Source organism: Pimephales promelas, chromosome 12, assembly GCF_988280905.1.
Source record: "Pimephales promelas chromosome 12, fPimPro1.hap1.1, whole genome shotgun sequence".
Taxonomy (NCBI): domain Eukaryota; kingdom Metazoa; phylum Chordata; class Actinopteri; order Cypriniformes; family Leuciscidae; genus Pimephales; species Pimephales promelas.
Window position 1 is genome coordinate 28,370,703 of NC_142780.1, and position 60,450 is coordinate 28,431,152.

General features: G+C 36.9%; 1 protein-coding gene across 1 annotated transcript; it reads right to left on the reverse strand.

Moving 5' to 3' along the window:
• Window positions 1–625: 625 nt before the first annotated feature.
• Window positions 626–52,336, reverse strand: stt3b (STT3 oligosaccharyltransferase complex catalytic subunit B). Its single transcript, XM_039650818.2, has 16 exons — window positions 51,883–52,336; window positions 24,388–24,496; window positions 20,349–20,636; window positions 19,515–19,580; window positions 17,399–17,498; window positions 12,484–12,582; window positions 12,169–12,315; window positions 10,536–10,584; window positions 6,643–6,797; window positions 5,809–6,020; window positions 4,935–5,122; window positions 4,685–4,856; window positions 4,352–4,525; window positions 2,600–2,713; window positions 2,244–2,450; window positions 626–1,235 (listed from the first exon to the last, which is right to left on the reverse strand). Exons 1-16 carry the CDS (start codon window positions 52,137–52,139, stop codon window positions 1,155–1,157), a joined length of 2,418 nt encoding a protein of 805 aa, XP_039506752.1. The 5' UTR covers window positions 52,140–52,336; the 3' UTR covers window positions 626–1,154.
• Between the last annotated feature and the right edge of the window lie 8,114 nt (window positions 52,337–60,450).

Genomic DNA, 60,450 nt, shown 5'->3' on the forward strand with positions numbered 1-60,450 from the left:
GGATGTTATAATGTTAAAAAAAAAAATGGAATATTCACACTAAAAATAAGCACTCTCCACCTGCATGCTACTCAGTAGTGGATCCACATTAAGGTGAACTAAGACAAAGTGCATTCAGGCTAGTAATGCAGCATTTTAATAAACCTACAACTAATTCAATTCACTCTTTGTCCTGGCAGACAGTTGTTTAGGAAGAGGGGGAAAAATTTAGATTTCTAATTGGCCCAAAAAAAAACATCTGATCTTCGCAAATGTGTGAACAGGAGATGCCAAGCCACAGCGCCCCCTCTGGACAAAACACATGAGCAATAAAGAAAATAAAAGCGGATTCTTCTTCATTTGAATTTAGAATTATTGCATAAAATCTTACAACCAAATAGAAAAACAAACCAAAAACATTCAAAATTATGTAACAAACAAAATTATATTCAAAAATCACCACAACAGTTAAACATTTACTGATAATCGAGTCCTTTGCAGTGTTTGCCTTAGAAAAAAAAGGAGAACCCCCATCCCCCAATTCAGAGCCACAAAGAACCCACTGCATTGTCACATAGAAACCGGGTTTGTCAGATAACAGTTAAAACCAAGAGAGCATTTTAGGGGCTGTCGCACTGCAGACGGCTCCATTTTCCTCAGACTTTATTTTTAATTGGTTTTTATAATCAAAAGGTAACAATTTATCACAGGCTCTGACAAGACAAAAAAAAAATCTCTTTGGTGCTCCAAGGTTCACTGAGCTTAATGAATTCATATTAGTTGGTTGTTTTAGCATTCGGTTGTATTATATCAAACTGTACCACAAAAATTGTGCCTGCTGTTTGAGACACGGGCAGCTCTCTCTCTTCACCAGCATATTCAAGTACAAAATAAAAAGCAAAAAAAAAAAAGAAAAAAAAAAAGAACACAAGACCAAATTAAGTCCAGAGTTGTCAGATTAAAACTGCGGTGCAGATCCCCATCCTCCAAACGCTCATGGATCCTCCGCATCATCACGGCAATCGCAGGACCTACAGCCTCCAATCAAACATTCTCAGGTGGGCGGCGCCAGACAACATGTTTGTTCTTCTTTTTGATTGGTGGATTACTTACTAGTTGCACTTGTCCTTGTCTTTTGTTTTCCTTTTTCCATTCTTAACGTTTTCATTCAATAGCTAAACAGACTTCTTATTCAGTTTCTTGCCTTTTTTCAGAACCAACTTGTTTTTGATGTATCCCCTCTTCCTTTTGGCTGTCTGTGAACCAAGAAAACAAACAAGTTAAATACACTTGAAATAACCGATCATAACAGGCAATTGTATAACTACTATTTAATAAAAATTTATTTGATTAATTAAATGTTTTACGTATTATTTAAAAGACTACGTGGTAGACCTTAAAGGGATAGTTCACCCAAAAGAAAAAAAAAAAAAGTTAAATTCTGTTATTATGCCAGGAAGTGGCGACAAATGTGTTTCAAAAGGTTTGTCATTGAATCATTCATTTTAAAGATTTATTCACAAACGCTAAATCGAAATTGACTCGCATTCAAATTATTTTGTTCAAATAAATATTTTTAAATGAACCAAAGCAATCAATATTGTCAATAGTTCTAATGATTTTTTTTGTTTTTTCAGAATCGTAGAATTACAATCTCCTTTTTACCCACACAAAAAAAATTGTGATTCTCCGTAACCAAACGGTTGATGGACACATGTGGGAAAAATACTATGGAAGTCAATGGGGTCCATCAACTATTTGGTAAGCCATATTCTTGAAAAGAACTTAATATGTGTTCAGCAAAAGAAAGAAATTAATTGGCTTTATGCACAGCTGCACTACTTCCTGAACTTCAGCCAGCTCCTTGTTTCCTGTCTGGCATTATTGGACAAAAGTTGATTAATTCAGGTGTGTCTAATTACTGAGGTCAGGCACACCTGAATTAATCAAGTTTGTCCAATAATGCCAGACAGGAAACAAGGAGCTGGCTGAAGTTCAGGAAGTAGTGCAGCTGTGCATAAAGCCAATTCAGGTTAAGAACAACTGGATGGTGAGTAAATGACAGAACTATCCCTTTAACAAACATTTTGTGTTAAATAAATGATTGATTAATCATTCAAGCCCATCAATTAAGAACATTCCGGAAAATGACTACAAATGCCCCTATTAAGCTTTAATTCTTTTACGTATTAAAAACTCTCAAGTTCCACAGTCTCACATCATTAAATAATGATGCTGTTCTAATGGAATCTAGAGGGAGGAACCTTTTTTGAGGTGTACTTCTGCTTGGCTGCGATGTTGCGGAGCTTGTGGTCCAGAGCCTGTCGGTTCTCTTGCTTCTTCACCCTGTAGATGCGCACCAGCCAGTGCTCAGAGGTAAACGCCTCCTCCAAGTGTTTCAGACGGATGTCCTTGTTGCCGATCTCTGCGTTCCGTGTCCGATCAAATCCAGGGGGTGTGCGGAAGTCCAGCTGTGGGAGAGGTGTTTGCTGTTAGTTTTGATCTATATACACACACACACACATTACTACACTATCAGAAGGGCACAATGGTGATAGTTAAAGGATCAGCAACACAATTAATGTATAGACCACCTGAATTAAAAGGAAGCATTACTCACTTGCATTTCCCCAAAGCGGTAGTAAGACATCTTGTACATCAGGCAGTTGAGCAGGGTGGGAGAGCCGGCCTTATCCACTCTAAACTCTCCCTGTGGTGTGAAGTAATCACTTTCCTACAAAAGAACAAAAAGACACCTCAAAAAACAGCAAATATCACAAACATATGATTTATGTAGAATATACATTTCTCACTGTGGGCGACATGAAAACCCATCAATGTCTTGAAATGTATTGTAAAAGACAGTGAATGTTACATAAAGCTTTATTAATTGCAGTAGCGGCGGAGCGTTAAAGAGGATTCATTTAGAGATTCAGCATCTCAGAGAGAGTTCACGTAACAGTCTAACAGCATGATCAAACCCTGTCGGAGAAGCTCATTCGCTCTACTGCACTTCTACAAAAGCACTGGTTTCTGTTTTCAATCCCAAACCAAAGTTTTTCACATACAGATGACAATGTCGTCAACGTTCACACGGATACACGAAAACAATTAAAAATGCTGTATTATGCTACCAGGCCAGTAGTTGGCGATGTCACCCATGGACTGAGTAACGTGTTTTCACAAATTCACATTTTTTCAGTTAACACTGTGGTGATAATGGTTTCGTTTTCAAAAACGTGCACTTGTCATGTAAATGTACAGCCAAAATGCATGAACAGTTTTCCGGCCTAGTTGAAAACAATGTCACATGACATGAACAGAACCTTAGACTAAAAAAAAAAAACTTGCATGATACAATACAATTAGTTCCCTAACCTTACCTTTACAGAAACACTATTCTGAGCAACAAAGGGAAATAAAGTAAAAATAAAAACAATATACTCAAATAAAATTATACATTTTTAATTAGACAAAAAAAAAGATCATAATTGCTATTGAACATTTTTTTTAGATATTAAACCTAAAACCGTATTCTGGACAAATGTGGGCAAAACAGTTTTGATTTATTTTTTCATAAGATTTATAAGTTTGCCTCCTGAACACACACAATTTTTGTGACACGCTTTCAATTTTTGAAAAAACAAAAAAAACAAAACTCAATCTTGTATTTGGGTCAAAAATGGGCACCCATAGAAATGAATGGGAAAAACTGTAATTTAGAGCATTCTAAAATAAGCCAAAATAAGACACCAGGTGACAGCAAAGTCACTTCATCTTTAGGTTTTAGCTCTAAGAACTTATTGGAATGATTTTTTTTAATGTAGTTAAAAAAATGAAAAAAATAAAACTACATAGTAATTCATTTAAATAGAAATAATTTACATAGAAAATATGGTACTTTTTGAAGTAAATAAATTCAAAAAATACCCCCAAAATAAATAAAAAAAAAACACCATAAATGGATAGACAAAACTTTATCGAAGACAGTGATAACATTTATAATAAATTAAAATTAGGATCACACCTGAGTCCTCCGTGCCCACATTTGTCCACAATTACAGGATTAAGGGCAATAAAGTGAATACGGTTTGAGGGTTAAATAAAATTTAATATTTTTTTAGCCGACCTTGTTTTTTTCCTCTTCAAACAAATCCCTGGCCATCTCTAATCTTTTCCTTTATTACAAATTCAATAAAGCAATAAAACAACCAATTCCCTTACCTTTACAAATACAGTATTCTCAGAAAAAAAGAAAACTATAAATTGCTGTAATATATATTTATATATAATTGCCCATCCCTAATCTATAATGATTTCAAAATTATAGCACACTGGACATACAAAAGCAAGGATTGACATTGACACTGACCCGGATATCTTTAGGATGCTCCCCCTCAGCGATGCGCACCATCCACAGGAACTTGTTAATGTCGTCGCCTGAGTATCCAATCACTCCCCCGAAGATGATCAGAACGTAATCCACATCCAAGGACTTCATTATCTCATAGGCTGCACTCTCATTGGAGGACATGGCTTTACCGACCTGCACAAGGAACAGAATATTGATGGCGGTCTTTCAGTGTCCTCAAGATGGCGCTACTGAGACAGAGCTCCGATACCATATCAAAAGCAGGTCATTTCTTCTTCAACATTTAATCTTAAATGATAGCAAAACAGACCCCATAGTAATGTCTGTCCTCACCAGTGCTATGTGGCTGTTATTCCACGTGTTGTTGTCCACCAGCGTGGTGCGGTTGGCCATGCCGGCTATCTGATACCCGTAGTCCCACCAGGACATGACTCGAGCGTGTTCATCTGTATTCTGCCTGAGCCAGTAATACGCTTCACGGAAATCATCCAGAATGTTGCGTGACCTGGAATCAGGAAAAATCAATAACTCCCAATATTTCTTCTTTTAAACAAGAAAAAAAGCCACATGAAGGTGCTCTTACCCGTCATGGTTGTATGATGCCAGCACTACACTGGGACTGGAGTAGGCGTTGCTGGTGACCCACGTGCAGTGCACTGCAAACATCATCAAGAGCATCAGCATTAACATGGTAACAATGCTTTTGATGTTGGGGCCCAAACCCTCTTCCGGCCGGTCCTGCTCCGACACGTGCTTTCGGACTTTGCCGGCCTGCAAACGCACATGGACACACCAATCAAACAAAATACAGATGAGCTACAAACAAGCTACCCACCAATCACCATTCTGTTCCCAGTAACAAAGCATTTCCTATAAAGCAATCTGGTCTGGTGTTCGATCTCAAACTATTGTCAAAAAGTAATTACAGTTGTTAACTATTATTATTATTATATTCAATTTAAAATATTAGTTATTAATAGTTACATAAAATGCTGCAATATTATATATCCCAAATATTACAAAGTTCTTAAACTAATTGGCATAAGAGGAATCACAAAGATTGTAATAAACATAATATACATATAATAAACATTGTTGTTCTTTCGTCGTTTCAACTGCTATTAATTTCCTTTGGACAAATGCGTCTGCTAAATGATTAAATGTAAATGCAAAAATAGCTATAATACTCATCATTTCGATTTTATTTAAAAGGTTTATATTATTTGATTAATAAAGCATCATTATATATTTAATATATAGCATAATAATAATCATAAGGACAATGATACGTTTTATAAATATTTAAATGCATGAACAATGACAATAACAATTATATTTTATATATATTATATAAATTCATTAATTTGGTACCATGCACGTTTTTGTAAGGCAGGCTTAAAACTGCTACATTTTATCCACCAAGGTGTCCTTGGCCTGACCTTTGACCCTTCACTCACCTTATCATAGAGGTTCCCCTGATTCCTCTTGTCGTCCTCATCACTGCTGTCCTCAGCCGGCGGGTTCTCGCGCTTCATATCGTCGCCCAGGTAGTGCTCAAACACACTGGAGAAGGCGATGGCTGACAGCATACACACCACTGGGGTGAGTGTCAGCATCAGACGCACCATCACACCAGCAAAGTACACTGCGCTGATGGCATATAGAGCCACTAGGGGGCAATGGAGAAAACAGCCGTTATGATTCCAGAAGACAATGTAGCACTGCAGTGTAGTGCTTATCGTTCTGTACTGGATAACTCCAGAGAGAAATCGAAAAACACGGAAGTGGGCCTTTAAACACGTAGCAACATGTCGTCTGTTCAAGTTCCCTTGTTTATTCTACCGAAAGACTTCAGTGACTCCATGACAGCCATTGAAAAATAACATACTCGTCTGGGGACTGAGACTAATTCAATGCATTCTGTTCCCAAGCGCCTCCACAAATTGAAATGCTCACAGCAGACATCAAATAGCAGAGAGTGTTCAAGAAAAAACAGGATACAATCACCATTCACCACATTTTAATATTGTTCAGAATAAACAGCCTGCTGAGAGATTAAAGCTCGAGAATGTTTAATCGCACTTCTGGAGACTCAAAATGTAGTTGTTTATTTAACAGAAAAGACAATGGAATCTACCCTGATGACATTTCATATACTTTTAATCCTATAGATCATTATTTTATGAAGGCTTTTATAAACGAAGGCTTAAAATGATTCCAAGGATGAATACAGGCAAGAACTGAACACAGGCACATCTTCTGGTGAATGCAATGACATTACACTTGCTCACCAAAGACTCGCTCATCGTTGATGTTCTTGATGCAGAACCAGAGGCCTGCTGGGAAGGTGCAGACCAGGATGTGCAGGTCAAAGAAGAAGGAGACCCAGGTGGTGGGCTGGTGCTCTGACACCGATGCGATGATGGGGATGTGGATCTTTGCATATCTGAGGATAACAAGCAGGGATGGCGATATGTAAAAATGTTGCAAATGAAGCTCACATTAACATCAAAAAACTAAGCTGGCACAACCCAGGTGATGTCAGACAAAAAGAAAAAGGAAGAACAAAAATGAAAGATTACAACGACCAAAATGAACGAATCTTTTCCCGAGTCAATTCGTATTGAACCAAATGACACGAAAAAAAGAGTTAAACGAGTTCGAACAGGAGAGTCACGAACGTGCATCACAGAACAGAGCAAGGCGACCATTTGAGCTTATAAAACTTAAACTTTGTTATTTATTTATTTATTAAATGAGCGATCGTTACGCTTGATAAGACCCTTATTCATCGTCTGGAGTCATTTAAAGCCCTTTGAACAGTTTGCATTAAAACCGTCTTTTGGACCTTGAACCGTTTGGTTACCAGTAAAGTCCATTATATGGAGAAAAATTCTGGAATGTTTTCCGACGCGAATACTTTTTGTGCGAAAAAACAAACAAAAATAACGAGTTTATTCGACTATTTATTTTCTTCCTTGTAGGCCAGAACGAGACTTCCTTAGATTTCCACGACGCATGCGCGAGAATTGCGATCTGCTCACACCAGCTTACACTACTTCAGATCGCAATTCTCGCGCATGCGTCGTGGAAATCTAAGGAAGTCTCGTTCTGGCCTACAAGGAAGAAAAGAAATAGTCGAATAAACTCGTTATTTTTGTTTGTTTTTTCGCACAAAAAGTATTCGCGTCGCTTGATAAACATATAGTTGAGCCACGGTAGTCACTTGGGATATTTAAACATTTTCTTCATTGACTTTCTGGGCCGTCAAGAGGCAGTCCTTTAGGAGCCAATGTGGTAGTTATACAGCTCTCAAATTTAATCAAAAATATCTTCATTTGTGTTCCGAAGACGAACGAAGGTCTTACGGGGTTGGTACAGCATGGGGGTGAGTAATTAATGACTTAATTTTCATTTTTGGGTGAACTAACCCTTTAAAAACCTTAATTTCTTTTCGACTGAAGAAAGACAAACATGGACATCTTGGATGACATGGGGGTGAGTAAATTATCAGCAAAAGTTTTTAAAAAAAGTGAACTACTCCTTTAAACAATGTCTTTTGGGCAAGCGAAAACCTCTCAGTTTGTGCTAAAACAGGCCTGCTTGTTGTAGAGTTGCACTGCTGTTCTTCCTCTCAATGTTGCTGCATTACTGCACTCAATTTTGGTGACTATCAGTGTTCTAGTGATCATTATCTGGCGACCTGACCTTCCGAATAGGTGCTGACTGAAACGCAGATGGCTGACTGCGCACAGCGAGAGCTCGACAGGACTGTGGGTCTCCCTGCAGAGCTGCTGCTTTAAGGGAGTTACACATTTATGAATTTATGATGGGCGACGTTTCACTGAGGGCAAAGAACAAAAAGCAAATGGGTTTTTGTGGCTGCAAAGTAAAAAGGTACATACATTGCCATACCGGCAGGGCTCCCAAAATAATTGAATAAATAATCAAGATTACTATACAGGCCTATCAGCAATGACAACCTCTCCTAATGAGCATGTTTCAAGGTCCACAGCTGTTTGATCTGTTTCACTTCTGTTTGTGATGATACACAAATTTAAGTCCTGGAAAGTTGTGTCACAGCAGAAACTTACACCATACTTCTAGTAACACCCAAAATACACTGCAAGTGAGTGATGTGACAAAACTAGAACGCTTCATGAGAACTCGCACTCAACTGCACAGCTCAAACACTTGCAGTGACAGCTTGATTGCAATGGGATGGGAATGTTCTAGCTTTTTCAGCTTCCAGTGTACATATATTAGTTTTAAAATAAGCCATTTTTTTCATGCAGCTAAGAGAGTAAATGTGACCAGGTCTTGATCTACAGATGAAGAGTTCAGATGCAAAAGCTTCTAAGTGCCATTTGAATTTTTCTTCTAGAATGATCATTTTTATCAAGCTTGTATATTTAAGTTCAGTAATTTCACTTAAATTGCAATGAGGATTACCTATTAATTGTCATTTAAGTGAAATTACTGAACTTGAATATATAAGCTTGATAAAAATGATCATTTTAGAAGAAAATTTCCAATGGCACTTAGAGCATCTGAACTCTTCAGATATAAAATATCTAAAAAAGCAACAAATTACTTGAACAGTTCAGGATTTTACCTTCTTTAGTTTTTAAATGGAAATGTGTGTGTCTTGTTTGGATCCCTTTTCATTTTGCATCAAAATCAATATGATTTTGTTTATATCAAGCCTTGTTTTATGACCGATAAGATTTTTTGGCATTGTGACAATTTTCTGAACAGTTATGCAGATTTCCCCTCAAAATCTGATTTCTAGAATACAAACAAATCAATCAAATTGTAATGTAATCTAAAAAAGTATATAATTACATGTGGCTGTTGTGCAATTATTTATGCTAAACTACATTCCCATTTAATAATAAAGAACACGATATTACAGTAATGAGAATTATTGGAAAAAAAAAGGGAAAAGAAAAACATTATGGTGATGAACACCTGAAGGAGAAAAAAAAAGTGTGACCCAGACATTGTTTATATATTAAACTTGTATATGAAGTTAACCTCACATTATAAAGCAATACCACTGTAGCAGACAAAACATATCGTGAGATTCAACCAAATTATTAAATCAAAAATTGTGATTTATATTATGATTCTGGGGTGAAATATGACCAAGACATTTCTTTAAGTCCCCCTGTAGTCAATTGAATCCCTTGAAACTCATCTTTAATTACCAAAATGACATATTTATACTAGGGCTGTCAAATGATTAATCGCATCCAAAATAAAAGTTTGTTTTTACAAAATATACAAAATATATGTGGGTGCACTGTGTATAATTATTTCATATATATATATATATATATATATACACACATATACATATATATATATATATATATAAATAAATACACACACGCTTGTATATATTTAAGAAATATTTTCATGTACTGTATATAGATTTAGATAGATTTATATATAAATATTCTATATATAAATAATATTTTTTTCTTAAATATACATGCATGTGTGTGTATATTTATATATATACACAATAATTATACATAGTGCACCCCCATATATTATGTAAACACAAACTTTTATTTTGGATGCGATTAATCGTTTGACAGCCCTAATTTATACAACATATTTGTATATAGAAGAGAACAAGGTAGATTTCAAACTGCGTGTTTGATACGGATTTTGGTTCACTGCAGTTTTAAGGGGGAAAATACTCAGCAATGGTGTTGACTGATGAATTCACACAAGGTCTGTCTTTAAGCATAATTGAAACACCACATAGACATAAATAAACATTAAAAACTTGATTTTCACCACAGGGGGTCTTTAAGATTTGTGAGATTAAACTAAATTCTATTAATCCCTCAAAAAAATGTTTTTACAATAACCATTTCAATTTGTCAATGGCATACAATTTGCCACATGCTTTTGCACTAGCAGCGGGGTTTCATTGGTGGTGTGAAAGAATATCAACTGAATGAAGCTATTCAGACATAATTTAAGTCGGTCTAAGAACCTGCTTCCAGATATAAATCACGCTACTTGAGCCAGTGACAAAATCAGCTCTTTTGTTGTTAAGCCATTGAACAGGGTGTGCTAACGAGCTATTAGCAACTACTCATACGACCAAGTAGTACCCCAAAAAAAAGAAAACAGAAAAGTGTTCAGAACTATTCAGCATTCTTACCCGGTGTCCCAGAGAGAGTAAAAACGCCCACTCCAAGGAGCAATGTACCCTGAAAAGCACAAGAACACAACAGAGTGATTAAACGATAACAGGCACACGCAAACCACCCGACCATTACTGACTCAAGAGCACTTTCAAGCAGCTTCTGAGGCGCTGATGAGCTTGGACTACGTCCAGTGAACCTTAATACCACACATACAGCCAGCAACATTTTCAATTAATCTGCACCGTGAGACTGCACTCGGTTTGAAAAGCAGTGTGGTGAGCGGAGGGAAGTGTTTAATGAGATCTCAGAGGCCTTCTGCAGACGAGACCCTGCAGTAGAAAGATTAATGAAAGCCTCAGGTACGACGGGAATACAAGCAAATCACCCTGACTTCATATATGCCGGCAGAGGTGTGGTGTTAAGAGCCTGAGGTCATGAAGTCACGCTGTATTCAGGTGAGAAGTTAGAGAATTGGCTGCGATTATTTCATTGGATGCGATGACATGGATGTTTTTTTTTTTCTTCCCTCACTGAAAGTTGCTTGGTTTGGATGATTTAGACAAGGACAGAATATGAAAGAGATTGCCATCTCAATGCCATCAAGGGTGATATGTTGAAGGAGGGGGAAAAAAAGTGTTTCATAGTCCATCAACATTGTGTCCTCTAACTGACAAGTAAACAGCATTGAACCTTTTTAATATTACACTGAAAAAATAAACTGCAAATCAGTCAAGCAGGGCGACAATTTATTATGGTGCAATCTATTTACTGACAATCTTGCAAAATAGTGGGGAATTAAAAAACAAAAACAAAAAAAATCTTCCCATGACTGTTGAGACCTTTCAATAGAGAGTGGGGTAAGATATGTCAGTGGATAAATCTGTGCCAGACCCATCAAATCAAAAAAGGCATCATTTTTAACATGTAACTAAATATCTATATAGGCCTCACCATAATCCATTTACAAAATTGATAATAATACGAATTTTTTAACATTGATAATAATAAGAAATATTCTTTGAGCAACAAATCAGCATATACGAAAGACTTCTGAATGAACATGTGACACTGAAGACTGGAGTCAAATTAAGCATTGTCATAGAAAAAACAACATTTAACATGTTATAATTTAAAATAACTTTTTCTATTTTAATATATTTCCTAATATTACTTTTATTCCTGTATTTATCAAATGAATGCAGCTTAGGTGAGAATAATCGTGTGACTCATATAGATAAGATTATTATAAATCTTAAACCCAAATGATAGTATAAATGGTTCACATTCCCGAATTACACGTTTAAAAGACAATTAAAAAAGGATGAGTGGGTGGTAAGGCTATCTTTTTTTCATGTTTGTATGTAATAGATCATTTCTTATATTTCAGGATGTTTGCAATCATCTGATATTAGAATATTAATTTTAAATATTACTCCTTGCCCAAAAGGATGCACAGTTTACCCCACTCTCCCCTAACTAATATCCAACCAAAGACCTATTTTAAGTCAGAATTTTTGGCAGGAAAAAAAAAAAAAAAGTCCCATTTGTGGCCGAAGTTCACTTTGAAAATTAGTTCAAAATTCAATTTTTATTCAGAGATTTTTAAATAGTACAAATGAAATGCAGCTGTTGTCCTTTTACACTCACCTGTGTAAGTCAGGTAAATAACAGTGAGGAAAACCACCCCTGCAGCCATAGAAACGCCCAGAAAGAACAGTGTCTGGAACTCCTGCCTGGTCAGTCTGTCCTTCAGATACTGCAGAAAGGCGTAAGCCTGAAGTAAAGCAAATACACCTGCAAACGCAAATGATCCATTAGCCCATTTACTCGACTCTCACACACGGTCATGAAGGACTGCTGCTGATTGGATGTGATGTAAATGATTGTCGTCATGACTATATGGATTTGAGTTGAGAGTGCTGCTTTTAAATCAGTGTAAATGAGCAACAGTAATGAACTTACCTGCTGCAGCCATGTGCTCACTTGTCCTGATGGGCTGGAAGCCTACGAAGGGGATCTGCATGGACAGCACCAATCCCACTATATAAAAGGTGCTGTAGGCTGAGATAAAAAGAAGTAAAGAAAGTGAGAATAGCCCTAGATGGTCACTGATGGTAAAAAAAACTAACTTTTATTATGTGAACACTTAAAGGGATGGGTCACCAAAAAACGAAAACTCTGTCAGTATTGACTTGTGTTCCAACCCAGTAGGACTTACTCTTTTCAGTGGAACACAAAAGGAGTAATTCTGAAGAAAATGTCCCATTTGCAGTCTTCCATGCAATTACAATGAACAGTGACAGATGGGGGAGTCTGTCAAGCTTAAAAAAACATGACACAAAAGCACCATAAAAGTAACTTGAATATCGTCTATAAAACTTTATTTCCAAGTTGTCTGAAGACTTGAAAAAGTTATGACTTTAATCTTAGCCTCTTCCTCAGATAACGCTATTATATGGCTTTAGAAAGACATGGAATGTAGCGCATCAGTCAGCTTTTATTGTGCTTTTGCATCCTTTTAAATGCAACCAGCTCAATTTTTCAAAATATCTTCTTTTCCCACATATGTACACAAGTCATGCAAGTCTAGTACAACATGAGGCAGAGGAAATGACAGTATTTTATCATTTTTTGATAAACTATCCATTCCTCTCCCTGTGACCAATTGATTAAGTTCATCGACTGCAAGTCACTTCTGTTACCATTCAAAACTTCAAGACTTTTTTGGAAAGAAATTAACACTTATTCAGCAAGGAGGCATTAAATTGATAAGTCACAGAAAATATATATATTAATAAATTTACAAAACATTACAAATGTAATTTTTTTTATTTAAAAAACAAATCATGAAAAAGGTAAAAAGACAAATTCCCACAAAAATATTAAGCAGCAACTTGTTTCAACATTGAAGTAAAAGAAAGGTTCTCAAGCAGCAAATCAGCATATTAGAATAATTTCTGAAGGCTCACGAGTCACTGAAGACTGGAGTAATGATGCTGAAAATACAGCTAGCTCTGATCACAGGAATAATATTTAATGGTTTTAAAATGTAATAAACAAAAACAATTAGTAATATTTTCAATATTACAATTTTACTGTATTTTTGATCAAATAAATGCTTTGTTGAGCATTTGAACAGTAGTGTAATAATCCATAACCATGTTTAAAGAATAAAGGTTCACTTTGCACTCTCCTAATGCAAACAGTCCAAATCCTGCATTGAGGCACTTAATATCGTTAGTTCCTTATGATTAATTGCCTGAGTTTCCCCATTTGCAAATTGCTAAGATTCTCTGCTAAGAAAACAAATGAAAAAGGTCTCTTTAGTTTAAAGCACCGGCACCAAGTTTGCAATGTATGACTGCTAACTGACATGAATCTATTTAATGAATTCCTGATGGTCCTGGATTTACATTGAGTGCATTTACATGTTCTTAACCCAATAATGCTTTATGAACATGTGTAGTCACGTAAACGCATTAAACCATTTTCCTCTATCGCCGTAAGGTCATAAACAGCTTAAGAATAAACCCTTCGAGACGCCCCGATTTCTCCCGCCATGTAAACACCTTAACCTGCATTCTGTCGGCTTATTGAAGTGTGCATGTGTGATGTATATGACAAAAGCATTCTAATACGGTAGATTTAAGCACATCCAGAAACATATCGCAAACTCCGACTTTTTCTTGACTCAAAACATACCTCATCTCATGCAGCCAAAGGACCAGTGGTGCATTTGTAGAAACTTCAAATACGAGAGAATGAGTGCAAGTTTCCCGCTGACATTCTGACATACTCTAGGGTTTTTAATGCTTTATTTAACATCACAACTCGCATATTAAACAGAGTAAAATATATGCTTACATTTTGAAATCACAGGGCAATACCCTGTTTTATCAATACAGTATTGCGGTTACTTGCATTACCAAGTTTAACAGACACAAAATCAACAAAGAAGCTATTTTAGTGCACAATATACATATGTTCCTCCATTTCTAAACCAGCTATCATTGTGTTTCCAACCTGTCCGCATATTACCCAAAGTGACGAATACTGCACGATAAATACAAAATGGTGAGAAAACACCGACACACCAGTGATGGAGAGCAGACATTCTCAGAAGAATGGCAACCGCAACAGTCTGTCACCGGTGCAATACTTGACTGACAGCTCTGTGAAGTGGACCTCTACCTGAGAGACAGGTGTTGACAGCCAGTCAGAAGAGAGGTCCAAGTATGAATGTGGGTACATGAGATGGCGATACAGCTGCGCAGCAGAGGAAACTGAAGCCGCTTGTGACAAAGTGACTGAATGAGCTGTCAGTCTTTGAGAAGCATCAATTAAGGGCCAAACTGGAACATGTTCACTCCAAAATAGGATGCTCTAATGAGACAATTCACGCATGCCCCCATCCAGACACACAAACACTTCCTCATTCATGGGCAGCTGACAGGCTGTTTTGTGAAAGAAAAAAACCTCTGAAAAGGAGGTGGTGAAAAGCAGCCATTAAATGGGTTGATTTAATTAGTGACAAAATATTCAGGGTCTAGAGTTAAACAGGACTCTCTGGAAGTGGAACTACAGACCAGAAGAGTCTTTTCCCTCTTGCATTGGCACCTATAATGGGAACCCTGTGGTGATGTCAAACTCACTTTTGACCTGAAGGATTTTACTCATAATATAAGGAAAGTGCTTTTGAACAACCAGTTGTGCCAGCATAGATAATTATGTATGTAAATATGATTTTTAGTGAGGTTTTATTGATGGTTGAAAAAGAGAATGGATGGATGAATTTTATATTGTATATTTTGTATTGTAATTCCCCTGCTCGGGGACTGCAGATGAAAACTAGCTTAAGCTAAATCTGGTGCAAAGCATCTTTAATTAATGTTTTTTTGCACATTGTCCCTGCTGAAATAAATAAATGAAATGTAATCTAGTTTGTGTTGTTTCTGTGCATGACCCAATAGTAGCAATACCAAGGACAATGATGGAAGACACTCTTTTAGACACATTTTTGGTTTTGTGTTATTAAGATGAGACCTGGATAGGCGACATTGACCAATCAAAATCTCTTCGGATAACGTCAATGCACTCAAAACTATTCTGACATGGACTACTTCTAAAGTTTCTGAAATGTGCATTACTTCCTGCAGTGGGAAAGTGGCTAAATTCTCAACGAGACATATTATATAACTAAAATCTGGTCCAAATTAGACACCTAATGCTGTGTGACTGTCAAACAGCACGTAAAAACAAAAACCATGATTTGATGCAGGTTTATCTAAGATGTAAAACAACAGTGCAATCACATCAGCATAAAGTCCAGGGTCTCTAAAGTCCTGAAAAACATTTCAGATTTTGATGACTACCTCAAAATAAAAAAATAAATAAAAAATCAGATCTACTTGTCAAGTAGAAGATCTTCAAATCAGATCTACACTACTGTTCAAAAATGTATTTTAAGAAATACATAGGCCTACTTAAGCAAGGATGTATTCATTTGATAAGCAGTTGCAGTACAGACATTTATAAATGTTACAAAAACATCATTGTCTCACAGGAATAAGTTACATTTTATAATATATTAAAATGTGTCTTTTGTCCTTTTAAATTCTAATAATATTTCATAATTTTACTGTTTTATTGTATTTTTTATCAAATAAATGCTTTCTTGGTGAAAAACATTTCAAATAATCTTACCAACCCCAAACTTTTGAACGATAACTTCGTTTAATTATTACTAAGAACCTTAATTTTATGTTATTTTTAACCTGGAACACCAACTTTGTAAATCATTGAAAGTCAAGCATCACCCAGCCAATCAGTTTGGATATGATTTCCAGATATTTCTAGCTATTTTTGAGGGTAAAACAGTCTTTAAACTGTTAGGCTAGCAAAGAAAACATCACTCTAGGCGGAGACAAGGTGCAACAGAAATGCAATAACCAGATCCCACTGGTTTTACACCATTCTCCATCCATCTCTGAACATGACTGCTGTTCTTTGTTCAAGCTCTGGCCCCATAAACTGAGAGCAGTGCTACTTAATCTAATCAGTATGATCTATTAGGAGAGGTAGCAGTGATACTCATGTGGAGTCGGGCCATGGCAAATGTGTAGTGGGACCTGCGGCAAGTGCAAAAACTTTCCAGAGCGGAGACAAACTGAGCTAATACACAACATCCATCAGTAGCACATTTCGCACAGGGCAGCTGTGCAGAGTGTGAGAGGCTAATAAAGATTTAAACAAAATTAGCCCAGTGGCACAAGGCCTCATTCTTTTATCAAAGTGCTTGCTTAGTAGCCTCACAAAAACATTTCACCTTTAATTATTCATCCACTTAAAAAAAAATGGCACAATCTGTCAAAGACAAAAAGGGACTCCAAAAATGACTCTTTAATCTTGAAGGAAAAAAACTAGTGTAATTTTTTTTTTTCACTTTGCAGAAGTAACAAGCTTATTCATGCTAGCAGAGGTTCTAATTCACAGTTAGCATGTTGTTTTGTCATTTAAGACTGCGGATGTGGAGCCAAAGGCTTTTTTATGCAACATGAAGATCCATGTATACTCCGAACAGCGCTGCTTATGATTGGTTGTGGGGGGAAAAAAAAGTGGGCGGAATGAATGTCATTGAACATCAACTTAAATGCTGCTGTCAATGTGAAGAAAGATAGACGAACACTTCGCAACCACGACTGCGCAAGAGTGTCAGCGCTTCCAAATCAAAAAGCAAGTGGGAAAAAGCTGGTTCACGCTTCGTTATTGTGCGGGAGAACAAGCACTACGCAGCGTGATTGTGTGGGCGATGAAGCGTGTACTTCATACAGGAACCAGAGAAGCTCACACAAACACACACAAAACACAGGTGACTCACCGATGTACAGTCTCCTGCTGAAGCGCTGCATAAGGAGCAGCACGAAAACATGGAGGGGAATCAGGTTGATGATGAAGACGTATCCTCCCCATGCAGACACCTGCAATACAAAACACGTCGTGTTGCACACGTCCAAATATTGCGATATTTTTCAAGAATCATTTACATTTTTACATTTACAATCAGTTTACAGTCAGGGATTTATCGTGTTGCGCTGCATCCAGTGTAGACAGCATCACTGATTATAATGGTTTCTACTGTCTTGTCGCATCCGGTGTAGACAGTGTTAAAAGTCTATGAATTAATGAAACGACACTGACAATTTTAAATATTAAATAAGTTAAAATAATATTAAAAGTTTAGAAAATACTCGTCAAAACAAGCACCAGTCTAAACATGTATAGATCGGGCACAACCACGGTCACATCGCGTCATCTTGAGGCCGTCTACACTGGCACGACAAAGCGACCACTGCAAATCCATGTCAGTAGCAGCGAATGCGCTTGGAGTATGTCAGAAATGAAACCCATTCTGGGATTTATCGTTTGGCGCCGCAACCAGAGTAGACGGAATCACCGATTACAATAGTTTCTATTGTCTTTTGTTATGTCGTGCCGCTCACATCTGATGTAGTCACCGTGTAATGCAAATGAAAGAAAAACAAGCGAGTAAAATATTACAATATACCAGTTTTCAAAAACTACACACTAAAGGTTAAGAAACGTAATGTCTCGTGACCAAGTTATATCATATCGCCCAGGTCCCTGCTGACTTTCATCCCTATTACACATCACATTTACTAGAAAACTCCATTAGCACACTCAGTCTTTGAAACCTCTGCACAATTTTTAGGTCACTTAGAATGTCTCGCTCAAGAGAGGCTCTCTCAACTCATGCCCCCGGTAGCGCCTCTAGCCCGTGTCGGACTGTGCTGGACCCCAAGGTCTTGATGGAGCAGATGGCTCAGATTGCACTGGTGTCATTTATGTTTATAAACACATTTGGAAAGCTAGAGATTATTGGGGGCTGGGCAGGGCTGTAGGCTTCCATTATTAATGAGCGCTGCCTTCCTCAAGGGGAAGGTTCTCAAGTTTCAGAAATGGCTGACATTCATAACCGACTGGCGCATGGCCCCCACCAGGGTGGCAAGATGGATGGTGGAGTTTGCTTATTCATTTATTTTACACATCACATTAATGGGTTGGAAAAAAAGAGCAAGGGAGATGTGCGACCAGTCCCAGAACACGAACACCACTGATGGGAATCATAAGAATTTAATGATTCCGTTTCAGATTACGATTCCGCTTAAAGATTACGGTTCTTTTAACATTATTTATAGCAATTGCACAGTTTTACGTTCATTAACCTTACATAAAACAGTTTATGATTCATGATAGCACCAAGTAATGACTTACAGTTCAATGAGTGAATCAAATGTAAATTCCTAAGTGCGCCAACTTATTTCACTCAAACTAAAACGGTGGAAGTGTGACTCATTCGAATCGTTCTGACTGATTCAGCGAAAGGAATTGTCATTTATCACCAAATTGGACTACAACTGTCATGCTATGAACTACCGTTCACAGGTTTGGTGTCAGTAAGACTAAATATATATATATATATATATATATATATATAATAATAATAATACTTTAATTCTCAAAGAATCCTGAAACAAATATTACAACTTTACAATTTTCAACATTTATAAGAAAAATAATGAATGTTTATTATAATAATAAATGTTGAGCAACAAATCAGCATATTACAATGATTTCTGAAGGATCATGTTACACTGAAGACTGAAGAAATGGCTGCTAAAAATTCAGCTTTGCATCAGAGGGTACATTACCTTTTAAAACACTACAATAATAACAGTTATATAAATTGTAATGATTTCACAGTATTTCCGTTTTTACTGTATTTCTCAATTAATACAGTCGAGCATAAGAAAAACAATCTTACAGACACCAAATTTTTGAACGGTAGTGTTATTTCCTATAAGCATTGGCAGGAAAAACTGTCTTGAGTATTTTAATTTGGTGTTACCAAGTATTATTAACAGAAATGAAATGCAGTACACCAGCTGAAGGTAAAAAGTCAAATGAACACTCACCATGTAAAAGTAAGAGAGGCAGCAGCCGATGGCCCAAAAAACCGAGCCAGTTTTCACCGATTTCACCTGTGTGGAAAGGACACACTTAGGTTAATTCTGCTAATCCCAAACAAAAGGTCTGATATCATCACCTCAAATAAAGCCAAGATGAGGAACACTCAGAGATAAGAGAGACCAAGGAAATTCAGCGTTTAAGCCAAGCTTGATAGCAAAGTCCTTGCAGTCTCAGCTGACAACAAGCTCCAGAGAGGATGGGTGCCAAAAAAAATTTTTTTTAAATCAACGCGCCACAGGAGACAAAGTATGCTGCCACTGCATCCATTCCAGCTGTCTCTACGTTCAGCTAAAAAAAAAATGTGATGAATGTCTATCAAGGTTAATTCATCATTTCGACTGTTGTGGGACAGCGCTAGAGTTTCTGAAATGGATATTCATTCATTTTAGAACAGTTCTCAAGGGGCACCTTAAAACATTATAAACGCATTATAAAAGTAGTCCTTGTGATTCATGGTCTATATTCCGAGTCCTTGAAGACATATGACAACTTTGTGTTATGAACAGGCTAAAATTACAAGTTATTCACTGATAATATTCTCTTCCAGTGAGCAGTTAACTTGAGAACCAATGTAACTGTCAAAAGAATTCAATTAAATTCAACTTTAACATTCATATTCAAGAAACACATGATTCAGACCGATCGTGTGAACCGATTACGATTTTCAACTTTTGATTATCAGTCATTTCACATCATTAAACTTGATAGTTTTGAGTAAGAGGCAATTTAAGAAAATGAAGAGAAACACACACAAACTGTTACATTTTAATGCAACTAACCCATAAGTAGTAGGTAAACTGCAAGGCAAAAATGGCAATGCCCTCGTTGTCAAATGAGCCGGCCACAGAGCGTGAAATGTAGCCGGGTACAATGGCGATGAAACACGCTGCTAGCAACCCAGCACCCTGGTTCCACAGCTCCCGCGTCAACAGGAAGGTGGAGATGGCAGTCAGGCCACTGAAGACGGGGGCCAGGAACACACAAACGTCACGTATGTGCACAGTCACATGAAGCAAATTCAGTATGTAGTGAATCAAGCCCGCCGTCACCATCAGACCAGGATACACCTGCAAAAGACGAGATATGAGAGTTGCAATCGAATGAAAAATTCATTAACAAGAAGTTTGCCTGCAGCAATTCATCAATAAAATCAAGATCTGTAAGAAAGCCTGTACACATTCCTAAATATTTGATTGGCCCCAAGACAGAGAAATTAAAAGCTTAGCACAAGCACTCCCTTAGGAGCCTTGTAATCAATCATCTTAAATCACCTTGTCTAGGACATTTAAAAAAAAAATTTCATACAATTAAGGTCAATGGTCTCCAATGTTGTTTTGTACTTTCATTTTCAGATCTTTCCTTTCATTTTATGAATAAAAACAAATTTTCAAAATATATATTTGTGTTCCATCAAACGTCATACAGGTTTGGAACAACATGAGGGTGAGTAAATGACAATTTTCACTTTCGAAGCTGAATTTAGCAGCGAGAGAGGAAATACCCTAGTGATGCACAGATGTAAAAATTGTGGCCGATACTGATAACTGATATTAATATTGCTGTTATGGCCAATACCGACATCAATATCTCTGTATAGAAAACACATAGTAAGGATTAGGGCTGCACGATATTGGTAAAAAAAATTACATTGCGATATTTTATTTTTTTTGCGATATAAAAACAATTTCACCAGATGACATGAATAGCTCTATTTGGAAAGAATGAATCATTCTAGAATGACTGGTTTTGTCATGGAGTAAAAATCAACTAATATTAACAGAATGTTATCTAATGTAGTTAACGAGACTTTAATAAATAGAACCTTATTGTAAAGTATTTCCGATTTAAGTCTCTTGAGTAAAGTGTTGGACAGATCAGTTGTTTTAACCATTGTTTTGCAAGATATTATATTGGCGGCTGATATATTGTGCACCACTAAAATGCCCTGTCCTTTACCTCCACAATCGCATTCTCTCTTTTTTCATCTCACAAGCGAGTCTGCAGGCTGCTCTGGAAACAGACCAACCTGCTCTGAAGCCCGTATATAACGACTGCTTGAACTGTACACAACAACAGATGCTGTTCCCTGCCTCCTGTAGCCCCCCTACAGCTCCAACACCAGAGCTGTCAGATGTCAAACGTTAGCCAAACTTTCTCCAGCCAGCTCATTAAGGTTCAGCAGCACTGCGCAGTCAGTGACAGGGAGTGTTAAAGGGGGTGGCCAAATTTAGGGACGAAAGATGCTGTTTTCAAGAAGAAATCATCCGGAGGCTGTCTATCCATAGGACACAAACAACCTTTGGCATGCATTTAACTGCATTTTTATCATACAGAGGCTATGGGGTTTAACAAGAACCATTGTCCAAATGCAGACAATACAGAACTTGCAAACTTGACTCACAAGCAACGGTTAAGAATGCAAACATTCGGCATAAGAAAGCAGCAACAACAATGAGGACATCAAGCATTCAACTATAAATAATTAGTGTAGTAATATTTCTGGATTGTGATTCGTGAAGTGAAAGGCACATATATATATATATATATATACACTGTATATATTTTTTTTTTCAGAATAGTCTGGTGGGTGTGAATGGCAGAAATCACTTGTTATTTTGACGCATAGATTAAAAGTCCTGTTGGTTCACATGCATCAATCTTAAAATAAGGCTTAAATGATGAATTGTTTGTTTTAAATAAGAAATGATTTAAATGGAGAAGAAAGTACCACTCAGATCATTTAGTATACGTTTATGAAACTGCTCTTTCTGGGTCAGTGGGGTGTGAACACAGATTTTAAAATTCTGTGTGATTTCGTCAGAGGATTAACAGACATGCAAATCGTTGTCACTTAGGAATGAAATTGCGTGGGTATTTGATTTGAGATTGGGGTCTTTTAACAATTAATCGTCCAGCTCTGCTTAACTACATTAATTAACAGAAACTAACAATGAACAATACTTCGATGACATTTATTACTCCAGTGTTTCCTGTAGGATTTTTCCAAGCTGTGGGGGCAGGCCCATTTCCCCCGGCGGGGGGGGGGGGGGGCTGATATTTTCACTTAGGCCACGCCCCCTTGTCTCTATTATAATCGATCATGCGCATCCCGTGTGCAGAATGATGCACTTGAAGCAACACCAAGTCACAGCACGCAACGCTTCACATTGAAAAGAACATAGCGAAGGGATTATATCTATAATATGCTTAGTAGGGCTGGACGATTTGGGGAAAATGTCATATTGCCATTACTGAGGTCAATATTGCAATTGTGATATGCGATTCCGATATAATAAAATGCTTTCATGAGTCCAACTTGCTTGGTTCTAAAGTAAAATGCACACACAGATTAGTGATCATTCTGTGTATTAATGTTTATTTCTCAACTCAAACTAAAAACAACAACTAAATGATTGATAACACCTATAATGATCAATAAACCATCAACCAAACCATCATTACAGTGAAAGCTATCAACTTTTTAAAAAAAATTATTAGGCTAAAAAAAATTTAACAACTTTTAAATTAAGTGAACTTCAAACAATCCCCACATAAACCCATAATAAAAACCATATTTACCTGTGCCCTTCCTGTCTTAACAGGTAGGATACAGAAATTGAATAAAGTTATCAAACAGTCTGCGCTGCATGAATTATAAATTATATATAGAATAATCCTTATTAAAGCTACAAAAGTTCTTTAGTCAAGATCAGTGAGTAATTTTCTAATTTCCCTTTGTTCTTTTAACTTTACTGACAGAACGCTTTATTCGCTGCTGGCCCTTTAAGAGCACCCGTTGCCGAGACGCGGATCTCGCATGCGCCTCATAGCACAACTCTTTTCGTCCATAAGACTTTTCTTACGTTATGAAGATACTCGACAAAACGACATTTTGGCATAATTGTGTGTGCTATTGTTCGTTCAAGCTCGAAAGAGAACTGTATTCTGGCACGCGTCAGTGCATGCGCATTATGGCGCGCGTCTTTCTGCGAGTCTCATTTAGGGCATTCACAGGCAGCTTTTCAGTTCTTGTCGTGCAAAATGCGAAAAGGCATTTGCACGAATAAGAGCGGGATCGTGTAATACTAGTCAAAGGATGACAAAAATGAAGAGATGCTGCGTTAATAGCCCTAATTTGTTTATTTCATATAAAATCGCGGCATTTTGCGTTATATAATTGCATAGGTTTGAGATCGCTATTACGATTGCGATTTGATTAATCGTGCAGCACTAATGCTTAGTGTATTCTATATGCAACAGTTTTTTGAGCCTTTTCTTTTAACAGTTTTAAATTTCAGTGCGCATGAAGAACAATAGCACTCTCTCGACTCCATGCTGTAATCTCACATACACCCGGGAGAAGGGAATGTGAAAGGGCAATAAACTCCACTCCAGCAAGATAAAGTCATTTTATGAAAACCATCTACTTTATGCTTTATCTACAAATAAAGTATAATAATGGGAATATTGACCTTGAAGAGAGTGTCGTCGTGTCGCAAACGAACGCGACGCGCTGAATTCTGAATGAAGAATGACTGAGGCGAGATGACTTTCCGTTAACTTTAACTTAGCGACTAAAATTACACATTATACAATGACTTTAGAAGTCTTGGAATATAGGGTGAAAACTTGATTGTGCTTTACAAAGTTTTTTATGCCTTTAGTGGGGCTTAACAAAATAACATAATACTATGCAGAATATCGGACGTCACCGAGAAGCTGCAACCGTGGCGGGAGGATTTTAAGTGTGGCGGCCCGCCACGGGAGAATGAATGTAGAGGAAACACTGTACTCATTATAATTTTACCATAAACTTACCGTCCCTCCCACTATTCTGCCCAGTGGGTACCAGGCCCTCTCGTCAAACCAGTTGAGAAACTCATAAAAACCGTTAGTGGTGAGATGATGAGTAGATCTGTAGTTGAACCTGTAAACAAAGAAGAACAGAAGGTCGGGTGTCACTACTAATGAAAAATACAGCTTTTTATCAACACTGGCATGTCACAACAATGCGTTTCATGGTGAGACGAGGTGCATATTGGAGAACACTGTGTTAAGACACTGCCCAGATCTCATATAAACAGCCAACTATCACCAGTGCCAAACCACAAAGACTAAACCAAAAGCATTCACTAGGAAGCACTGAAACGGTTAACTAACTAACTAAAATAGACTATTTACTTGATTGAAAAGTTTAAAAATATATAATTTTCCCATCTGTTTAATCTTGGACACGTGTTTTCAAGGACAAGATTTGTTGCTCACCGTGTTTCAGTGCACACAGACAGTAATACACCTGTTTAATCAGTCATGCATACTTGAAGGATGCTTTTTTCTGCTTTGTCCTTTAGGTTAGTTTTTCTGCAGCAAAATGAATAACCAACAATGATACAGACTGAGTGTATATTAGAAAATCAACCATAATTTTTTATTTATTTTTTTACAAAAGGTAGTTTAGATTTGCACATACCATGCCAATATTTTCACAGGCCCCACATAAGAAAAATATACAAATAGCTGTTTATTTAATTTATCTAAGTGTTAGGTATATAATTATAAATAAAAAAAATACACAAGTATACACACGTATATTATACATATTGTTATTATTATTGTTATTATTATTATTAATATTATTATAATAAAAAATAATAGCCAACACTTCATTTTATGCTCACTCCAATGCTCACTAGTTGCTTATTAGCATGCCAGGCACTATTAGGATATTAGATGCTCATTAGTACTTATAAACTACATATTAATGCCTTATTCTGCATGACCATATTACATCCCTTAATCCTACCCATTACCTAAACTTAACTACCTTATTAACAATTAATAAGCAGTAATTAGGAGTTTAAGGCAAAAGCTGTAGTTAATAGTTCATAGTGAGAATTGGACCCTAATCTAAAGTGTGGCATATATACATATATAGTTAAATGAATATATAGTTCACATTAGGCACTTTATTTTTCTTTTTAATAAACATTTTAAAATGTAGAAATGCTCAAATGAATACATTTCCTGATAGCCTTTATTAACTTAGAACCATTCATTTGATGAACGACAGATTAAGAAAAAGCTCAAACAAAAGCACAATGAACATGGTTGTAATTAAACTGTAATCCTCTCTAATGCCTTTATACCCCAAGTTCAGCAAACTGTGTCCTGCTATCTCTCAAAACTCCAGAGTAGTCATTCTGAACCTTTTCATTACGAACACAAGATGAATATAGCTAGGGCTGGGCGATATGGCCAAAAAATCATATCTCGATATTTTTTGGTCAAATGGCGATATACGATATATATCTCGGTACACACATATATATATATATTCACATTCGGCCCAATGATATCCTACAAACAATGTTGATATTGAAGGATATGGAGACAAATATAATATAGGCTATGCAATATATTATGTGCAAAAAGCTTTTGTTTTTATATTGACTAAAAGCTAAACTAAAAATGAAAATAAAAACAAAAACAAAAGCACAAACTAATTATATTAGCCTGCTTTTGATTACCCCATTATAATCACTTTCACTTTCATTAAAAATATATACTTGTAGGTTTAAAATTCCACATATGGCACATTTATTTTCTCCAACAACAAATATTTTAGCAATATGTTTATTTTAGTCAGAATTATTGCGTACTACGTAGTACTATTCACGCGCATGCGCGCGCCGGCGCTCGTTCAAGGAAGCATGAATTTTAGCGGAGATTCACTTCCAGAAGCTCATCCTCTTCTGACATGGACATATTTGTTGTGAAATGGACATATTTGCTTTACTTTCTAACATTTACAGATGGAGAATATACCTGTGAAATGTAAGTTGAGCACTGAGGAAAGCACCACATCTCAAACGCATTAAACAGCGCAAGTATATCTGTCAGTCAGCAACAGTGTTTGTCAGAGCATTTGACAGGGCGGAAAGCTCCCTCAAACTTGTTAACTATATCAAAGTGATTTTGACGCAATTAATATAAGCTTGTGTCATGTTTAGGACAAATTGTACTACGTAGCCTAGCTACTTTCACTGCAGCAGCTCACACTGCAACCTCCGCTATTTTTCAGATGTGCTCATATCAAACTACTGTATCGATATAAACGGTATTGCCTCATTCCATATCGTTTCAAAAAATATAACGATACATCGTACATACTCGATATATCGCCCAGCCCTAAATATAGCCTTTAGAAACTCCCCTTATCCACAATAAAAATCTATGCCCAGCACTGTGTCAATCATGCTTTGTGTTTAAAGTAAATGAAATGCCCCATTTTTAGCCCAGAAAAAGCCCAGGACTGTGCAAAGCCTAGTTCACCTAAATGCATGAGTTCATTTATTTATGCAGAATGAGCCCTGCTGAAAGGAAAACGCATGAATAGCCAATAGAATAAGCAAAGCGTGCTTCTGGTCAAAACATACAGAGTTAGCCTACTTCTCTGACAAAAGATTCAAGGTGCTTGGGGCAGGGTATCAAGTCCATCACAGATCCCAGACCCTCTCAACTACCCTGTGATGACAACATTGACTTCCTCAATACACATTACTTCAACAGGTTTGAGGAAAAGAACATAACTGCAATGAAAACTCCCTCCAGTCCAGATGAGGCAGTACTGTGTAATTCTTGACCCAGTTGACATCCAAAGGACCCTATGTAGTGTCAATCCACGGAAAGCAAAGCAGCAGGTCCAGAAAACATAGCAGGGTGTGCAATAGTGTTGGGCGATATGCTCCATTTTCATATCGTCCTATCGTCAGCCTATGAGATCGGCGATACACGATAGTATCGTGAGGGGGCGGGGCTAACATTTGATTATTAACTTGATTATTTAGCCTACTCATTAATTTGCTTGTTTTATTAGCCTACTTCGATTTATATACGAGAATCTTTTTTCTATTTTGCTAGCAAAGGTGGAGTGTTTATTAATAGGATCAGGTTATTTCCTGGTATAGTGAGGTAAAAAAAAGAGATCCTAATCCTTTTGTTTGTCAACGGGAAATTTACGGACACATTAGCCTATCCTCATGCCGTTACATGCAGCATTTTGACTAGGGCCTATTTCTGCACGAGATGAAAACACGTTTTAATAATTTCTTGGGTCAGAAAAAGTCGGAGTTTGCGATATGTGCCCCCCTAGCAGTGCGCTCTCTGCGCACTTCACATGCGCACTTCAGTAAGCACGAAGTACGCGGGTTAATGTGTTTTAAATGCCGGGAGAAACAAGAGCAAGGGCCAAACGTCTAGCTGAGTCGATCGGTTTACTTATACTTATGACTTGACTCTGATAAAGGAAACGTTTACATGACCACATGCATTGTCAAGTTTATTCAACATAATCAGGTTAAGAACGTCGTCGCATGTAAACGCGCTCAATCTCTGAAAGTGAAAGTAAAAACGGACTGCTTTCGGCATCTGCATTAACGCCGCGTTCACTCAGAGAGGACGATGATAACGGTAACTATAATACTATTTTAGTGATATTATTATTAACACTATTTAGTAATTATATTGTTTTTAGTGTTAGTGTCATTAAACGTTTTGTTAATGTGTTACGGAAACAAATACTGACGAACAACGATGCCGTTTTCATCTTGGATCTGTAGGAAATTGAATTTTGCGTCTGTTAAAACAAGCACACTTGATAATTTGTGAATGGATCACCTTGCAATTAAATTTTGATGTGCGATGTTTTTTAGTCTGTTTTAAAAACATTCTCTTAGAGGAGTCCTCATTAGTGCGTGTGTTGCAATTGTTATGAGGTGATGTCGTTGTAAATTTAGGCAAGGCAAATTGATTGTAGTTCCTAATATTCATTTAATAACAATACTAGCTTTATAATAATACGCCTAATAATAATAATTTAATACATTATGGTAAAACGAGCCAATTATCGTATTGATATCGTCAAAGGCATCTGCCATCGCCGATATGTCAGACTATCGTCGATACACGATACTATCGTCTATCGGCACAACCCTAGTGTGCAAACCAACTAACAGACATCCTCACAGACATTTATAACATCTCCCTGTGCTTCAAGGCCATTACTATCATACCACTACCAGCTTCAACACTCAATGACTACCGCCCGATAGCCCTCACTCCCATTATGATAAAGTGCTTTGAAAAGCTGGCCAAGCCACATCACATTCAGACTCAAGGCAACACTTGACACTCCAGTTTGCATACCACCCCAACCTCTCCCCCGATGACGCACTTGGCGAGGAAAAAGGCCCCACTAGGCATCAAAACTCCCCATTGGACTTTCTCACTGATAGACCCAAGAATGTATGAGTGGGGTACAAAACCTCTGAAACATCATCCTGAACACCAGAGTTCCCCAAGGCGGTGTCTTGAGCCCACTGTTGTTCACCTTGGTGATTGTTGCACCTGATACAACTTGAACCACAGCATTAAGTTTGCAGACGACAACAGTGGTGGGTTTTGCCAGCAAAAATAATGAATCGGCTAACACAAAAGTAGTTAACCAGCTCGACATCTGAAGTGATAAGCTGTCACTGAACGTCAACTAGACTAAAGGAGATCACTATTGACTTCAGGAAGTATAATGTCCATAACCCACTCATAATCAATGGAGTCAGCAAGAAGTACCAATATATTAGGGGGGGGCATATAACTGAGGACTTGTCATGGACTACTAATACCACATCACTGGTCAAGAGGGCTCAGAAGCACCAACACTTCTTAAGGCGGATGAGGAGAGCAAAACTTCCCCGTCCTGTTCTCAACTTTTTATAGAGGCACGATAGAGAGCATTTTGACCAGCAGCCTCTCAGTCTGGTATAACAGCTGCACGTCCACAAACCAGAAGTCCCTCCAGAGACTGATGATGACAGCAAAGAAAATCATCAGGACCTCCCTCCCATCTATCCAGGAACTGGTTCCGTCACGCTGCCTTAACAGAGTCACCAAAATAATCAGACTCCACACACCCCGCCTATGGTCTGTTTACTTTTCTGCCTGCTGGCAAACACTATCATAGCATGCAATGCATGACTGCCAGACTTTAAATAGCTTCTTCCCACAGGCCATTACAATACTTAAATCACATTACCAATACACCGATATGCTGGCTGTTAGACTCTCGATACGATACATAGAAGGACTGAATCACATGCTGCTATACCTATGTGCAATATACTATGCACTATACCCACTGTGTATAGCATTTATGTCATTTTCAGAATATATTTTGATTGTCTTATATCTTGATTTGTTATTTGATCCATCTATAGTGTAGGTCCACCTGTTGTAGTCCTGCTTGTACTACCCTTATTTTGTTTTCTTATTTATGCTTGTACTTTGCACATTTGAGCTTAGAGAAACAATTTTGCTCTGCTGTACACTATTGTTGTGTGGATGGAATGACAATAAAGCACTTAGTTTTCTGCTCCAGATACTTTTCTCAAAATAACATTTTTAAATTATAACATTAAAGGGATACTCCACTTTTTTTTTTTTTTTTTTGGAAATAGGCTCATTTCACAACTCCCCCAGAGTTAAACATTTGGGCTTTACCGCTTTCGAATGGCATTCAGATGATTTTTTGATATTTAGAAGAATATCAGTAACCAGACAGTTTCTGGTCTCATTGACTTCCATAGTCAATGAGACCATAGTCTACTATGGAAATCAATGGGACCAGAAACTTTCTGGTTACTGATATTCTTCTAAATATCAGAAAAAGCAGCTGAATGGATTTGAAAACTCAACTGTTTAACTCTGGGGGAGTGATAAAATGAGCCCATTTCCAAAAAAAAAAAAAGTGGAGTATCCCTTTAACTTGACAGTAATTGAATATAGCTTTTGTAAAAATATAATTCTAAACATAAAAAAAGTAAACGACAAGTTTTTCCAATGTCATCTAGTCTTGCACAACCGTATAAAATCACACGACGACAGCACAACGTATTGAAACTGACATGGCTTACTTTCATTCACGTAAAATATAGCATCGGCTCTGGCTAGTATCCATCGAATACTGCTCTCGTATTGCAAGTTTACGGCTCCAGTGAATTCCTGATTGCTGCTATTGTTAATGCAAGTAAATTGTGTCCACTGGGATGGAAAAGCATTACTTCTGGATTTATTTAATCAGATTCTGCACGCATGGCAAGTGTCAGCACATGGCCTGCCATCAGATTAACGTCCACACTATTTTGTAATACAGCCGTCTCACTGGCAAGAGACGCTCCACGTTTGCAAGGGAATCTGCCAACCTGGTGCTTGAGTAGGAGGATCGGCAGAACTGTGAATCATGCGTATTTAAAGACCCCTTTAAAGTACACAAACAGTCCATCACTGACCATAGCTGCTAACTGACACCACAACCTGCTAGCTCCCATCCCTACGCCTCTCCGGCCATTTCTCCCTCTCTAGGGAGGCTAAAGATTCAGGAACCTTTACTGGCATGGTCAAGCTCTCCATCACGATCTGATATCTGAACCGGATCCTTGGCATTCACTGAGCACTGCAATGTCCTTTCTGCAAAGACACTACATGCCAGCAAAACCATGAGATACCCTTGTCAGATTTTATTTTGGATATGAAATACATTATTGAAATGCAATCTTCTGGAGATTTCAGTCCTCATTCGAACAAATAGACTCTGTACTTGAATGTCTATTACCTACTACATGAATAGCTGCCCTGGGATGCCATTATCAAGATGCCCATAGAGTGAACTGACTCGCATTAAAGAAGTTCCAGAGTTGAATTTTTATTCCATTGATGGCTGTTTCTTCAACTATGGGCCCTTTTGGCCCTGAAAACTTTCATAAAATTACTCTTAACACACTTTTCACACTCTTACTAGTTTGATCCAGTTTGTCCAATCAAAAGGTGCCAGAAAGTGAACAAATAAATTGCAGAAGATTCATACAAAACTTCAATAAATAATGCATTTTTTGTTTTAAAATGGAACTATATTATCACTTTTGGAATAAAATGACCAACACTTTGACTTGCTAGAATTGTATGCATCCTAAATACACACAATTCAATTTAATTTTTATAATATTTTTTGTCGACATAAAAAGTTTCGAAAGCATTATCTTATGCTTACCAAGGCAATGCATAATGCTCTGAGCACCACTGCTCAGTGCATGTATTTGATAAAACAGTAAAACTACACTAAAATAGAAACCACTTACATTACATTTTTAATGTATTTTAAAATATAAATCATTCCTATACATTTTCAGCTGTCTTAGTTCTTCAGTGTCACATGCTCCTTCAGAAATAATTGTAATATGTGAATTTGGTGCTCCAGAAATATTTCTTATTGTCAATGTTGAGAACAATGCACAGCTTAATACTTTTGTTGAAAGTGTGAAAAATATTTGGGGATTTTTATATATTACATAATAATATAATATATTTATATAATATAAATAAATGATTACTTTCACTAAAAATCAGTCATTGTGACATAAGTTGAAGAAACACACTAATGTTTCCGTGACTACATTCTCTGCGACAGGATGCAGAATCCCAAGGGAAGTCACCTGGAAATGACCCAGGGTGACACTGAGCCAACAATGTGCAGGAGAATCAGACTTTGTGGCTATATTATCAGCTGGATACATTGAGATGTCTTTATGCAAGCAGTGATCTGGAATTCTTTCATCTGCAGTTTAACCTCAGTGACACGTTCCCATTGAACGTTCCCGCTAACTCTTGAACTCTGCACTTCATAAATCTCAATTTCACACTGCGTGGACATACATGCAGAGCTTTGAAAAGGTCCCAAGCAATGCCGTGCAGCAACCTAACATTTATTAACAGCCACGGCATCAATTGCTGCTTAAAGCCAGTCTAGAAATGCTAGTAGGCATAAAGGTTGTTTAAACTTTGAAGTTTCTTGTAGACAGAAGGGCTAAAGTTCAGAGTTGAGAAGCGCTAAGGTACTTGGAGAAAGTACTACAGATTTAAGCAATTAAACAGGTACCAGGACTGGTTCAGAGTTTATTAAAGCCTGCAGTAAAGGCAAGGCCGTGTTAACTTGTTGCTGGGCAAATACAACTAAAGATAGAATAACCAGAGAGAGAAATCAAATGATGAATCAAATAATTGCCTGTACAGCCTGAAAAAGTTCAACCTTGTTGCATAAAGGAACGAATGCTGGTATTGTGTGAGGTTGACGAGGCATTTTTACTTGACTGAATTATCCAAAGGCGGCAACAAATTGCGTAAGCTTCACAGTCTCCAGCTTCAAAACTCAAATTATTATTTATAACAATTGACTTACGGCCACATCGTGTCTGAAAAAAAAAAAAAAAAAAAAAAAAAAAAAAAAAAAAAAAAAAAAAAAAAAAATCGCTCTCCATCCATGTAAGTGGCTGTTAAGACTTGGTACAAGGAATTATGGGACCAAAAAAAGAAAGAAAAACAACAGAGCAAGTGTATTAAATCTGAAATGTCTCACTGTGACATAATGAGACTGACGGGCTAGGCTGGACTCAAGTGTTGGTTTCTGATTACTCCTCCCCATCACATCTTGTGCATCTCAGAGGCCAAAAGTCAGACATTTTAGATTTTGCCATTTACTCTATGCATTTATTCAAGATAGAGGCTGTGGAAAAATTATTGTAATCATTTATACAGAGTCGTCAGGCTGGGAAGCTTGTCATTAAATTTGATGGCTGCCATTATGCCTGTATCACCTTCATCAATTTAATCAGGGTGCAAGCAATGAAAGTACAAGGAGTATGGAATCTGGAGCGGATAGGAGCGCGCTACTGATGCAAAAGAAAAGAGTTGCAAAAATGGACGACAATCTTTGAGAAAAGATTAAGCATAACTCATCCTTAATTTTGCACTAAATAAACAAACACAAATGATGGATAAAGCACAACTCAAATGTGTTACATCCAGGCCAACTGTGACCAGAAGCAAATAATTAAATTTTAATTAAAAAGATCTTAATAAAATCCTGTAAGTAGCATTGAAAGAACATTTACAGTTCTTAGCTTCCGCATTGTGAAGTACAATAGTGTACAGTTGAGTGGATGTAGGCAGCTCTGAATGCAAGCTTGTATGCAATCAATTGAGAGAAAGAGGGTGGGGTTTAAGCTGCCTACATGATTAAAAAAGTCTGGGTAATTTTACTAGAGAGAAGTCTGTCACTTCACAAGATCGAGATATGCAGCCTATATTTCATCAAAATGTTGAGGTCAATAAAATAAAAATGTTAAAGAAACATACATGGATTAATCCTGCACAAAAAGATCAATGATATATTTATAAAATAGATAGGGTGAATTTCCATTTCATTAGTGTGAATGCTTCAAGCATTCACACTCTTGAAATCCAAATCTTTCTTATTATTATTATTCCGTATTCTTCCGTACGTTTTTCGGTCGCTTTCTTCTCCTCTCTACTTTGTGCCACAAAAACCATTCAAGTATCAAAATGTGCAGCTTTTCAAGGACATGTGTGCTATTACTTTTCTTTTTTATAACCTTTATAATTTTTAAATTATTAAACTTTTTGTGCATATTTTTTAACATGGAAGTCAATGGAGAATTCTTCAAATTCTGTTTTATGCTCCTTCTGCTTTCAAAGCCTACAACTTCTGCATACTTTCAGCTATTTCTGTCATTTAAACTTTAAAATGTTGAGAAATTTGTAAGCTATTAAAGTTGTATTCAACTTTTTGATATCTATTAAACTTTTTTCACAATCTCTACTTTAGTCTCATGATGTTTTTCAAGCCGTTTCTGAAATTATAATGGGAGTGAATGAGAGAGACTGTTCAGAGCTAGAGCACGTGCTAGAGTGAGCCAGCTTGAAACCTAATGCTAAAAAATAATTTTTAAATCGCTGGCCTGGCCACAATTTTCACTCTTTGGGCATAAAATTATACTTGAAACGTAGGTATTTTTGTTGTGGTTCCTCTCATGTGTTTAGTAAATCCCTGGGACTTATAGTTTTTTCTCTGTGTCCTTCCAAAGGACAAGAGTGACAGACATTCCTCCATTGGCAGCAATTATAAATTCAGGTCAAACTTTTGTGATCAGAGCAATACAAACCAGTTTTTTAACTTGCCAAAGTGGTCCCTTTTTTTAACTCTATCCACAAAAAAAATACATCACATCGTTCACAAAGGCCTTGTCTCGCTCACGGTCAGGTCATTTCGCCAATACAACCTATAGTTTTGTCTCTATTGAGGTTTGTTCGAGGCCAAGTATCAGCAATTTTGGCCTCTGTCTAAATAGGAAAGCTGATTGCACAGGTGATGCTGATTAGCAAAGATCAAAGGGAGACACACATAACTGGTCCTGTGTTCTGATTGGTGGACAGTCACTCAGCTCTTTTCTGAAGGATACTACAAGTTTTTGTTGCATTTATGCCTCTACTTCTCCTGTTCTCCCTCCCTCTTCCCTCCTCTTCTCCTCCTCCAATCCTCTACTCCTCCTGTCCTCCTATTCTACCCTCCTTTCATAATCTCTTCTCCTTTCTACTCTTCCTTTTATCCTCTTCTATCCATCTGCTTGTCTATTTGACTTTCTGTGTCCAAATGATCTATCTATCTATGTGTCTATCTGTGTATCTATCTATGTATGTATCTATCTATCTATCTATCTATCTATCTATCTATCTATCTATCTATCTATCTATCTATCTATCTATCTATCTATCTATCTATCTATCTATCTATATTTCTAACTAATTTATCTTTCTTTCTAGATAACCTATCTTTCTTTCTTTCTAACTATACTATCTTTCTTTTTAATTAATCTTTTTCTTTCTAACTATACTATCTATCTTTTTAACTGATCTATCTTTCTTTCTTTCTAACTAATCTTTCTTTCTTTCTAACTAATCCTTTCTTTATTTCTAACTAATCCTTTCTTTCCTTTTTTTCGTCCTTTCAAATCCATCTTTCTTTCTAACTAATCCTTTCTTTCTTTCTTTCTTTCAAATTCATATTTCTTTCTTACTAATCCTTTTTTTCATTCTTTCAAATCCATATTTCGTTCTAACTAATCTTTCTTTCTTTTTTCTTTTTATCTTTCTTTCCTTTTCTTTATTTCGAATAATCTATCTATCTATCTATCTATCTATCTATCTATCTATCTATCTATCTATCTATCTATCTATCTATCTATCTATCTATCTATCTATCTATCTATCTATCCATCTTTCTTTCTTCCTTTCTACCTAATCCTTCTTTCTTTCTTTCTTTCTTTCTTTCTTTCTTTCTTTCTTTCTTTCTTTCTTTCTTTCTTTCTTTCTTTCTTTCTTTCTTTCTTTCTTTCTTTCTACCTAATCAATCTTTCTTTCTTTCTTTCTTTCTTTCTTTCTTTCTTTCTTTCTTTCTTTCTTTCTTTCTTTCTTTCTTTCTAATAATCTATCCATCTATCTATCTATCTATCTATCTATCTATCTATCTATCTATCTATCTATCTATCTATCTATCTATCTATCTATCTATCTATCTATCAAATCCATCTTTCTTTCTAACTAACTAATCCTTTCTTTCTCACTAATTCTTTCTTTCTTTCAAATCCATCTTTCTTTCTAACTAATTCTTTTCTTTCTTTCTTTCTTTCTTTCTTTCTTTCTTTCTTTCTTTCTTTCTTTCTTTCTAACTAATCCTTTCTTTCTTTCTTTCTTTCTTTCTTTCTAATAATCTATCTATCTATCTATCTATCTATCTATCTATCTATCTATCTATCTATCTATCTATCTATCTATCTATCTATCTATCTATCTATCCCCTGTCTTTCTCTACCTTTCTTTTTTGTACTCCTTTACTTCTCTACCTCTGTCTCTTTCTCTACCCCTATATTTCTTTACCTCTGTGTCTACATCTGTAGCTCTCTTTACCTCTCTAAGTAAACTTCTAGTTTTCTACAATTTTTTGGATCTTGTTTTGCATTTCAGCTTATTAAATGCATTTGAATTAAGCTTTTTTTTCTTTTTTGCTCTGTTTTGCTGTTGTTTGAACTGCAATATTTTGCATTTGTTTAAGCATTTAAGTTAAGCTTTTGAAGCATTCACACGCATATTCCGCAGGAAATGCAATTTTTCTAGTTATGACTGTTTTTTATTTTTATAGTAGGGATGATCGTCACCAATTAGTGGTGAAGCTCCAATTAGCATTAAAGCTATTAATCCAAGAAACCCCAACCATGATGATTTAATGATCTAACCATGATCAACCAGAACTGTATCCTTTAGCTATTCTGGCCAAATTGTGCAAATCTGCTTGTTTTCTACATTTCATTGTGCAGCATCTAGTGATATTTGAATGCAAGCATCATGTTGGATCAGATTTAGAGGTTGACCGATACATCAGTTTTGCAGATTAATCGGCACCGATAGTTGATTGGTGTAACTTTCGTTATCGGCAAAAATCCACACTGATAGTTTTTCCTGGGGGTTGCGTGAAAACCCCTTTTTACTGAGGGTTGCGTCCATTGCTGGAGCGGCTGAGAAGTGCGCACTGTCATTACAGAGTAATGAGATAAAAACACAGTCTGTGGATTTTCCTTGGGTTTTTTTTCCTTCACTAGCCTTTTTTTCTCTTCAAAAAGCCAATTACTGTGATCTAATAAGGTAGTCTTCCACCCTTCAAAGAATTAAAAAGAGGGTTTTATGCTTAACGTGCTCTGAAGGTGGCCGTGGGGCCAATGTATCTGACCTCAATCAGTATAGCCCAAACAAACACACCTCAAACTCATTAACATCAGATTCTGGTTCAATCGCACCACAATTTACACAAGATAACCACAGATGAGATACAAAACTCACAGCTCAAAACACTGTACCATCATCAATTAAACGGTAACAAAAACATGTCAGCACCCAAAGGAGAAAGTACACTACATTTGTACAGCACTTCAGCATTTTTCATATTACAGCCAGTGTAAAACAGTCATCAAAGTTGTTTTGTAAGGTGTCATCTAACACAGGTGCTTTGGGAATCCTTGGATCCTTCCGTTAAAAAAAAAAAGTGAAGAATGCAAGTTAGAGCCAGGTTGGAGTTTTGATGGAGGAGTGATGGGGCTTCAGTTAAGTCTGCTCTTTTTACCTGCTCCATTCAAAATGGGCCTGTCTAAGCGAGACTGCTTCAGGCAGAGCAACTCAGCAGAAAGAGGTCTGATGGCTGAATAATATATGGAAAAGAGTTATGGTTTATAAAATGAGATGCGCTGTCTCAGTGTGCATTAAATATGTCAGGGAGTGCTGGTGCTTTGCAGAATCCTCAACCCTGTGAAAGTCAAAAATGTCCTATAATTCTGTTACAAACTGACTGTAAATTCTCTACAGTTTCAAAAGTGGTCCTTTTTTTGCACTGATTTTAAAATTCCAGCCAATACGATAAGCCAGTAATTGTTTTAATGTCATTGGTGATCAAAAGATCAGCACATTAAAATTCTATATATTTTGAAATTCTAACCAGATGGATATTGGATATTGCATTCCTATTTTGATGTCACTGCACAGCTAACTCTTGTCACTTCATTTTGCTGTCCAACTGAAATATAAACTGCATAATCAATTTAAGAATGTGGCATCTGTAAATAATTATTTATGAATTTAAATAAATTCTGACCTTTACAAAACACAATACATCATATTCACTTGAGATGTAATCCATCAGATTTAATTCTTTGGAATTTCTTGTGTTTTACAATGTTAGTGAAAATGAGTTATTGATTAATTACATGTACTTACTATAGTACTACAGAGTTATATATTGAATATGATTAATTGATGTATTAAGTTTTCATTTGTTAAGATTATTTAACTACATTGGTTACCATGAACAAATACTGAAAATACGTCAAGCATTTATTAATCTTAGTTAAATGTCAATTACAAATTTTACAAATACATAATTAAAATCAAAAGTTGTATCTGTTTATATGGCCACACGACGTAGCATATGCAAGTATTGCTCATTTGTAATGTTAGTTAAAGCATTAACGTTAACTACTGGGTAGTGTTACAAAATGCATGCGAGTAAAAGCGTGAGATGGTCTGAAGCTCAGAACACAACCAATGAGAATGTCAAAAGTGCATTCTTGTGCATCAGTAGCTCCACTACTGAACCGAACTCTATAAAAGAAAAACAAAAAGGATGAAAAAGATTTCATAACTGAACTGGCAGGATCAAAAGATCAGTCAGCTGTATAAAATTCAGAGATTGTTCTTTTTAAAAGGGGAAATTGTGCTTCAGAAACTCATGAAAGGCCTGACTATATTTAAGAATCCAAAAATCACGCATCAAGCACGTCTGGTCAAAGCATTCAGTCTGAATGATTTAAGCATTGATCAAGCCTCATCATCCTACAAAACCTTTAATCTTTTTAAATCGCTGATGGGAGGAAAACCACACAGCAAATTCACATCTCACTTCCTTTGTGTTCACTTCCTGGAGATTTAATCCAACATAAAAGAAATGATTGACCTTGAAGAACGATACGGAAGGTTTTCCGGATGAGGACAAGGAGTTCGTCCCGCCTGACACAAGCACATCAAAGCGACGCTCTTGGAATAACTTTGAGGGCCCGTAATTGGCAAGGGGGAAGCTTGTGCTGTGAATGCAAAGCTGCTCAGTTAAGTGAGCATATCCTAATTAAAACCCATTCCGTTTCAGCACACAAAGACGCCTGCAACGTATTGTGCATCACACACAGAGCAAATATCTTTACCCAAGTGGGCCGAAAAACCATAGCAATTAATATTACGCATATCACTGTGTGATGACAGATTAGAACCTCTGTCTGCAATAATTAGGCAATCAGTGCTACTTCAAATCTTACATTTCATTATCTAGACACAGAGACTGATACGTTTTTCCTGAACTAGATTTTTCTGTAATACTCCTCTGAAGATGGCTAATGATCCCACATCTATGCTTCATTGTCAACGATAATTATCTGCCGCGGAAACAAGGACCTTCATGTCAAAAAGAGAAAAAGAAAAAAAAGAAGTAATTTCAAAGTGATTGGCAACCACAACGTTTGCCAAGACCTTGTTTACACCAGGTACATGTAATATAATAACACAATATAATACACCTGTGTAAACTAAAGACTGCAATTTAAGTCTAACTAGTGCTCATTCAGATTTTTGAACTGATTCTTTGTAAAGAAAAGACTATTTGAGCTATTTGCTCAGATTAATGGATTTGCAAACGAAAACTTTAAAATTGAAAACTTTAAAATCTAATCGTGTCTAGATATGAATAAGCAATTCACCTTTAAAAGATTTGAAATATTAAAAAAAAGTTGTTTTTTCCCCAACCTCCAAAACAACATTATTGGAAGACCTTAATATATAACTTGATTTCATAACATTTCTTGCCACAAAAAAATACAAAAATACCTTTCACCCCTTGTTTAAGCATTATAAATCCACGAGTCACGAGTTTGTACAGCTGTGAACTATCATAAGAAATGGGCAGGGTGGATCATTATATTGCAAGCGACCTCACGGACCACATACAGGTTTTCAATAAGCAGGGGAAGCTAAGGTGAAAGACTCCAACAGGAAGGAATAAACCAGTACTGCTCCCATAATCATGTTTTAACAATCAATTGGACCATGTTAACTGCTCCACTTTGACCACAAACAGAGATGACAATGCATGAATGAAATTTGAGTGGGAGAAGGCTAGAGACACAACTAGCCCAGCTACAGAAGCAAAGAAACTAAAACCTTACTTCCATATGCGTGGGCGATATACCAGTTAAGGATAAAGCAGGGCTCAACAAATATTGTTTCTGCTGGCCAAGTAGTTCAGATTTATATTTGCTATGCCAAAATGTTCACTAGCTTCATCACAAAATGGATACTGTTTCTGCATAACTTTTTTTCTGTACCTTTTATTAAACATCAAATTCTTTACAAACATATTTTACAATAAATTGATCAGGTTAAGTCATAATAATATCTGAAAATTATAAAAAGACCAATTGTTTTTGATCAGAAGAAATTGTTGAATGGAATATTTTTGTTGTTTTTTGCACACAAAAAGTATTCTTGAACCACTGTAATCCCATTTTAACGACGTCATAACCTTCTGGGGCTTGAAATTGGTAATCACGTTGCAGTCTACGAAGTGATTGGAAAACTCAATTTCATCAATATCTTCATTTGTGTTCAGAAGATGAACAAAGGTCTTATGGGTGATGACAGAAATTTCATTTTTGGTTGAACCAACCCTTTAAGGGGCCAAGCATCACAGACAGATTGAAAAGCTAAAAAAAAAAAAATTAAGCCAGTGAGCATCAGACCAAGTGCAAAAATAAGTAGACATTTGGAGACAGTTTTAAGCAAAATGGTTGAAAGACCAGAAATACAATCAACATGACAATTGCTTATTACTTTTGACCAATAGGTGGCGCTGACACCAAATTACCTGGTGTGGTGCGACACAAAATTTGGTCTAGCCAATGTCTAATCTTTCCAGACATACAGCCTCAGATTCAGTTTAGCATTATACCAGCAAATTAATCAAGTAAGGCAGATGTGTCGACCTTCATAAATCAGGCAAGATCTACAAGAAAATAGCCACTCCCCTTAACATGCCCATATCTACAGTTAGAGGAATCATTAAGTTTAAAACAACTGGAACAGCGACAAACTAGGCTGGAGGAGGTCCCAAGTTTACATCGCCACAACACACAGCAAGGAGGGGAAAAAATTGCATCAAAGAGTGGCATCTTGGTGTAAAAAAAAAAAATCTCAAACAATCAGATGCTCTCAACATGCCAACAAGCTGTTTGGGAGGCATGCAAGGAAAAAGCCTTTTCTCACTAACACTCACAAATGTAAACGTCTGGAGATGGCCAAGCGACAATGGAACTTCAACTCGGATCATGTGCTTTGGTCAGATGAGACTAAGATTGAGCTTTTTGCCAACAAACACTCTGAGTGGGTATGGCGTAAAACAAACGATGTGTATGCCGAAAATGCTCACCGTGAAGTATAGTGGAGGATCTGTGATGCTGTGGGCCTGTTTCTCTTCCAAAGGCCCTGGGAACCTTGTTAGGTCTTTCAGCAAGATAATGATCCATTACATGTGGCAAAATATACACAAAAATGGTTCAGCAGTCACAAACTCAAGGTCCTCCCATAGCCATCTCAGTCCCCAAACCTCAACCCAATCGAAAACCTATGGGGCGAGTTAAAGAGGAGAGTGCAAAAGAGAGGACCCAGGACTCTGGATGATCTAGAAAGATTGTGCAAAGAAGAATGGTCAAAGATCCCTCTCTCTGTGTTCTCCAATCTTGTGAAATGTTATAGGAGGAGATTAAGTGCTGTCTTGTTGGCAAAAGGGGGGTTGTACAAAGTATTAACAACATGGGTGCCAATAATTGTGGGACAAATGATTAAAGTTTCTTTTTTTCCACCAAAGTAATGAACTTAAATGAAAGGTTGCATTTTTCTATTCTTTCGCATTTGGGCTCTATGTCGTTTTTTCGCTCTAAGTCCTCGACCACATCTTAAACAGGGTGCCAATAATTGTGGAGGGCACTGTATATTCAAGGACAGGCAGAGCCAACGAGAGCCATGTGGTCCCTGAAACATTATAATTCTCCTCATATCCTCCAATAAAAGTAGAATCTCATTCAGATATACAAGAGAGCAGCTCAACTCCACAGGCAGCTCAGAGATAAGTGGCACTCAAATTCTTCTTCAGATCAGAATGCCCGTCACAGACAATGCAGCCACGGTCAGGGAGATACAGGATGAAAGCTCAATTAACACAAGGGTGGATGGATAATGCCATATGGATAGAGAGAGCGGAGAGGGAGATAAGAGAAGGATTCAAAGAAAACAGGGTGAAGGTAAAACAGAAATATGAGCTTCCCTTATTTCTGTTGTGAAAACAGAACATAAGGGTTAGATGTGGGCAATATAATAAAACTCATTTCACATTTTTAATATTAATATTTTCTCCTTTTATTATAGAAAAACGATATGTACTTTATGTATTTTATTATGTGTGTCTTATGTAACAATTTCACAAAGCTAAAGTCAGACCATTTGCTTAAAGTCTTGAAATTATGCAGTCTAATTTAAATTAAAAACAACTACTCATGCCTACATGCGTGCAGCATCTTTGTTTAGATTGTGATTAATGCAGTGTTTGCCTCCAATGGCTTTAGATGAAAATTTTCAAGGCCTGTTAGAGCAAATAAAATACATTTCAAGCCCTGAACATATGTTAAACAAATGTCTGTCATGACATAAGTACAACTTGTCCAGGTCCTCCTCTGTAATTTTTCACAACAGCCTGATTCTTTGTTGCATGCAAATAACATAAATAGTTCCCGCCCACTGATAGCAGCAAGCGTATGCCTACCACAATATACAGCACAAAAATCTCTACCAGTCGACATTTCAACTTTCAATCCAGCCCTAATAGCAGGTTGTTTTATTTGCCTTAGAGAGGTTGAAATAAGTGCACAAGCTAAAGCAAGAGAGAGAAAAACGATAGACAGAAAATACACTAGAGGAATTAAGAGTAGAAAAGCAGAACAGGAAACGCAACACTCGAGCATCCAAAAACGAGAAAGGACAGAGCAGGCTTGGGGCAGTGTGCTGGATCTAAATGAGACACCCAGAGAACCAAGTGTGTGTGTGTGTGTGTGTTGCACTGAAATTATCTGGACAAACAATTACTCATTTGAGCTCTCAAATCAATGTAGCCCCTGGCTGGAAACACAGGGAAACGCCGTTTGAAAGCATTTGAAAGTAAGGAGCTCACAGAGTTATTACAATTTCCAACCATTTATGGAGCTCAGTCAGCTCACCTTTTTAATTGGTGTTATTTACAGGAACACTATAAATATACTTTCCCTCAGTATTAGAAACCAGCAATTCAGACCAAACCAAACAGTTGGTGCAACTAGGGTTGTAATGGTATACCGGTATGACGGTTTATCTTAATATCGACATTTAACGTACGATTATCATATCGTGAACATTTGCTTTTGGGAAAAAAAAAATAATAATAATTTTACCAGATCTAACAAGCACACACAACTTCTTTCCACTTGACCGCTTTGACTCCACCAATACAAATAAAGCAGAGAAAATGTCTTGAGACTGCAAACTCTGCGAATCTTTCCGCCGCCGAAAAAAAAAGTTAAAATCTGCAGTGTGGGAATACTTTGGGTATCCGAAAAACAAACGAGGGGTTGTCCTTGATGGATATCCTGTTTGCAAGAAATGTGGAAGAAGAGTGGTTGCAAAAGGAGGAAATACGTCAAATATGTTCTCCCATATTCACGAACACTACCCCTCCCTGCAGATAAAGCGGTATGTTCCATTTATAAGGACCATATTATTTCCGTGTTCCTGAGGGAATTTACAATTTAACGCAGATGTCACGTAAAATGCACGACTTGATGGATGGATGGATGAATAAATCTAAAATATAGCTGCGCTACAAATCAACTACATGAGTGCGTCTATAAATGTACAGCACAAAAAACCTGCTATATACTGTAAATTTATATTCTTCTTGTCTGTGTAAATGGGCGGCGGCGTTTCACCTAGTACATATGCAAGTATGAGTGACGCTCATGGTGTTTAAAGTGTCAGCCGTCTCACTCACTATGAAGACGTGAACACAAACATATTTAAGCTTAAAGACATAACTGAAATAAATTACTGTTGTACAATAGAATGTAGCCAACGTAAAGTTAACAACAATCAAGTTTTTTGTTGTTACATATCTGATTGCATTTAATATATTTGTATTGAATCATAGAATCTAGACAAATAACATCAGACAACCCAGACGTTCTGAGGAAATAAAATACATTTTATAAGACTATTATCTTATAATTATTATCTTAAATAATAATTAAGAAATTAAGTTCTTTTCATTATGTGGTTGTGTAGTTGTTACATGCATTTTTTATATCATGTTTATAAGTCTGTTCATTCTTTAGGGTCAGGCTACCTCTACAAAAACACTTCCTGATCCAGCTCAACCAACTGTCACAGAGTCACTTGCAAAAGGAATCGAGTTCTATCCTACATCCAAACAAGAATTGAATCATGCTGTAGCTTATTGCATTTGTAAAGACATGATGCCCATAAGAGTAGAGGAAAAAACTGGCTTTCTCAACCTGATGAAGGCGACACGACCAATGTACAAGAGTACAATTTAGAACATACTTTTCCACCAATGAAATCCCTCGCATGTACAAAAAGGTGAGGGCCAGTGTTGAACAGCTGAAGGAAGCTGTGTGGATTTCGGTCACCACATCCCTGTGGACCAGTAGTAGTGGAACCATTTATAGGTTTTACAGTCCATTACCTCTCCTCAGATTGGCAGCTTAAGTGGCATTGTTTGGAGTCTCATTTTTTTCCTGAAGACCACACCTCAGAAAACATCTCAGAGATGTTTGAAATATGCTCCAGGATTGGAAGATTTCAAAAGAAAGTCTGTGTGGAATTACCACAGACAATGCAACGAATATAAAGAAGGCCTTTGAAGAGTTCCCATGTGTTTGGCTCACTGTGTTTGTTGTTTTGGGCACAATATAAATTTGGCATTGAAGATCCAAAGGGTTGAATCTGCTGTCAGGGCATGCCTACATTTGATTCAAGGATTTTCTTTGAGTTGGAAAAGGAAGAAAAAAAACAGGTAGACCTGGAACTCCCTGATGATGCCCTCAACCATGATGTGGTAACAAGGTAAGGATCAACTTATGAGATGATCTCCAGGTTCCTGGAGCAACAACAGGCTCTCTGTGCAGTCCTGACTAGTGGCAGGAATACATGGCATCTCCTGTTAAACGGTAATGACACTGCCACACTTGAGTGTCAACCAGCTCCTTCAACTGCTCTATGACCTCACCGATGCCCTGCCATCGGAGAAACAGGTCACATTGTCCTCACTCACACCGGTACAAGCTGAAGACAATCTACTCATCAGACAGATGAAGTAATGAGAGAAGACTTGCAAGGGAGATACACAAAGCAGGTGGAACGAGTGCTACAGATCTCCAGCTTTGTGGATGCCTGATTTAAAGGAAGCTTCTGTAAAATCCTGAATGACACAGTTGAGGGATGAGTGGAAGAAGCTGTGAATCTTGCACCAGCAGTTCCTTTTGATAGAGAACGACCTCAAGCAGAAAGAGAAGAAAATTGGGCAGGAGAGAGAAGCGATAGTAACACCACCACCACCACTAAAAAGAAAGAAAAAAGCCTGTCTAGTTTGCTACATTGAATCACTTCATCTAGGCAGAACAAGGCAACCTCAGGCAATGAAAATGTCAGTGATAAGGTGCAGTTTGAAATGAAGATGTACGAGTCTCTTCGAACCATCAGCACGGACACTGACCCACTGGCATGGTGGAAAATGCATGCTGATGAAACGCCTCTTCTGGCAAACGTGGCCAGAAAGTATCCTTGTATCCCTGCCACGAGTGTCCCTTCGGAGAGGATGTTTAGTACGAGTGGACAGGACACATTCTCTCACCTCAGTGGACAAGAATGAACCCTGAAAACCTCAAAATGATCCTTACATTTCTTCATCATAACTTGGCCTGAAAAAAAAGCAAAGAAATGCATGCTGCTATGAAAATATGAACAAACATGGCCCTGCACTTTTTGCTGAATGCACTCTTGATGTATGCTGTTCAAGAGGAAGGCCGATTTGGTTTATTCATGTCTAATCTAAAGAGAAATAACTTAATCCTTTTCCTTACTTTTTTTTTTCAAAAGGTAGACTCATACTTCCATAAGTTTGTTTTAATAAACCATATGTTCAACCAAAAAAAACAAAACAATCTTGTTTATTAAAGGGTCATTGTAGCTGATGATGATTATTTTTATTATTATAATGATGATGACGACTATACCGTGAAAATCGCATACAGTTACAACCCTAAGTGCAACTGCAGGTAAAACCAAGTTTCAAAAGCCTGCAAATCTCAAATGTAAAGTTCTAGATGCATTCTTACATTTTGTCCAGACTCAAGAGATATATATTTCTATATAAAAAAATGCATATGCTCGCTGAATCACCAGCGAGTGTCAGCAGGCTCAAATCCAAGACTAGGCCCAATCTGTACCAACTGGAAACCAATAACCCAGAGGGACCTCCATCCCAACCTCTACAAAGGGACTTGAGCACTCACTTGCAGTTAAAAGCTTCTCAACATTCATATGACTAACAGAGTTGGAAAATCAATCTGAGCCAATGCACGCCTGCCAGCAAGAAAAGAAAAACTCCTCCTGCATGTCAAAGTAGATTACTGAACGATAGGACACAATAGCCTGAGAGGTGTCAATGCCACACTTGAGAGGACAATTGCATGTGTGCAAGCAAACAAAAGGTAAACACTATAAATCCCAACAATCCAATGTCTTATTCACAGCCAAATAAATGACATGACCAAACAGATATAAATCTAAAAAAAAAATGCAATCAGTGGGTTATATTAGACCACTTGAATGCTCCACAATTGCACAAAAGGCTAGACAATGAATGGCAGAAATTGAAAAATCAAATTGACAAGCCAAAAAAAAAAAAATATTTCATACATAGCATTGACAATGTTATGCACACCTATTCCCATATTTCTACATTTATAACAATAACAAATGTAAAAGGAATAAAATAAATATTTTTTTCCAAACAAGCAAGGACAGGAGAAATGATTGACATTGAAAAATAAAAAGAGACACCATCAGCATTAACAGATGCCAGCAGATTTGCCCAAGTGATTTTCCCATTTCAGATTCAGAAAATGCAGTGTTTTATGCACGCTCTGAATGTAAATGGGATGATGACAGGCACGGTTGGCTGACCCATCGTATGTAAATAGTTCAAAAACTATACCAATACAATTCAGAAAGGTCATTAGCAAACAGCTAATTAAATCTACTCATGCAAGTGGTGCTATATAGTCATATAGTCACTTAGTAGAGTAAACCCTGCCTGAGCCAATGAGAACTTGTGCTTTAAGGGGTGTTCACATGTATAGTTCACATTAAATGGCCAATTCTCTGTGCTGTTGTTTGCTAGTAGGCGTTGCTACTTGCTACTGGACTGCAATATTAAACTGTATCAGGCGGACTGTAAAACCTACACAAAGATGATGTCTGGCCAACATATAAAGCAACCAACCAGTTTGTTAGTGTTGTTAACATGCAGACCAGGGGACTGACTAATAGACCACAATACTACTAGAAAAATAACTAAAATAGACCACAAAACGAAAATTCAGTTCTGCTCATGGATGTGGTTAACATGCTACTACAGTTTCTCAATTGCTAAAATACTAAACTCCATTTACAGGGGTTTTTAATAAATATTTTTTTTTAATAAATTAAGTTTTTTAATACATTTTATTTATCTAATTCTCTGAAGCAAAGGCTCAGTGGCCTTAAACATTTGTCAGATCCTTAAATAAGTTCAGGTAGTTAGATACCATTTGCAATTCTTCTCGTGCACTTTTTTTTAGCAAAATCACTCTCTCACTGAAACACATTTCACACTGCGATGCTGCGTGTTGGAAAACGGTAAACACTAGCGGCAAAAGTCGTCAAAGTTCAGCATCATTTAATAACTCAATTGTTCACACTTGTTTCCAATGATGTGATCAAACCAACTGTACAAATTAGAAGTCAGTTCAGAGTGCATAGGTGTGTGCACTGAATGTTGATACCAACAATGGATGGAAAAGATCTGAGAGGGAGAGTATTAAGAGTGCGTGTGCAAGAGGTGGTGGATGAGGCAAGAGGAGGACAAAAAAAAGAGTGTTGTCAAGGCTGGATCCAGCACAACAAAAGATTGTTCCTATGTATGGATGCTGAGGTAGAATGAACCTCTCATTGACCGTGATATTGCAGTTTTGGCATTTTTTTTAGGTTACTATAACATTTTGGGCTTTTGCAGTTGCACTACTGCCGAATATACAGAAATTCAATTATACAATATTCAATACAATACTATACTTGCAGTACATAGATGGTACATTTTAGACAGGTCTGGATGCTGTGTTCTCCATTTTTGATGTAGTGTCTAATGGATGCTCTGTAGTGCTTATATAATGACTGACGTGTGCATAATCTGAAAGCTTTGATTGATTTTTAAGAACAGGTGAAATGGTTTTGACGCAAATGTTTCATTTTGCCAACAGAGTAAGTGGTTTTGTAACTGTAGACTTGTAATTGTAGATTGTAGATTGTAAAAGTTGTGAGAAAATGGATGAGGTTTCAAGAAACTGAAAGTGCCTCATATTTTTCAAACATCTGAAGACATTAATTTTGCAAACTCTGACCAATATAGAAGTGATGTCAAGCTTAAAAGCACTTATTGCGTCAACCAGGTACCTTGAAAACACAATTTTTTTGTTTCAAGGCAGACAGAAAATAAAACCCAACCGTATGTGCTCAACCTCCCAGAAATTGCATCAATTTAGCCAATCAGATTAGAGGTTGCTAGATCAAGAAAGTATATTGATATACTACAGGATATTGATAGCATGGATAGGCCACAAAGTTTACAAAGTTCTTAACTTTTAACGCCCAAGCACCCATAGAAACCACCAAAATTATGCCAGCATTTGTGTGTTCCATCATAAATTAAATACACTATGACGTTACACACTGCATGATTAGTGATGCACTGAAATAGTAAGTTTTGATAGTTTAGGTAATTTAACTATTATGAACTTAATGTTCAGGGTGTTGTTTTCACAGGTTAAACTATTACATCAAACAACATGCATTGAACTATACACATAAATACACTCACACACACATAAACTTCACTAACAAGCCTCGCGATATTTATTTCAGCTGAACAAATTTGACATTTCTACCCTAGCATCATTTTTGGTCACAGTGAAATGTGTCCACACTGCTGACATGTTTACCGGCTGTAGCTAATCTACGTTGTGTGCACAAAATAGACACTGACAGTCAAAACGCATCACCACAGTGCTCATTAAATGTCATTGTTTGGATCAGTGATTTCAAATATTTTTTATGCTGTTTCAGGCAAATATTTTCATTTGCTTCACTAATGACAAAGCTTTTCAGCACCTAAGAGGAAACCAGGAATGGCAGACAGCAATAAAAAAATAGCATGTTCACCTGCTTTGCATGAGGATGTTTTACCGTTGAATATCATTAATTTTAGCCTAGGAGGCAGGTTAAGAATTAGTTTAAGCACACAGATAACACTGTCTGATCTTCAGTTCAGACTAATGAATGCAGAGCACCATGACCCTCAACATTAGTAGTTATGACTGCAAATTTGAAAATTGGGACCATACCCTCAAAGAATGTTCCTGCTGTTATTCTCTTAGAGAAGAAGTGAAGCATAACTGCTGAAATGCCATTTAACACGCCTGATTATACCATTCATTTGTTTAAAGAATCTGTCATGGTGCGAAGTGCGATTAAAACGTTTCTGATTATGATAAAATCAAAAGTTGACTTAAATTAATCCAGCCTCATTTACCACCTTGAGACTTTATATAACACTGATAAACAAGTATGCCTTCACTGCTCATAACCAAGGACACAAGCAAATTATTGACAGTATGCGTCTATATGTTGAAGAACAGGAAGTAAATGCTTTTGAATCTCAATTGGATGCAATTACTGCACAAGGGGTTTCAAACCTATGATTCATGAATGGATTAAACATTTCAGTGATAAAAATACACCATTATCTCTAAAGCAGAAGTTAAGAGCTTGCATTTGACAGCTCTGCAGATCAAAAGAATTAGACTTATCTGAAAATCTGACATTGTTATGAAACAGATTTTTTATGAATAAACCACATTAATAGTGTCAGGAAGTGATAATACTGTACACCAAGCCATTTTTACACTAAATTCTTTATATACATACGTATTTGAATTACCAGCGGTCCATGTTTTATTAAATAGTGAAAAGTAATCCACCTCCCCTCACTCACTCGTTTCATTTGCTCCGGAAGAATATTGTTGGTGCTATAATTTTACTCATTCAAACAGTTTTGTGCTCACACAAAGCCATCTCTCAGTACTAAATTGAGATCTTTCGTGCTGCTTATTGCACTTAAACAGTCAAATACACACAAAATAATGTCAAAATGCCAGTATTGGCAAGTATTCACATAAAGAGTCAGTTATGTTTAAGTTAACGTAAACAGTTGGGATTAAGAAAGAAAATGCACATGTAACATTATAATGGTTCTTACTGTGATTCCAATAAACCTGATGCCAAATTATGAGATAATATATATTAAAAAATATCTCATATTTCCCCATAGAATAGATGTCAAAATTGTGGCTAGTGAAAATGCTGAGTGGCTTGTAACTTCGGAAAACCACTACAGTGGCCGGTGAGCAAAAATGTGAATGTCAAGCCCTCGTCCATGTATAATTACTTACTATTAACAATAATCAATACTAAAAAGTCAATGTGATCCAATATTTTACTCATGTTTCTAATCATTTCCCAAACAGTAAAGTAACTATTCTACTCTTACTGGTTAGTACACACTTGTCATTGTTCACTTTAGTGAAGTGTGGTTCAGATGTGGTCTAGATGACTAGTAAAACCCATTCCAGTTTTACCACTTCCTCTAATCACCAGGAACTTGGAAAACATAGCTGAACCTATTCTAAGTACGTACTTGACATTTTCCAGTTTTCCTAGTACTAGTTGAATAGACACTAGTAATTGTTTACTCCAATTGTAATTAGTCACTCTCTCATTGACTAGTAACGTTAGCCAAGTTCTGGTGATAGTACTTATAGACAGCCTAACACAACTAATGATGTTTTTAGATGCTTTTAGACAATATTAAATTGCCTACTAGCCTTTAACAAAAATATATAGCAACATGAACAAATAACTAACGTTAGTATGTTAAGGAATAAATGGTAAAACGACTTAATGCCACAAAAACGGATAAAAACAATTGTTGAGAATATTTAGTAATAATGTGATGATTTGGTTTTTAGGACACCTTGGTGCAATATTCATTAAATATCAACAGACAAAATTAGAACAGCATGTCGCTAACGCAATCCCAATCAATTTCATTTATCGTGAATTATAATAAGATGGAGGACAACTGCCATGCGGTTACGTGTCAAAATTGTCAAGCATGGACCCGCACAGAGAGACAAAACGCTTCCTGAAACAATTATGAATGAAGGATCGCGACAGCACCGTGCATCACGCACGTAACGTTACATTTCATTCAGGGCGAGATTAATCGTGCATTACACCCCCAAACGTCAGATTATAAATGCGCCACAACCCGCCCGCCTTTCTACTCACCAAGGGTCAAACTCGTGAATGATGCTCTCGAAGCGAATAACTGCGAAAAGTCGAGAGCTGAACCCTGCCAACCAGGCCAGAAAGAGAATGGTGAACGACAGCAAAGACTGCCATCCCGCCGGCTGCGTCAGTCCCCCGGACAGGCCTCCGCCGCTGCATCCAGCCGGGGAGTTGGGCCGTCCGTTGCCCGAGACCGAACCTCCGGAGTTGGAGCTCGCTTTGTGCTTACAGTCGGAGGCGGTGTGGTGCTCCGCCATGTTCTGGAGGATTTGGTTAGGAGAGCACTTCCCACCGCCACGCACCCCTCTTTCCACCAACCCGCTCCCTCCTCGGCGCCAATATTTCTGCGCAACCAGGCCTTTGCTCCAACTGCAGGAATTTGGCGTTGTGTATTAATAATTTGGATTTATTTGCTGCAGATTCGGCGTCTGAGTGGCATGCTAACCGGCACACGAGATCCACTGGTAGGAGGGCGGGGGAGGGGGGTGAACAGGGCGGTTCGGTTCCATACACAGCAGGAAGAATCTCTCAGCCTCTCATAGCGAGACAGGTAGAACAAGGCGGGTCATACGCGCGACCCATTCAGCCAATCCGCTGCAAGCAAACCACTGACAGGAGCCAATGAGATCACGCACAGCCTGGAACGTTGACAAACACAAACGGAAAAACGTTGACAGGAGGTTAGCCAATCCCGTCCCTGGTTTACAGTAACGAACACTCGTTTGAGCCAATCAGCACGAATAACCGTAGTGGCGCTGTGCCGCGATACACCAATGAAATAAATGAATTTTGTATCAGAAAACCACTACGCAAACGATATTTTTCATGCGGATGTCATTGTCTCACTCAAACGTCTCATCGTTTAGCCTACTCACCCTCATGTCGTTACATAGGAGATTTTAGTTATTATAATGTCCTCAGCAACTCCAGTTGTATGAGAGGAGATTAAATGCTCTAGGAACCCTTTTAATCACGGATGAAAGTTATAGAAATTTTAGACAGAAATTCAGAATTTTCATTTTTAAGATCAACTTTCCTTTCTGATGATAACATGTTTGGCAAACACGCTAAATTAAACGTGTAGCCTTTATTAGCAGCAGTATAATATCTATTTAATAATGGCATCAAGAAGACCAGCTAAACAGCAACAACCTGAGAACACTGCAAAAAAAGGACAAGTAAAAGGTCTTGATCTGTATTGTATAGTTTCTCTCCAGTATTCATCCTTAAATAAGAAACAAAATTCAGTAACCTTCAAGTTGTAGCTGTCCTGAAAACAATTATCACACTGTCTCTGCCATTTTTATTAGATCTGAATGACTTTACAACTGACACATGGTAGGCCTATCGTCTAAAGGGCACTGAAAACAAATCATTAAAAAAAGAATAGCTAAATAAATCAATACAATGGTTAGATCCCATTCCCAAGCAACTAATACTAAACACTATTCTTTTACACCAGCTGTATTGATATCCTATGGTGTGTGGACAGTGACAGAATACTTAATTTATGTAAGTGTTTACAAATGCTTACCTCATGCTTTAAAGCCGTAATGTTTGGAGAGAAAAAAAATCCTGTGGTCATTCAAAATATAATTTATTTAATAGAGGATCTAGGAAACGTACCGGTGCCATGATGGTGATCTGAAATTCACAAAGTGAATTCTTTGCCTTGATCAGGTTCTCTCGAATTTTCTTGTATCCCTCCTAAAACATGATCTTTACGCTCAACCACTGAAACCACTCCACAATCTCATTCCAGATTTCAAAAACCACATAGATCATGCAGTATTGCTCTGGCTTCAATACATGTTCAAGTTATCCACTAATGTGACATTGCAGATGTGTTGTTTAACAGTGACAGTTTCAACATTTGGTTTAATTAAACATGATCCACAGTGCAAGGAATCCATCTCTGCAGACAACATCCTAAGCATGTGTTAATATTGCTGCATTGAAAAATCAATAGATGCATTTAAGTCAATTGTTCTGCTTACCATCTGGAAAGAAGAAGCCTCTTTTCCTTGCACATGTGGCTTTGGTTATAATGTAATGGAAAATTAGTTGTGTCCTGTTGTATTTGAATATAACATTCCTTTTATGTCACCTTTTCAACAGGAAAATTACCAGGGAAAAGTCATTCGGAGAGTTGCTTAGCATTTTAAAACAAATCACATTTGAAAACAGTATATATTTTTTTTAATGGTGTCAAATGTTTGACAAGTCTTGTTCGTATTTTGAACAGCTTTAATGTACCTCTGCTGACACCCACAGTTTCCATGATGCCAGTGCACAGCAACCACCTGGCTAAAACGTCTAGAATCCAATACTTCTTTGATTTAACTCCACCACAAATATATGATAGCTGTTGTAAAATATAGATCAATTTTAATGCAAAATATAAGAGGAGTAATTGCTCTTGACATTAGGTTGCATGTTTATATATCGGCTTATTTAAAAAGTGACTTTTTGGAAATATTGTAATTGATATAAATATATATATATATAAATAGGTCACACTTTAGTTTAAGGTCCAGTTCTCACTAGTAACTACAACTTTTGCCTCAATAAACTCATTTACAGCTTAATAATAGTGAGGTAGTTGTTACATTTAGGTATTAGGATTAAGAGATATTAGAATATAAAACATTAATATGTGCTTTATAAGTACTAATAAACAGATAATATCCTAATATGCATGCTAATAAGCAAAAGTGAGAATTTGACCCTAAACTAAAGTGTTACCAGATATTGATAATCTAAATGGCAAAAACTGACTAAACAACAACAACAACAACAAAAAAACCCAATGCATCTCAAAAACATTTATCTTGGTTTTAGGATGGAATTTTTTTTACTGAAAATACACAATGCTTAAATACTGAATAAGAAAATTATATTTTTGCAATTGTTCTTGGTCTTCCTGGTGCCATTATTTGATTTTTAATAGTAGTGGTGTTCCTAGAGAATGGCATGCAATCCATAAGGTCCCTTCTTATTAAATGCCAAAGCAATTACCCACTGCATTCTGACATTAACATCCGGTTCTAACAATCATTTCTTTCTCTTTTATTTCCCTCTGTGATTTCTTTGTCTCAGTAGTGAATCCTGAAAGTTTATGCAAAAATAAAAACAAAACACCTGTGTATGAAGAGGTTAGAAGCCACGAGGCGACTAACCTGGTGACTCATATGAGTTGTGCGGAATGGAGGCAGATAACGAGGCTGAGTGTGTATCTGTTCGACAGAAGAAAAAGCAGCTGAAAGACTGCTATTCTCATGTGTGTTCATTTATTGAGCTGTTCTAGTTATTGTGAATGATCCAGCTAAGATCACAGTGCTCCGGGCTTTTATGTCTCTGAAGAGAGCTGTAGCTATCGCAGAAGAAACAACTGATGAATGCCTGTTGGATTAAGGGCTGACTTTCATTAATCTTTTTTTTTGTTGTTGTTGTTGTTGGTGGTTCATTCATTTGTTCGTTCTTTAGTTGTTTGTTCATAAGTATTCAAATTCAGGGCACCTTTTGTTCTACAGTCATAAATAACATCTCAATTCATGCATGTTGTTAAAGGTAGTCCACTTTAAAAACGTTTGCTGATAATTTACTCACCCCCATGTCATCCAAGATGTCCATGATGTCTTTCTTTCTTCAGTCGAAAAGAAATTAAGGTTTTTGATGAAAACATTCCAGGATTTCTCATAATGGACTGAATTGGGAACCCAATGGTTCAATGTCCAAAAGACAATTTCAGTGCAAACTGAAAACTGTTCAAAGGGCTTTAAACGATTCCAGACAATGAATAAGGGTCTTATCAAGCAGAACGATCGCTCATTTAATAAATAAATAACAAAGTTTAAGTTTTATAAGCTCAAACGCTGGCCTTGCTCTGTTCTGTGATGCACGTTCGTGACTCCCCTGTTCGAACTTCGAAATTCAAATCTTTTTTCGAGTCATTTGGTTCATTCAATGAACGAATTGCGCTGGAAAAAGATTTGTTCGTTTTGATAAACGAGTTTGAACAGGAGAGTCACGAACGCGCATATCAGAACAGAGCAAGGCAAGCGTTTGTGCCTTTTTCCCCTTATTTTTTATATAGTTATCAAACTACAGTATATTAATATGATACTAAAATGTATTGAACTATACATTGTTTATTTATTTATATTTGATATTTTTTTATCAAAGCCAACTGTGCATTATGCAAGACCTCCATTAAATGTTGAAGGCCGAACTGTAGTGTCGTAATGGTCCTGAACCAAATGGCACTGTGCATACTGCATACTCCATAATATACTCTGTCACTATAGATCTTTCTCTGTTTCTGCAGAGACGTCTCACAAAATAACATAGGCTACTAGCAGTGTGGAGAAGGTCTGTTTGTCTTCATTAGGTGGCCTTCTGCTGTAGAACTGCTTTCCTATTTCTCATCGGCTTCTCCACTAATACTATAATGGACTCTGGGACGGAAGTGCTGGAAAAGACGTTAGACTGATGTAAAGGGACAGCGAGGCTCTCAGCGACGGCCCAGACCTCAGCACACTGCCTCATAATAATTAGTAAATGATCACTTTGCTTTGGCTTTATACCCAACTCGGAATCTACTATAAGTAGGCTATTCATTAATAGTCCACATGATAAAATAGATATTTTGTTAAATGTTCAAGAAGGCCTTTACTCTCATCAAATAATTTCCAAATGATTCATTTTTTTTTTAAAGTGGATTTACATTTTTAAAACAGGTTTTTAGGACTGTAAATCGTATATAAATGCAGCGGTATAACTTTATTGCAATGGTCAGAGGAGTTTGTCATTGTGGGAATGGGAAATATAAAAACAAACAAAAATAATTACTGCATAAGTTTGAACTTTTCCTTATCCATCTTTCTTTTTTAGCTGGTAGAAGACAGATAGGACATAATTTTACGTTTAAATGTTTTTCTCTCTCTTTTAGGAATCCGGATGAAGAGGTCAAAGAAATATTTAGATTCAGATTAGTCATGACACATTGAAAACATTTTTAACCACATATAATAAGAAAAACTATGTTGACCATGTACAGTAGCCTAATGGTCACAGATAGTAATGTCGTTGAACTTACAATATACAGTAGGTACCATGGTATTTACTAACCAATGGGCAACAGAGGGCAGTGTAGTTCACTAGAGTCAGAGTCAGAACTGACTGCTGCCATGCACAGATCTTGCCCAACATCAATCACTGGACTAAGACAAAGTCAATCCTTAGTTCTCTGACAACAAAAGGGTTTGATTTACTGGTTTATTCTGGGAACGGAGGAGTTTAGTAAACAAGCTGTAAAAAATGTCTGTGGAGCTGGGCAACGGATGGCAGAAACACAAAGTTTGGGATTTGGGATTGTTGCAAATGACAAGTATAAGATCTATACTGAAATGTGCTAACTATTTACTTCTTGTTTTGTTTTTGGTGGTTTCTCACTTGTGTTTGATTATCCTTCCAACCTGGCTTCTATGTATAGCCTATTTATGTAAATGATGAGTTAAAATGACAAGTTATCCTGTTAAGCTAAGGTTTATATATTCTCTCCATTTGACCCAATATGTAGGATATATATATATATATATATATATATATATATATATATATATATATAGGCCTACATGCATATTTGTAAATTGTGATTTAAAATGATGAGGTATCCTAAAGCACATCAAGGTCAGATTTCATTAACAAAAAATAATAAATAAAATACATTCTAAAAAAATTATAATGAATAAATTCAATAATTCAAAATAAATTATGAGTTAAAATTAAAACTATTCTGTTAAGCACATTTCGAGAAAAGATTGCAGACAATATATATATATATATATATATATATACATATATATATATATATATATATAGTAATCTCCTAATTACTAAATATGAGTTATCCTGTCAAGCACATGCATGTCAAGGTCATATTCCACATATAAGTGCATTTTTTGGAGTGTGCAAGTTTCTGTAATATTTTCATGAGAGTTTAAGCACTTCTTTATTTCAACATCATTTCAGGTATTTCCAGGGTTTACTGTACATCTTTCGGTAGAGAATGATGAACCATTATGTAAATCAATATTTATTGTGGTCATCTTTTGCAGATAAACTTACACCTAAAAGGCACATAATAGGTCATTTTACATGTCAGTCAGGCTTTCTGCTGAAGTGACTATTTTTAGCCAGGATATGCTATGATGCGGACCGGAGATTTCCATGTAGGCCAATTGACAGTTTGCATCTTAATTTGTACTTTTATGGCCCAAAGATCATCAAAAATATTATGGAGGAGCACTAGTTCTCCAATTGGCCAGCCTATATCATTATCCCAGCTCCTTTAACATGTGTTTGTTTGGCAGCAATGATAGTGTGTTTTGCCTTTGAGTGTGCACTGTTCCCCTTGCAGTGTCTATCTCTTATCTGTTGTTTGATCTCTGTACCCTCGGGTGGCGCCAGCGATCAAAGAGCATAATGAAACACAGCCTGATGGTGACTAGCTAGACGTGCGGGGAAAAGGGTGAATGTCTTCAAACAGATACTTATCAGTCAGCATTCACATGGCCTACAGCACTACTTCAACCTGCCGAAAGAACAGGAGAAGAAGACCCGCGGAGGCCTTCACGGACTTTGGTACAACATAATGTGCCAGTCTTGTCATGGTGATGGCACTCAAGCAAAACTTAGAGAGGTAGAGCAGGGGGAATCAACAGAAAATGAATCAGACCAGCCTTGTGAATCAAGTCCCGTGTTGAAAATCAAGCTTTTAATGTAATGTATATGTCAATATGTTGTGTTTTAAATATGATTTAAGACAAATTATGTGCAAATTCAGAAGTCATCAACACTATTGCTGAGGATTTTTTTCAAAAAAACAGTGAACCAAAGACATGCAGTCTCAAAAACGCAGTTTGAAATCGCTTTCTGACGTCACAAACTACCTTGTAACCAATCACGTCAACATGTGATCGTCAATGAGTGGATCTCTGAGCTGGTGTGAGTGAGTGGAGGCGGGGCTAATGTGCATTCCAACCAACACAGTCTCATGAAAGTGCGTATCTATACCACGAATGGCATTTCTTGTGGCTTTTTTTTACGGCAAAAATGTTTTTTGTGTGCATATGCTACGCACTAAAACCCCCTTGGGTAGGTTTGGGAGGGGGGTTAAAGTAGTGTATAAGACTACTTCACATAGGCTACAAATAAGCTTTTGTGTGTTTTAAAATATTATGTCTCTGAAAAATATTTAAATTTAAAAATGACACAGGCCAAATGCAGGCCAAATGGATTGCAGCTTTGTGAGTAAAGTGGATTAAATTAATACGTTTTGTCAGTAGTCAGTTTTGGGTAATTTATAGGATTGACGATTAACTAAACAATGAAAGATAGTCAATGTATTATGTATGACGAATCTAACTTACTGTGCCCAATAAAGCTGTTGTATACAGGCTACAAAAACTTACTTATGAATTCCTCACTTCACAAGAAGTCTCTTTCACGGGCGCATATTTGAGGTCTCGTAAATCTTTTCTTTTAGCATATATTTATACATTTTAGCATTAAAGCTATTTTTAGACATCTGAAAATGGAGACTAAACTGTTTACCCCATCTCTCCACGACAGAAAAGAATGCACTACGGTTTCCTCTGGTCAGCTCTGCTCTCTCTAGAACACCACAACGACAACAAATGCCAAGACTCAGAACGGGCTCATAAATACTATTTTGAGATCAGTGCCACAGAGAGATATTTATAGGCCTTCAGCTCCACAGATACTGGTTTACTCCCCTGTCTCCCCCGCCAGTGGTATAGGGGCAAAAATAGTAAAGAAACAATAGACATAGGGAAAAGAGGGATGGTGAGAGGAACAGGGGTGTGTACGACTGCCTGGGATAAAAATGACCCGTCTGAGGGACTCGACAGTCATCGTTTTCTCTGTCATTATGGTCACGGCAGTTCTCGGTCATGAATTTCAAAACTCTCACTCCCAAACAAAGCCCAGATAAACAGCTATACTGACTCCAGCGTGAGAGCTCAATTCAAACAGCCTCACGCCACAAAAGAGAGTCAAAGAGGAAGATTATTTCACTCAATTAGACAGCCGTCTGCCCCAGCCCACACTTAGAGACAACTGAGCATGCGCGGTGCAAGACTTGCTTTTATAGAGACTCATTAATAACACTTTACTTGAGGGGGTGTGCATAAGACTGACATGACATGTCATGAAAATGAAAAATTTAACTATTTTTTAATTGAAATAAAATATAAATATTAAAAAACCAATTACTTTAAACACAAATAAAATGTTTCCTTGTTAGCTAAATGAAATGAAATATGTTAAGTAACCAAAGCTGAAATTGAATAAGTTGAAGCTAAATAAAAATATTTAAACAATGGTAGAAAGGACAAAAGCACTTCAAAATGATAAAAAGTTAAGCTAAAAACAAATAGAAAACATAAAATATGGAATATAAAAATAAAAGCCAATTCAAAATATGTATAAATACTATTATATATCAATAATACTCTAAAATAAATGACCTATTGCAACAACAGC

Coding starts and splice junctions, on each gene's coding strand:
- stt3b (XM_039650818.2), bottom strand. CDS start 52,139: ATGGCGGAGCACCACACCGCCTCCGACTGTAAGCACAAAGCGAGCTCC. Junction 12,316..12,483: donor TGAGCACATGGCTGCAGCAG/GTAAGTTCATTA, acceptor TTGCGTTTGCAG/GTGTATTTGCTTTACTTCAG. Junction 6,798..10,535: donor TACTCTCTCTGGGACACCGG/GTAAGAATGCTG, acceptor TGTTATCCTCAG/ATATGCAAAGATCCACATCC.